General features: G+C 52.6%; 2 protein-coding genes across 4 annotated transcripts; both read right to left on the minus strand.

The window, feature by feature from the left end:
- Positions 1-8,065: 8,065 nt before the first annotated feature.
- On the minus strand, positions 8,066-33,080 carry ASMT (acetylserotonin O-methyltransferase). Of its 3 annotated transcripts, none has more exons than XM_050777779.1 (8): positions 32,945-33,013; positions 25,361-25,535; positions 23,555-23,684; positions 20,040-20,108; positions 17,525-17,643; positions 15,930-16,070; positions 9,902-10,024; positions 8,066-8,344 (listed from the first exon to the last, which is right to left on the minus strand). In XM_050777779.1, exons 1-8 carry the CDS (start codon positions 33,011-33,013, stop codon positions 8,133-8,135), a joined length of 1,038 nt encoding a protein of 345 aa, XP_050633736.1. In that variant the 3' UTR covers positions 8,066-8,132. The 3 variants fall into 3 exon arrangements, with proteins under 3 accessions (XP_050633736.1, XP_050633735.1, XP_050633737.1); XM_050777778.1 differs by having other exon boundaries at positions 15,930-16,091; positions 17,465-17,643; XM_050777780.1 differs by lacking the exon at positions 15,930-16,070 and having other exon boundaries at positions 32,945-33,080.
- Positions 33,081-46,303: 13,223 nt separating this feature from the next.
- On the minus strand, positions 46,304-58,994 carry AKAP17A (A-kinase anchoring protein 17A). The gene is made up of 5 exons (XM_050777755.1): positions 58,809-58,994; positions 55,788-56,568; positions 54,541-54,689; positions 49,462-49,702; positions 46,304-48,230 (listed from the first exon to the last, which is right to left on the minus strand). The coding sequence occupies exons 2-5, from the start codon at positions 56,547-56,549 to the stop codon at positions 47,292-47,294; spliced, it is 2,091 nt and encodes a 696-aa protein (XP_050633712.1). The 5' UTR covers positions 56,550-56,568; positions 58,809-58,994; the 3' UTR covers positions 46,304-47,291.
- Between the last annotated feature and the right edge of the window lie 11,552 nt (positions 58,995-70,546).

A 70,546-nucleotide genomic window follows, 5' to 3' on the forward strand; every position in this document is an offset into this window, starting at 1 on the left:
GATGCTCGCTCCTCCTAGTGGCCATCAGGACAATTGCTTCCATTCAAGGCAAAGTTCTTCCAGAGAAATCTGTTCTGGATGTGGCTTACCAGGATCTATACACTAGAGAAAAAAATGCAGAAAAAAGGGCCCGCATAACTTCTGACATTAGAGTTCACGGTGGCCGGGCGTGGTGGCTCGCACCTGTCATGGCAGAACTTTGGGAGACCAGGGCGGGCGGATCACCTGAGGTCAGGAGTTCGAGACCAGCCTGGGCAACATGCTGAAACCCCGTCTCTACTAAAAATATACAATTAGCCTGGCGTGGTGGCTCACGCTTGTAATCCCAGCACTTTGGGTGACCAAGGCAGGTGGATCATGAGGTCAGTCGTTTGAGACCAGCCTGGGCAACGTGGCGAAACCCCATCTCTACCAAAAATACAAAAATTAGACGGGCGTGGTGTGTGCCTGTCATCCCAGCTATTCGGCAGGCTGAGGCAGGAGAATCGCTTGAAACCGGAAGGCGGAGGTTGCAGTGAGCTGAGATCAGGCCGTTGCACTCTAGCCTGGGCAACAAGAACGAAACTCCATCTCAAAAAATAATAATAATAATAATAATAATAAAAGAGTTCATGGTCCAACAGTGGAGTGTGATAAAAAAGGAAATGGTCTAGGCAATCGAATAAAAACATAAAGCTGACATGATGAACACCCCAAGCCATACATCTTCAAGGTGTTAGGGAAATGACAGAATTAAAAAGCAAAATCTCTACCAGGAATGATGGTTCACGCCTGTCATCCCAGCACTTTGGGAGGCCGAGGCGGGCAGAACGCTTGAGGTCAGGAGTTCGAGACCAGCCTGAGCAACACGGCGAAACCCTGTCTCTACAAAAAAAATATAAACTTAGCCCAGCGTGATGGTGGGTGCCTGTAATCCCAGCTACTTGGAAAGCTGAGGCAGGAGAATCGCTTGAACCTGACAGGCGGAGGTTGTGGTGAGCTGAGATTGCGCCATTGCACTCCAGTCTGGGCAACAAGAGAGAAACTGTGTCTCCGAAAAAAATAAAATAAAATAAAATAAAATACAAAAATTAGCCAGGGATGATGGTGCACACCTGTAATTCCAGCTACTCAGGAGGCTGAGGCAGGAGAATCACTTGAACCCAGGAGGTGGAGGCTGCAGTGAGCCGAGATCGTCCAGGGCACTCCAGCCTGGGCGACAGACATTCTGTCTCATTAAAAAAAAAAAAAAAAAAAAAAAAAAAAAAAAAAAAAAAAGCAAAATCTCCTACCAATCCAGGAACTCCTTCCTCCTCCTTCCAATCCAGAAACCCCCCTCCTCAAGGGTAGAAGAAAAACAAAATCTTTTTTTTTTTTTTTTTTACAAAACAAGCATTGTATTAGAGTGTGATGTACATCCCAGATCATCCGTGAAAGGGATCAGAAACACGAAAGAAAGAAATCTCACCCTTTTATGGGCCGGGTGTGGTGGCTCACACCTGTCATCCCAGCACTTTCGGAGGCCGAGGCGGGCGGATCACCTGAGGTCGGGAGTTCAAGACCAGCCTAACCCACATGGAGAAACCTTGTCAGCAAAAAATTTCGGGGCCGTGGTGGTGCGTGCCTCACCAGCTACTCGGGAGGTGAGGCAGGAGAATCAAGAACCAGGAGCGGAGGTTGCAGTAACCTGCACTCCAGCCTGGGCCACAAGAGTAAAACTCTGTCTCCAAAAAAAAAAAAAAAAGAAAAAAAAGAAAAAGAAAGAAAGAAATCTCATCCCTTCATGCAGCAAAGTGGAGAGTTTCTAAAACTGAAGAAGGACTCATTATGACAGGAGGTATAGGCTTTGCAATTTGGAGTCAGGTGACAGCTTAAATGAAGCTCTTCTCCTCTGTGGCTTTTTCCTTCCCCCTTGGGGACCACATTTCAAAGAGATTCCTCCCAGACACTGCAGGAAACATTCTTGAGCTATGATATGGGTGGTACAGGTTTCTTAAAAAGATTTACATACATTTGAAAAAGGCAGAGAAAGAACTTGCAGCTACCAGTTTTGAGTTTTGCTGGGTGGGGTGGGTGGGGGAGTGGGAAAATATCCCTCCCCTCATTTTTCAGCAAGAGAAAATTTAAGCCTCTGATTTCTTTTCTTTCCTTTTTTTTTTTTTTTTTTTTTTTTTGAGATGGAGCTTTACTCTTGTCGCCCAGGCTGGAGTGCAGTGACACAATCTCTGTTCACTGTAACCTCCGCCTCCCGGGTTCAACCGATTCTCCTGCCTCAGCCTCCCTAGTAGCTGGGATTACTGGCGACTACCACCACGCCCAGCTAATTTTGTGTTTTTTAGTAGAGATAGGGTTTCACCCTGTTGGCCGGGGTGGTCTCAAACTCCTGACCTCAACTGATACACCGCTTTCAGCCTCCCGAAGTGTAGAATTACAGGCACGAGTCACTGCACCAGGCCAGCCTCTGATGTTTTAGTGTATCTGCCCTTGATGGGGGAAAATAATGAAAACATCTTTTTGGATGTGGAATTGTTTTTAGTGAAACCTAACATTTAAAAGGACAAAGCAGACCGGGCGCGGTGGCTCACACCTGTAATCGCAACACTTTGGGAGATGGAGGCGAGCGAATCACGAGATCAGGAGTTCGAGACCAGCCTGGCCAACATGGTGAAACCCCATCTCTACTAAAAATACAAACAAATGCCAGGCGTGGTAGCACGCACCTGTAATCCCAGCACTTTGGGAGGTCGAGGCAGGCGGATCACCTGAGGTCAGGAGTTCAAGACCAGCCTGACCAACATGGCGAAACCCCGTCTCTAGTAAAAATACAAAAAAATTAGCCGGTCGTGGTGGTGGGCACCTGTCATCCCAACTACTCGGGAGGCTGAGGCAGGAGAATCGCTTGAACCCAGGAGGCGGAGGTTGCAGTGAGCCAACATCGTGCCTTTGCACTCCAGCCTGGGCGACAGAGCAAGACTCCGTCTCAAAAAAAAAAATACAAAAAAATTAGCCAGGCGTGGTGGCAGGTGCCTATAACCCCAGCTACTGGGAGGCTCAGGCAGGAGAATCTCTTGAACCCAGGAGGTGGAGGTTGCAGTGAGCCAAGATCGTGCCATTTCACTCCAGCCTGGGCGACAGAGCAAGACTCCGTCTCAAAAAGACAAAAAATACAAAAAAATTAGCCAGGCGTGGCGGCAGGTGCCTATAACCCCAGCTACTGGGAGGCTGAAGCAGGAGAATCACTTGAACCCAGGAGGTGGAGGTTGCAGTGAGCCAAGATCGTGCCATTTCACTCCAGCCTGGGCGACAGAGCAAGACTCCATCTCAAAAAAACAAAAAATACAAAAAAATTAGCCGGGCGTGGTGGCAGGTGCCTATAACCCCAGCTACTGGGAGGCTGAAGCAGGAGAATCACTTGAACCCAGGAGGCAGAGGTTGCAGTGAGCCAACATCATCATGCCTTTGCACTCCAGCCGGGGGGACAGTGCGAGACAACACCTCAAAAAAAAAAAAAAAAAAAAGGTGGCAAAGCAATAGGGTCGCGGTGGCGGTTTGCTTTTCCCCCATTCGTGGTCCCCCCAGCCCTGCCTGCCTCTGACAGGTGCAATCTTGGAGCGAACGGAGCTGGGTTCCATCGGCTGCTCCATGCTGCCACCTGCTGGCGGGCGCCGGTGCACGCTCTTCCGGCAGGGCCCACCTGTTGCCATGGCAACAAGAGGGTTTGCCTGAAGAAGTGGGCTGTCCAGTTCTCACCTATGTCTACAAACACCATTCCAGCCCAGGCGGGCTGCACGCATGAGCCTGCTGCACTTTAGGGGTGGCCACAGCGCTTATAATGTTTTTTTAGAGGGTGAGGAACCTATATACACACACAGAGGGAGGCTCACTTGACTTCCAGTGGGGTGACCTCCCCACGAGTCCATCGTGGTTCCACATCCCCTAACTCAAAAATGCACTGAGTATCTTGATGCACGGACCGTAAAGCTGAAAAGTTGCAAAATCAACCATCGTAAGCTGGAAACCATCGGTATATATTCACGTCTACACACACTTTTTAAAAATTCATTTATTTTGAGACGGAGTCTCGCTCTGTGCCCCAGGCTGGAGGGCAGTGGCACGACCTCGGCTCACTGCAACCTCCGCCTCCCGAGTTCAAGCGATTCTCCTGCCTCAGCCTCCTGAGCAGCTGGGACTACAGGCGCCCCCCACCACGCCCGGCTAATTTTTTGTATTTTTAGTAGAGGTGGGGTTTCACCTTGTTAGCCAGGATGGTCTCGATCTCCTGACCTTGTGATCCGCCCACCTCGGCCTCCCATAGTGCTGGGATTGCAGACATGAGCCACCGCGCCCGGCCTACACACACTTTCTTTATTAAAATATTGCAGGCTAGGTGCGATGGCTCACGCCTGTAATCCCAGCACTATGGGATGCCGAGATGGGTGGATCACAAGGTCAGGAGGTCCAGACCAGCGTGGCCAAGATGGTGAAACCCTGTCTCTACTAAAAATACAAAAATTAGCTGAGTGTGGTGGCATGTACCTGTAATCCCAGCTACTCAGCAGGCAGAGGCAGAAGAATTACTTGAACCCAGGAGGCAGAGGTTGCAGTGAGCTGAGATCATACCACTGCACTACAGCCTGGGCAACAGAGTGAGTCTCCATCTCAAAAAAAAAAAAAATTGCAGTTTAATATAGAATAAACAAATGTATAAAGACAGAGAAAACAATGGTTACCACCCAAATGCCCATCAAGGATAGATTGGAGTAAGAAAATGTGGTAGATATACACCATGGATTACTATGCAGCCATAAAAAGGAACGAGACCATGTCCTTTGCTGGGACGTGGATGGAGCTGGAAACCATTATCCTCAGCAAACTCACACAGGAACAGAAAACCAAACACCGCATGTTCTCACTCATAAGTGGGAGGTGAACAATGAGAACACATGGACACAGGGAGGGGAACATCACACACCCGGGCCTGTTGCAGGCACAGAGGGCAGGAGAGCAGCAGAAAAAAAAGAGCTAATGCATGCTGGACTTAATACCTAGGTGATGGATTCATCCAGGCAGACACTATGGCATGGTAACAAACGTGCTGGCCCCCCAAACCATGAGAAAAACAATCATTGGACTAGACTTACAAAATCACTAGCTACCCATGGTTGGGGGTAGGTGAAATGGGGAGTTATTCCTTAAGGGCTGTGAGTTTCTGTCTGGGGTGATGAAGAAAAGTTGAGACAGCTGTAGAACATTATGAATGTATTTCAATGCTGCCATAGAAAAGGATGAGTTCATGACCTTTGCAGGGACATGGATGAAGCTGGAAACCATCATCCTCAGCAAACTGACACAGTAAACCAAACACCGCATGTTCTCACTCATAAGTGGGAGTTTAACAATGAGAACACATGGACACAGGGAGGGGAACATCACACACCAGGGCCTGTCAGAGGGTAGGGGGCTGGGGGAGGGAGAGCATTAGGAGAAATACCTAATGCATGTGGGGCTTAAAACCTAGATGACAGGTTGACAGGTGCAGCAAACCACCATGGCACATGTAAACCTATGTAACAAACCTGTACATTCTGCAAATGTATCCCAGGACTTAAAGTAAAATCAATAAAATAAAATAAAAAACATTATGAATGTATTTAATGCCACGGAACTGTATGCTTAAAAATGGTCAAAATGGCAAATGGTATATTATGTCTACATTACCACCATAAACATATAAGAATTGATTGCAATTTCTTCCTTAAGGCTAGAACAAAACAAATCCAATTGTTAGAAATCAAAGGCAAAAACAACCTGCCCTAATTGCTAATGTAACATGAGAGTGTAAAGGAAAAAAATGCTGGCTCGTTGAAGTGGTATAATATGCCAGTATGGACACCTTTGTCCTGCCTCTCACTGTGATACTCGGTGTCAGAAAAGAATTCAAGCCCAACCAACCAAAGAGAAACTTTACACTGGGGAGTCTTTGGAAGGATAAAAAAAAATCCCGAAAAGATGCATCGACACAACTTTACTGCAAGGCCGGGCACGGTGGATCACACCTGTAATCCCAGCACTTTGGGAGGCCGAGGCAGGCAGATCACGAGGTCAGGAGATCGAGACCAGCCTGGCCAATATGGTGAAGTCTCCTTCTCTATTAAACATAATAAAATTAGCTGGGCATGCTGGCGCGCGCCTGTCATCCCAGCTACTTGGGAGACTGAGGCAGGAGAATCATTTGAACCTGGAAGGCAGAGGATACAGTGAACCAAGATAGCGTCACTGCACTCCAGCCTGGATGACAGAGTGAGACTCTGTCTCAAAAACAAAACAAAACAAAACGACTACAACAAAAACTTGACTGTAATAGAAGGAAACATACGAGCCTCCTGTAGGTGTTATCACTCATAAGTTTCACTTCACAAATGGCCATTTTGAGGGAGCCCCAAAGACAGCAATCATTCTTAAATTATAGAGTTGATCAACCAAAGGTCAATCATAGTAGTGTCAGCAATGCTGAAAAAATGGTGGCGTTTTTTGTTTTGTATTGTTTTGTTTTGTTTCTGAGATGGAGTTTCACTCTTGTTGCCCAGGCTGGAGTGCAATGGCACGATCTCGGCTCACCGCAACCTCCACCTCCCGGGTTCAAGTGATTCTCCTGCCTCAGCCTCCCAAGTAGCTGGAATTACAGGCGTACCCCACCACACCCGACTACTTTTTTGTATTTTTAGTAGAGACGGGGTTTCTCCATGTTGGTCAGGCTGGTCTCGAACTGCTAACCTCAGGTGATCCACCTACCTCGGCCTCCCAAAGTGCTGGGATTACAGGCGTGAACCACCACGCCTGGCCGTCTCTTTTTTTTTTATAAGTACATCAGTCATATTGGATTTTGAGCTCACCCTAATGATCTCATCTTAACTTGATTTCATCAGCAAAGATCTTACTTCTTTTTTTTTTTTTTTTTTTTTTTTGAGACAGAGCTTCACTCTTGTTGCCCAGGCTGGAGTGCAGTGGCACAATCTCAGCTCACCAGAACCTCTGCCTCCCAGGTTCAAGCGATTCTCCTGCCTCAGCCTCCCTAGTAGCTGGGATTACAGGCATGTGCCACCATGCCCAGCTAATTTTGTATTTTTAGTAGAGACAGGGTTTCTCCATGTTGATCAGGCTGGTCTCAAACTCCCAACCTCAGGTGATCTGCCCTCCTGGGCCTCCCAAAGTGCTGGGATGACAGGCATGACCCACCGTGCCCGGCCGATCTTACTTCTAAATAAGATCCCATTCACAGGTTCCAGGAGCCACAGCCTGGACAGATCTTTTGGGGGACAGAATTCAACCCACGACAACTTGCTTTGACAATTATTCCATTTGTTTTGTTTTCTCATCTTTTTAGTTGGAAAAAAAAAAAAAGTGTTTAGACTGAGAGTAAAGAAAGTACCAAAACCATCTAAAACGTACACTAGAGGAAAACAAGAAGTAGAAAACCTTGTTGACATCATGGAAGAGGCCCAGGGAGAGATGGGTACGAGATTGGTAGGAGGGAAATCTTTTCCTCCTCAGTAACATCTTCTGCTGATTTCTCTGTATCCACAGATGGGGCGTGATCTAATCTGACGGCAAATGCCTGTGTTCTCATGGCGGCTGCATGGAAAGATTTGAGTACAGATCCATACAGGAGAGACAGACAGGACTGTCTGAGGCAGAAAGAGAGACAGAAAGCTTGTCTCACGGTTGAACACTTCTCACTGTTGAAATGGCATCAGTAATACATCACAGAGCTGTGCAAGGCAGCCTGAAAGGAGAACCTCATACTTCATAGACACCCATTGTTGCTACATCCATCACTGGTGCCAAAGTTCTGTTCAGGATGAAGCTTCTAACAGACACCTCTCAAGGTGAACACTGCAGCCCCACCTTAAAGCATGAAGAGGACCCAAACATTGCCTACGGTCAATGTCAAAGCTGAGCTCTCCCACCCCCATCAGTGTGGTCCTCAGTAAAGCCCGGGAAACAATCTACAAAGTAGAGGCAGTCCAACCCTGTCCATAGAAACCTCCAGTCACTTATCGTGTGAACACCAAGAACAAGAAGCCACTGGAGATACATCTCTTTATTATTATGTCTTGTGTGCTTTGACAGTAGTTCCAGATCACAAGAAAAAGTTATTTCCTGACTAAAATGGCATCATAAATGGCTCCTGTTTTCTTAAACTGGAAGTCTCTGAAGCCAGCAGAGGAGAGGAGCATGTGGTAGTGGGTGGGGGTCCTCTCCTGCCCTTCTGTCTGCACAAGCATGTTCAGAGAGTAGAGCTGCGTGAGCAGAGGGCCCCGCCTGTCTTCATCCAGGAGGCTTTCAATTACCAGAATGCCACCACCTAGAAAGGGAGGGGCACAGTCCACATCACACACACAGACTGTGCCAAAGTCCCAGTGAACCATAAGGACAACCAGACTTCAGAGGACAGTCAGGGCACTGTCTCCATCACACACTCAGAGGCTGTACCCACGTCTTTATGGAATATCACAGAATAGACGGACCTCACAGAACAGACAGCAGGGACACTGTCCCCTTCACACACACACAGAGGCTGTACCCACATCCTCATGAACCACCAGATGGGTGGACCTCACAGGAGAACTGGGACACTGTGCCATCACACACTCAGAGGCTGTACCCACATCCTCATGAACCACCAGATGGGTGGACCTCACAGGAGAACTGGGACACTGTCTCCAACACAGACACAGAGGCTGTACCCACGTCCTCATGAACATCAGGATGAGTGGACCTCACAGGAGAACTGGGACACTGTCCCCATCTCACACACAGAGGCTGTACCCACGTCCTCATGAACCATCAGGATGAGTGGACCTCACAGGAGAACTGGGACACTGTCCCCATCTCACACACAGAGGCTGTGCCCACGTCCTCGTGAACCATCAGGATGAGTGGACCTCACAGGAGAGCTGGGACACTGTCCCCTTCACACACAGAGGCTGTACCCACGTCCTCGTGAACCATCAGGATGAGTGGACCTCACAGGAGAGCTGGAACACTGTCCCCATCTCACACACACAGGCTGTGCCCATGTCCTCATGAACCATCAGGATGAGTGGACCTCACAGGAGAACTGGGACACTGTCCCCAACACACACACAGAGGCTGTGTCCACATCCTCATGAACCATCAGGATGAGTGGACCTCACAGGAGAACTGGGACACTGTCCCCATCTCACACACAGAGGCTGTGCCCACGTCCTCGTGAACCATCAGGATGAGTGGACCTCACAGGAGAGCTGGAACACTGTCCCCATCTCACACACACAGGCTGTGCCCACATCCTCATGAACCATCAGGATGATTGGAGCTCACAGGAGAACTGGGACACTGTCTCCTTCACACACACACACAGAGGCTGTGTCCACATCCTCATGGACCATCAGGATGGGTGGACCTCACAGGAGAGCTGGGACACTGTCTCCTTCACACACACACACAAAGGCTGTGTCCACGTCCTCATGGACCATCAGGATGGGTGGACCTCACAGGAGAACTGGGACACTGTCCCCTTCACACACACAGAGGCTGTGCCCACATCTTCATGGACCATCAGGATAGGTGGACCTCAGAAGTCAGTGAGGCACTGTCCTCATGACACACACAAATACTAGCCTAATTCTGAAACAGTTTCACCAAAGTGAGGCCACTGAAGTTTCAGAGGACCTTTCACTTTTTCCATCTTTATGTGGTTTTATCAATAGAAGAGAAATTAGGACTCTATTTCTTGTACGTAGTTATCTAAAAGGAAAGCCTTTTGGCAGGATGTCTACACTTACCTGTGGGATGATTTCAGTGCCTGCCTTCTCAATGTGACTCGTGTAGTTCTGCCCCGAGTCACAAGCACAGCTGATATGCAAACCCTACAGCTTACCTGGCTTGCAAGTATGGTAGACCCTCTCCAGCAGGTGTGAACATTTTCCATCTGCCCAGTCATGGAGGATCCTGGCCAGGATGTACAGATCTGCTTCCGGAAGAGGGTCTTTAAAGAAATCCCCTGGAACACAGGGCAATAGGACAGGCACCCTGAGGTCAGCCTGCCATCCAATCCCATTTGACTAAACCTATTTCAGGTACAAAAGGTCACCGGGATGGGTCATACCTTTCCCAGGTCTTCCAGGCTAGTGACCTGCAGATCTAGCCTTGAAAAACAAAAAGGCTCAGGAGAAAGATAAGAAAATACTGAATGATATGTGTCTCCAACACACACACACAGAGGCTGTGCTCACGTCCTCATGAACCATCAGGATGGGTGGACCTCACAGGAGAGCTGGGACACTGTCCCCTTCACACACAGAGGCTGTGCTCACGTCCTCATGGACCATCAGGATGGGTGGACCTCACAGGAGAACTGGGACACTGTCCCCTTCACACACAGAGGCTGTGCTCACGTCCTCATGGACCATCAGGATACGTGGACCTCACAGGAGAGCTGGGACACTGTCCCCAACACACACACAGAGGCTGTGCTCACGTCCTCATGGACCATCAGGATGGGTGGACCTCACAGGAGAACTGGGACACTGTCTCCTTCACACACAGAGGCTGTGCTCACGTCCTCATGGACCATCAGGATGGGTGGACCTCACAGGAGAGCTGGGACACTGTCTCCTTCACACACAGAGGCTGTGCCCACATCCTCATGGACCATCAGGATGGGTGGACCTCACAGGAGAACTGGGACACTGTCCCCAACACACACACAGAGGCTGTGCTCACGTCCTCATGGACCATCAGGATGGGTGGACCTCACAGGAGAACTGGGACACTGTCCCCAACACACACACAGAGGCTGTGCCCACATCCTCATGAACCATCAGGATGGGTGGACCTCACAGGAGAACTGGGACACTGTCTCCTTCACACACAGAGGCTGTGCTCACGTCCTCATGGACCATCAGGATGAGTGGACCTCACAGGAGAACTGGGACACTGTCCCCTTCACACACACAGAGGCTGTGCTCACGTCCTCATGGACCATCAGGATGGGTGGACCTCACAGGAGAGCTGGGACACTGTCCCCAACACACACACAGAGGCTGTGCCCACATCCTCATGAACCATCAGGATGGGTGGACCTCACAGGAGAACTGGGACACTGTCTCCAACACACACACAGAGGCTGTGTCCACGTCCTCATGGACCATCAGGATGAGTGGACCTCACAGGAGAACTGGGACACTGTCCCCTTCACACACACAGAGGCTGTGTCCACATCCTCATGGACCATAAGCATGGGTGGACCTCACAGGAGAGCTGGGACACTGTCTCCTTCACACACAGAGGCTGTGCTCACGTCCTCATGGACCATCAGGATGGGTGGACCTCTCTCCTTCTCCTTTAAAAAATCATGTTACGATTTCTTTTTTGTTTTGTTGTTTTGTTTGAGATGGAGTTTTGCTCTTGTCGCCCAGGCTGGAGTGCAATGGCCCGATCTCAGCTCACCACCACCTCCACCTCCTGGGTTCAAGCGATTCTCTTGCCTCAACCTCCCAAGTAGCTGGGATTACAGACATGCACCACCACACCGGGCTAATTTTTGTATTTTTAGTCGAGACAGGATTTCTCCACGTTGCTGAGGCTGGTCTCTAACTCCCAACTTCAGGTGATCCGCCCGCCTCAGTCTCCCAAAGTGCTGGGATTACAGGTGTGAGCCACCATGCCTGGCCCGTGTTGTGATTTCTTTCTTTCTGATGTCTCCTGCAAAAGTACACCTGCTATTATGACTCAAAAGGCCCTGGGAATTCGGTCAGCACCTGCTATCTGATGAGTTGAACCGAACCTCCAGTCAAGACCCATTCCCAGATTTGGAGTAAACACCAAAGAGTCACCCTTTATCTTTTACGTGTGTGATGTCAAACACTCAAGTCTCGTCATACGTTTCCTGCAAAGTCATAAGGTGCCAAACTTGGGAGAGATCTTGGTGAGCTCTGTGCGGGAAAGAGTTAACTCAGGCCAGGTGCGGTGGCTCACGCCTGTCATCCCAGAACTTTGGGAGGCCGAGGCAGGCGGATCACAAGGTCAGGAGATCGAGACCATCCTGGCTAATACGGTGAAACCCTATCTACTAAAAATACAAAAATTAGCTGGGCGTGGTGGTGGGTGCCTATAATCTCAGCGACTTAGGAGGCTGAGGCAGAGAACTGCTTGAACCGGGAGGCAGAGGTTGCAGTGAGCTGAGACAGTGCCACTGCACTCCAGACTGGTCGACAGAGCGAGACTCCACTTCAAAAAATAAATAAATAAATAATTTTTTTTTTAAAAAAAAAGGCCGGACACGGTGGCTCACACCTATAATCCCAGCACTTTGGGAGCCTGAGGTGGGCAGATCACAAGGTCAGGAGATCGAGATCATCCTGGCTAACACGGTGAAACCCCGTCTCTACTAAAAATACAAAAAAATATTAGCCGGGCCTCGTGGCGGGCCGCTGTAGTCCCAGCTACTCGGGAGGCTGAGGCAGGAGAATCTCTTGAATCTGGGAGGTGGAGTTTGCAGTGAGCCAAAATCCCGCCACTGCACTCCAGCCTGGGCGACAAGAGCGAAACTCAGTCAAGAAAAAAGAGGGGGGGGGGGAGGAGGGGGGGGGGGGGGGGGGGGGGGGGGGGGGAGGGGGGGGGAGGGGAGGGAAGGGAAGGGAAGGAAAGGGAAGGGAAGGGAGAGAAAAGAAAAGAAAAAAGAAAAGAGAAAAAGAAGGAGGGAGGGAGGGAAGGAAGGAGGGAGGGAGGGAAGGAAGGAAGGAAAGAGACAGAGAGAAAGAAAGAAAGAAAGAAGAGAAAGAAAGGAAAGAAAGGAAAGGAAAGGAAGGAAGGAAGGAAGGAAGGAAGGAAGGAAGGAAGGAAGGAAGGAAGGAAGGAAGGAAGGAGAAACGATGTGACTATGTGTCACAGAAAGCAGGCAGTTTGCCTGGGGTCTCATGGTAAATGGAACTCACGTGCAGCTTCCAGATTCCAACCCTGGGTGCTTCCCATTAAACCATAAGGTATCCTAACAGTTGTTCAGGTTGCAAAACCATGAACAAAAAAATCATTTTCTCTCAGGTCCTATCCAACCAACAAGTGTTGCTACAAACTCTTTCATTTTTTTTATTTTTTTATTTTTGAGATAAGGTCTCGCTCTGTCGCCCAGGCTGGAGTGCAGTGGCACGATTATGGCTCACTGCAGCCTGCACCTGCCACGCTCAGGCGATCCTCCCATTTCGACCTCCGGAACAGCTGGGGCCACAGCTGTGCATGGCTACACCTGGCTAATTTTTTTTTTTTTTTGTAGAGACAGGGTCTCACCATGTTACCCAGGCTGATGGTAAACTTCTGAGCTCAAGTGAGCCACCCACCTCGGCCTCCTAAAGTGCTTGGATGACAAGCAGGGGTCACTGCCCTGGGCCTTACCTCTTTTTTTTTTTTTTTTTTTTTGAGACAGAGTCTCACACTGTCGCCCAGGCTGGAGTGCGGTGGCACCATCTGGGCTCACTGCAAGCTCCGCCTCCCAGGTTCACGCCATTCTCCTGCCTCAGCCTCCACAGTAGCTGGGACTACAGGTGCCTGCCACCTCGCCCGGCTAATTTTCTTTTTTAATTTTTAGCAGAGACGGGGTTTCTCCGTCTTAGCCAGGATGGTCTCGATCTCCTGACCTCGTGATCCACCCGCCTCGGCCTCCCAAAGTGCTGGGATGACAGGCGTGAGCCACCACAGTGGGCCTGGACCTTAACAATCTGAGAAAGTAGCATGAAAACAGGACAATGGACGCTGTAATAGGAAATCTTAAAGCCTTCTTCATCCAACTCAGGACCTTGGCATACGCTGATTGCTCCTAAAACAAGGCTTTATTTTTTTAAGATGTCCTGGATCTTGGCTCACTGCAACCTCCACCTCCCAGTTCAAGTGATTCTCCTACCTCAGCCTCAAGTAGCTGGGACTACGGGTGCACACCACCCTCCCCAGCTAATTTTTTGTATTTTTAGTAGAGACGGGGTTTCACTGTGTCAGCCAGGATGGTCTCGATCTCTTGACCTTGTGATCCGCCCGCCTCGGCCTCCCAAAGTGCTGGGATTACAGGCGTGAGCCACCGCGCCCGGCCAGCGTGCTGTTTCTTTCACATAAACCAGGTTCTTCTCATCCTTCAGGTCTCATCTCAGCCTCTCGTGACCAAGCTAGTTCGATTTGATGTTTTCTCCATGGAATACAACTCAGTCATAAAACGGAAAGAAATAATGCCTTCGCAGCAACTTGGATGGAGCTGGAGGCCACCGTTTTACATGAAGGAACTCAGGAATGAAAAAAAAATATTGGATGTTTTCACTTACAAGTGGGAGCTAAGATACGAAGATGCAAAGACATACAAATGAGACAAAGAATTTTGGGGACTCAGGGTGAAATGTGGGAGGTGGGTGAGGGATAAAAGACTCTCAAAAAAAAAAAAAAAAAAAAAAAAAAAGAAAAGAAAAAGAAAAAGAAAAGTCGGGCACGATGGTTCACGCCTGTCATCCCAGCACTTTGGGAGGCTGAGGCGGGCAGATCGGCCGAGGTCAGGAGTTTGAGACCGGCCTGTCCAACATGATGAAATCCCACCTGTACTAAAAAGTACAAAATTTAGTCAGGTGTGTGGTAGCAGGCACCGTCATCCCAGCTACTCAGGAGGCTGAGGCAGGAGAATTGCTTGAACTGGGGAGGTGGTGGGTGCAGAGAGCCGAGATGGTGCCACTATACTCCAGCTTGGGCGACAGATGCAAACTTTGTCTCAAAAATAAATAAATAAAATAAAATAATTTTTAAAAAACAGTACATATTGAGTACAGTGCACATGGCTCGGGGGATGGGTGTAACAAAATCTCAGAATTCACCACTAAAAAACTCACCTGGTTGGGCACGGTGGCTCACACCTGTCATCCCAGCACTTTGGGAGGCCGAGGTGGGTGGATCACCTGAGGCTGGGAGTTCAAGACCAGCCTGGCCAACATGGTGAAGCCCCGTTTGTACTAAAAATACAAAACTAGCCGGGCGTGGTGGGGGGCACCTGTAATCCCAGCTACTTGGGAGGCCGAGGCAGGAAAATCACTTGAAGCCGGGAGGTGGAGGTTGCAGTGAGCCGAGATTGCACCACTGAACTCCAGCCTGTAATCCCAGCAGTTCAGGAGGCCGAGGTGGGCAGATCACCTGAGGTCGGGAGTTCGAGACCAGCCTGGCCAACATGGGGAAACCCTGTCTCTACTAAAAGTTCAAAAATTAGCCGGGCGAGGTGGCGGGCGCCTGTCATCCCAGCTACTCGGGAGGCTGAGGCAGGAGAATCGCGTGAACCCGGGAGGTGGAGGTTGCAGTGAGCTGACATTGCACCACTGCACTCCAGCCTGGGGGACAGAGCAAGACTCTGTATCAAATAATAATAATGATAATAATAATTGTAAGAAAGCTGTATACCTACACACAGCTTTCCATCCATCATGAGTAACAGACAGTGTGGAGTTGAGGGTGTTGTTGGGAGCAAGAAGAAAACCACAACAGGCCAGGCGCGGTGGCTCACACCTGTCATCCCAGCACTTTGGGAGGCCGAGACGGGCGGATCACGAGGTCAGGAGATCGAGACCATCCTGGCTAACACGGTGAAACCCCGTCTCTACTAAAAATACAAAAAACTAGCCGGGCGAGGTGGCGGGCACCTGTAGTCCCAGCTACTCGGGAGGCTGAGGCAGGAGAATGGCGTGAACCCGGGAGGCGGAGCTTGCAGTGAGCTGAGATCCGGCCACTGCACTCCAGCCTGGGCGACAGAGCGAGACTCTGTCTCAAAAAAAAAAAAAAAAAAAAAAAAAATCGCATGACGTCTTCATCATCTCCCAGAAGCGTCCAGCCACACCCCGTGCTCGGAGAAACCATGAGACACGTCTCTGCTTCCCTGACAGACACCAACACACCTTCCTGGAGGTGAATGTCTTCCTCCTCCGGGAATGAGAAGTGCTGCTTTGCCGTCCGCACCACTTCTGGGACGTCGAAAACGGTCACCTTACATCCAGGATACAGAGACAGGCATTCCTTTGCCAGAGCTCCAGGGCCACCTGGAAGAGGACAAAACGTGTCTGGCCCCCAGAGATGAACCGGGAAGACGTCACTCGCCCTCCACGCACCGTGGACCCATGAAGGGTTCAAACCAGGAACTTGGGTCCTTCCACCGTGTCTGGTCTTCGACACCAGCCTGGCCAACGTGGCAAAACTCCGTGTCCATCAAAAAAATACAAAAATTAGCCTGCCGTGGTGGCGGACGCCTGTGATCCCAGCTACTCGGGAGGCTGAGGCAGGAGAATCGCTTGAACCCGGGAGGCGGAGGTTGCAGTGAGCTGAGATCACACCACTGCACTCCAGCCTGGGCGATAGAGCAAGATTACATCTAAAAAATAAAATAAAATATAGGGGCTGGGCACGGTGGCTCACGCCTGTCATCCCAGCAGTTTGGGAGGCCGAGGCAGGTCAATCACGAGGTCAAGAGATACAGAGCAGCCTGGCCAACATGGCAAAACCCCGTCTCTATTTAAAAATCCAAAAATTAGCCTGGCATAGTGGCGTGCACCTGTAATCCCAGCTACTTGGGAGGCTGGGGCGGGAGAATTGCTTGACCTGGGAGGCGGAGGTTTGCAGTGAGCTGAGATCGCACCACTGTACTCCAGCCTGGGCAATAGAGCAAGATTACATCTAAAAAAAAGATAAAATATAGGGGCCAGGCATTGTTGCTCACACCTGTCATCCCAGCATTTTCGGAGGCCAAGGCAGGTGGATCACGAGGTCAAGAGATACAGACTAGCCTGGCCAACATGGCAAAACCCCGTCTTTATTTAAAAAATCCAAAAATTAGCCTGGCATAGTGGCGGGCACCTGTAATCCCAGCTACTTGGGAAGCTGGGGCAGGAGAATTGCTTGACCTGGGAGGCGGAGGTTGCAACGAACCGAGATCGTACCACTGTACTCCAGCCTGGGCAATAGAGCAAGATTACATCTTAAAAAAAGATAAAATAGAAATAAAAGAAAAGCGTGCTTGCGGCGGAGATGTTTGCTGACTCTAGGAAGTGCCCAGTGCCGGGAGGAATGATTCCTCCAAGACCAGAAATCCCCTACATGTCAAAGCATCAGAATGCAGAAAATAAAAGCCATTGTTAGGCCGGGCGCGGCGGCTCACACCTGTCATCCCAGCACTTTGGGAGGCCGAGGCGGGCACAGCTCATGAGGTCAAGAGATCGAGACCAACATGGTGAAACCCTGTCTCTACTAAAAATACAAAAAATTAGCCGGGTGGGGGAGCTTGCACCTGTAGTCCCAGCTACTCTGGAGGCTGAGGTGGGAGAATTGCTTGAACCTGGGAAGCGGAGGTTGCAGTGAGCTGAGATCGTCCCACTGCACTCCAGCCTGGGTGACAGAGTGAGACTCCATCTCAAAAAAAAAAAAAAGACATTGCTAACACGCTCCCTACAGAGAACAGGAGACACGGCTGTGAGGTATTGGGGGTTGGGGGGGTACCTACCACCAAGGTCGCACATAAGTGGGAACCCCGAAAGGTCAAAGGCGGTGAGCACGCTTCTCCCGTTGACGCTCCAGACCTCCTGCAGAGCTTGCATGAACTGCAGCCGCTCACCCTCAGACCTGGCGTGCAAAGCCACGCTCGTGAAGACGGTGAAGATCCGGGCAAGCGTCCAGAGCAAGGGCGTACATAACCCCCTGCTGAGAACAGAGCTGTACCCCACAGGTGCACCTGAGGGCTTCGTATGTGTGAAATGGAACACGGAGTCATTTGGGATGGGGGAACCAAAGACAAAGAGGTCGGCCACCAAAGGGTACGCAGCTCTGGGAAACCCGGGGTCGAGTCAGAACGCATCATTGTTCTCTGGATGGGAAGGGATTTCCCCGCTCGATGGGAAGGGATTTCTATCCGAAGAGGAGTTTAGATGTTTTCTAAGGGGAAAGTCGATAATATGTCCCCCCACCCACAGAGCTCAGCTCCAGAGGACAAATCCAGGAAGGGGGGGGGGTCCACATATCCTGGGGCAGGGGCCCCAGAAGGTGGGAATTCAGGTGGTGGGGGAAGAGGCTAGAGAAAAGGCAGGAACTAGTAAGGGAGGGAGGTGAGATGGAGCCAAGGACAGCTGGACACGGAGGCGGACAGAGCTCATGTGTTGCAAGCTCCCTCTCTCCTCCTGTCCTCTTTAAAGAGCCTGCTGCGGGGGTTTGCCTCAGAGTAATGAGGGCTGCAAAACTGCCTCTTAGGTACCGGAGTCACTATTCACGTGATGACCACACTAAAAGCCCAGGTTCCACACCGCAACACGTAAGCATGGAAGAGACGGGGACTTGTGCCCACTAAACAGATACATATATACACATATACGTACACATGTATACATATATTCACATATATATGAAGAAAGGAAGGAAGAAGGAGAAAAAGAAAAAAGGAAAGAAGAAAGGAAAGGAGAGAAAGAAAGAAAGAGAGAGAAAGAAAGAAAAGAAAAAAGAAAGGAAATGAGGAAGGAAGGAGGGAAGGAAGGAAGGAAGGAAGGAAAAGAAAGAAATGGGTGAGGGAGGGAGGAAAGGAGAGAGGGTGGGTGGGAGGGAAGGAAGGAAGGACTAAGGGAAGGGGGGAAGGAAGGAAGTGAGGGAGGGAAGTAGAGAGGGTGGGAGGGAGGGAAGGGAGGAAGGAAGGAGACAGGGAGGGAGGAAGGGAGAAAGGAAAGAAGGTAGGAAGGAAAAAAAAGAAACAAGGAAAAGAAAGAAAGAAAGAAAGAAAGAAAGAGAAAGAAAGACTGAAAGGAGAAGAGAGGAGGAAAAAAGGAGGGGAAATATGGGGCATGAAAACGGAAGACGAGAGAAAGGAGAAGATGGGAGAGGAGAAGGAGAGAGGCAGGCGAAGGGAGGCGACGGGAGAGGTAGAAATGAAAAGAGAGGAGAGAAGGGAAGAGAAAGAAAGGAGGAAAGAGAGGAGAAAGGAAGAGGAAAAGAAGAGAAAGAGGATGAAAGGGGATGGGAGGGAAAAGGAGAGGAGAGGAAAGAAGAGAGTGAAGAAGAGAGAAGGGAGAGGAGACAAGAGAGGGAAGATGGGAGAGAGGAGGGGGGAGGTGGAGAGAAAAAGAGAGGAGAGAAGGAAAAGGAGAGAAAGAGAGGAGGACAGAAGAGGAAGAGAGGGAACAGGATGGAAGGAGAGGAGAGGGGAGGGGAATAGAGGGGAGAGGAGGGGAGGAGGGGAGAGGCTGGGGGGCAGGCAAACCCCTCAGGCATCCCCTTGTCCTTCATACGCTTCTCTACTCCATGCCTCAGCTGGAACACTGGACCGGCCCATCAATCCACCTCCACCTTGGAATTCCAGGTAAGAGCTTCAGGCAAAGGCCAAAGCTGTGTCCACGTCCACAAAGCAAAGTGAAGAACTGGGGTCTCCCCTGGCCTCACCTTCACCTCTGACCAAATCAAAAACTGGGCCTCTATTTTCTTTCTTTCTTTCTTTTTGAGATGGAGTTTCACTCTTGTTGCCCAGGCTGGAGTGCAATGGCGTGATCTCAGCTCACTGCAACCTCCACCTCCCAGGTTCAAGCGGTTCTCCTGCCTCAGCCTCCCGAGTAGCTGGGATTACAGGTGCACACCACCACACCCGGTTAACTTTTGTATTTTTAGTAGAGACAAGGTTTCACCGTGTTGGCCAGGCTGGTCTCGAACTCCTGACCTCAGGTGATCCGCCCACCTCGGCCTCCCAAAGTGCTGGGATGACAGACGTGAGCCACCGCGCCTGGCCGGTGCCTCCATGTTCTACATAAACACTGAGTTTGTGAGTAGTCCTTTGGAAGGAAGGGTCAAGTTGCACCCACTCAACAACTGGATCCATTCGAACATCAGAATCTGGGATGGTAGTGGGGGTGGGGGGTGTTATTTTAAATTAAATGGTGACTTCCTCCTGGGTTATCCCGTTTGAGTACATTGATTGGGTCTCCTAAGTCCTTTAGAAATAAACACAATCTTATCTGAGTTGTTGGTTTCAAAGTGATGGGTGTTACCTGTAGATGGCTGTAAAAAGGTCTTCAGCGGGAACGCCAAATGTCTGCAGGTACTGGTTCTTTCCTTCTCTAAGAAAAGAGAGGGAAGGCTGCTGTTTAACTACCTCATGTCATCTCATCATCTCATCTCACCTCATCATCTTATCTCATCATCTCATCTCACCTCATCATCTCATCTCATCATCTCATCTCATCTCATCATCTCATCTCATCATCTCATCTCATCATCTCATCTCATCTCATCATCTCATCTCATCATCTCATCTCATCTCATCATCTCATCTCACCTCATCATCTTATCTCATCATCTCATCTCATCTCATCATCTCATCTCATCTCATCATCTCATCTCATCTCATCTCATCATCTCATCTCATCTCATCTCATCATCTCATCTCATCATCTCACCTCATCATCATCTCATCATCTCATCTCATCTCATCATCTCATCTCATCTCATCATCTCATCTCATCTCATCTCATCATCTCATCTCATCATCTCATCTCATCTCATCATCTCATCTCATCATCATCTCATCTCATCTCATCTCATCATCTCATCTCATCATCTCATCCTCATCATCTCATCATCTCATCTCATCTCATCATCTCATCATCTCATCTCATCATCTCATCTCATCTCATCATCATCATCTCATCTCATCTCATCTCATCATCTCATCTCATCTCATCTCATCATCTCATCTCATCTCATCTCATCTCATCATCTCATCTCATCTCATCTCATCATCTCATCTCATCTCATCTCATCATCTCATCTCACCTCATCATCTCATCTCATCTCATCATTTCATCTCATCTCATCATCTCATCTCATCATCTCATCTCATCTCATCATCTCATCTCATCTCATCATTTCATCTCATCATCTCATCTCATCTCATCTCATCATCTCATCTCATCATCTCATCTCATCTCATCTCATCATCTCACCTCATCTCATCATCTCATCTCATCTCATCTCATCATCTCATCTCATCATCTCACCTCATCATCTCATCATCTCATCTCATCTCATCATCTCATCTCATCTCATCATCTCATCTCATCTCATCATCATCATCATCTCATCTCATCTCATCTCATCTCATCTCATCTCATCTCATCTCATCATCACCTCACCTCACCTCATCTCATCATCTCATCTCATCTCATCTCATCTCATCATCTCATCTCATCTCATCATCTCATCATCTCATCTCACCTCACCTCACCTCACCTCATCTCATCATCTCATCTCATCTCATCATCTCATCTCATCTCATCATCTCATCTCATCTCATCTCATCTCATCATCTCTCATCTCATCATCTCATCTCATCTCATCTCATCATCTCATCTCATCTCATCTCATCATCTCATCTCGCCTCATCATCTCATCTCGCCTCATCATCTCATCATTTCATCTCATCTCATCATCTCATCTCATCATCTCATCTCATCTCATCTCATCTCATCTCATCATCTCACCTCATCTCATCATCTCATCTCATCTCATCATCTCATCTCATCTCATCATCTCATATCATCTCATCTCATCATATCTCATCACATCTGATCTCATGTCATCTCATCATCTCATCTCATCATCTCATCTCATCTCATCATCTCATCTCATCATCTCATCTCATCATCTCATCTCATCATCTCATCTCATCATCTCATCTCATCATCTCATCTCATCATCTCATCTCATCTCATCTCATCTCATCTCATCTCATCATCTCATCTCATCTCATCATCTCATCTCATCATCTCATCTCATCTCATCATCTCATCTCATCTCATCATCTCATCTCATCATCTCATCTCATCATCTCATCTCATCTCATCATCTCATCTCATCATCTCATCTCATCATCTCATCTCATCATCTCATCATCATCATCTCATCATCATCATCTCATCTCATCTCATCTCATCTCATCTCATCATCTCATCTCATCATCTCATCTCATCATCTCAACTCATCTCATCATCTCATCTCATCATCATCATCATCATCATCTCATCTCATCATCTCATCATCTCATCTCATCATCCATCTCACCTCATCTCATCTCATCTTCTCACCTCATCTCATCATCTCATCATCTCATCTCATCATCTCATCTCATCATCTCACCTCATCATCTCACCTCACATCACCTCACCTCACCATACCATCTCATCTCATCTCATCATCTCATCTCATCTCACCATCTCATCTCATCTCATCTCATCTCATCTCATCTCATCTCATCATCTCATCTCATCTCATCTCATCTCATCTCATCTCATCATCTCATCTCATCTCATCTCATCTCATCTCATCTCATCATCTCATCTCATCTCATCTCATCTCATCTCATCTCATCTCAGTCGCCCAGGCTGGAGTGCAACGGCACGATCTCGGCTCACTGCAACCTCTGCCTCCAAGGTTCATGCTATTCTCCTGCCTCAGCCTCCCGAGTAGCTGGGACTACAGGCGCCCGCCACCGCGCCCAGCTAATTTTTGTATTTTTAGTAGAGACGGGGTTTCACCATGTTGGTCAGGCTGGTCTTGAACTCCTGACCTCTTGATCTGCCCGCGTTGGCCTCCCAAAGTGCTGGGATTACAGGTGTGAGCCACCGTGCCCGGCCTTATCTTATTTTATGAGATGGAGTCTCGCTCTGTCGCCCAGGCTGGAATTCTATGGCACTATCTTGGCTCACTGCAATCTCCGACTCCTGGGTTCAAGCGATTCTCCCGCCTCAGCCTCCTGAGTAGCTGGGACTATAGGCACCCGCCACCACACCTGGCTAATTTTTTGTATTTTTAGTAGAGATGGAAGTTTCACTGTGTTGGCCAGGCTGGTCTCGAACTCCTGACCTCAAGTGATCTGCCCACCTCGGCCTCCCAAAGTGCTGGGATGACAGGCGTGAGCCACCGCACCCGGCCACACCAGGTGATTTCTACCGTCTGCTCTGGGTAAGCAACTCTAGCAATGATATGTTTGGTTCTGCAAGAAATCTGCCATTTCAGGCTGGGTGAGGTGAGATGGTGCCACTGCACTCCAGACTGGTCGACAGAGCGAGACTCCATTCAAAAAATAAATAAATAAATATATATATATATATATATATATATATATATTTTTTTTTTTTTTTTTTTTTTTTAAAAAGGCTGAGTGCGGTGTCTCATGCCTATAATCCCAGCACTTTGGGAGGCTGAGGTGGGCAGATCACCGGAGGTCAGGAGATTGAGACCATCCTGGCTAACATGGCGAAACCCCGTCTCTAGCTGGACGTGGTGGCAGGTGTCTGTAGTCCCAGCTACTCGGGAGGCTGAGGCAGGAGAATGGCTTGAACCCAGGAGGCGGAGGTTGCAGTGAGCCAAGACTGTACCACTGCACTCCAGCCTGGGTGACAGAGCGAGACTCCGTCTCAAAAAAAAAAAAAGAAACTTTCCCTTTCACCTCCTCCAATGCCCCTTCACCAGCCCCCCGGGGGTACCACCTGGATGCAGTCCCCACCTCACAGCATCTGCCAGGTGGCCCCAGCACCCGTAACTGGTCCTGCCCATGTACTTTAGCAGGTTGCATTGTGAGGTCGGGCTGACCCTGGTCAGGTAGGCGCTGGACAGCTCTGTGTTTTGATAGAAAGCTGAAACACACAAAAAAGAACAGGGAGAAAGCAGTGAGATTCCGAGTCCCTGCTGGCGGACGCTCCCCAGCTCACCAACGTGGTGATTTCCACATGATTCCTGCCTGGGAGCGCCAACACCCGCACAGCTGGGGCGTTCTGTGGAAGGCACAAAGGTGACCTGGGGCAGCTGGCACCCCCGTCAGGTTCGGTTTAGACAAATCCCATCAAGAGTTTTGGGTGGAGGAAGTACAAATGCAGTTGAACCACGAGAGAAAACACACATTACATTTCCCAGAGTGTCTAAAATAACATATTGAGGCTGGGCACGGTGGTTCACGCCGGTCATCCTAGCACTTTGGGAGGCCGAGGCAGGTGGATCACCTGAGGTCAGGAGTTCGAGACCAGCCTGGCCAACAGGGCGAAATCCTGTCTCTACTAAAAATACAAAAACTAGCCTGGCCAGGTGGCGGGTGCCTGTAATCTCAGCTACTGGGGAGGCTGAGGCAGGAGAATCGCTTGAACCCGGGAGGCAGAGGTTGCAGTGAGCCGAGATTGCACCGCTGCAGTCCAGCCTGGGCAACAGAGCGAGACTCTGTCTCAAAAACAGAGCGAGAGGGCCGGGCATGGTGGCTCACTCCTGTAATCCCAGCACTTTGGGAGGTCGAGGCAGGTGGATCACCTGAGATCAGGAGTTTGACACTAGCCTGGCCAACATGCTGATACCCCGTCTCTACTAAAAATACAAAAATTAGCCAGGTGTCGCGGCTCACGCCTGTAGTCCCAGTTACTCAGGAGGCTGAGGCAGGAGAATCGCTTGAACCCGGGGAGGCGGAGGTTACAGGGAGCCAAGATCTCACCATTGTACTCCAGCCTGGGGACAGAGTGAAACTCCGTCTCAAAAAAAAAAAAAAAGAAAGAAAGAAACCCCATCATTCGCATAACATCTCTGGCTGTTTTGTGTGTGTGTGTATGGTTTTGTTTTTTGTTTTGTTTTGTTTTGACACAGGACCAATCCTCCTGCCTCAGCCTCCTGAGTAGCTGGGACCACAGGCGTGTACCACGACTCCCTGTTCATTTTTGTATTATTATTATTATTATTATTATTATTATTTTGAGATGCAGTCTTGCTCAGTTACCCAGGCTCACCGCAACCTCTGCCTCTCAGGTTCAAGCAATTCTTCTGTCTCAGCTTTCCGAATAGCTGGGACCACAGGTGTATACCACCTCTCCCAGTTAATTTTTCTGTCTTTCTTAGAAATGGGGTCTTGCGACGTGGCCCAGGCTGCTCTCGAACTCCTGGGCTCAAGGAATCCCCCAGCCTGGGCCTCGCACTCTGGCAGCTTTGACGTCCCCAGGGCAGACCTCGGTAGCTACGACACAAACCACATGAACCCCCAAACCTGCAAATACAGACGGAATCTCGCTCTGTCACCCAGGCTGGAGTGCAGGGGTGCGATCTCGGCTCACTGCAACCTCTGCCTCCCGGGTTCACGCCGTTCTCCTGCCTCAGCCTCCCCAGTAGCTGAGAAGACAGGCGCCCGTCACCACGCCCGGCTAATGTTTTGTATTTTTTTAGTAGAAATGGGGTTTCGCGGTGTTAGCCGGGATGGAGACGGTCTGGCTTTGTACAAAACACATGGGCTGCAGAGGGTGGCCCGCTTAAAATGCCTCCTTCAAAACACAAATGTCCTCACCTTTTCCTGCCCTCGTCTCCACTTTCAACAGCTTCAGGGACACGCAGGTGTCCAGCAGGAGCTCTGTCCCGTGGGAGCTGGCCTCCACACCTGCAGCCACTGCTGCCACGTCCAGGGGCCCTGGGGCCTCGGCGAGAAGGTCGAACACCCCCAGCTCGCAAGCGGCGAAGAGAACCTCGGAGGAGGATCAGAAATAAAAGGTCAGCACTCAGCCTGACCCTGGGAACCCATGGCCACAGAAACACCCCATAGGACGCCAGGCTGGGGAGGAACACATTGTTTTATTTACATTTTTATTCATTTCTTTCTTTCTTTCTTTTTTTGAGACAGTCAAATGAGGTTGCACCACTATGGAAAACAGGCATTTTTATTTATTTATTTATTTATTTATGTTAATTTATGTATGTATTTTGAGATGACGTCCCACTACATCGCCCAGGCTGGAGTGCAGTGGCACCATCTCGGCTCACCGTAACCTCCGCCTCCCGGGTTCAAGCGATTCTCCTGCCTCAGTCTCCCGAGTAGCTGGAACTACAGGCCTATCCCACCATCCCCGGCTAATTTTTATATTTTTAGTAAAGACGGGGTTTCACCATGTTAGCCAGGCCGGTCTGGACCTCCTGACCTCAAGTGACCCGCCCTCCTCAGCCTCCCAAAGTGCTGGGATGACAGGCATGAGCCACCACGCATGGTCCTCTCTCTCTCTTTTTGAGACAGTCTTGCTCTGTCGTCCAGGCTGGAGGACGGTGGCGCGATCTCAGCTCACTATAACCTCAGCCTCCTGGGTTCAAGTGATTCTCCTGCCTCCCCGTCCTGAGTAGATGGGATTACAGGCGCCCACCACCACACCCAGCTAAGTTTTCCATTTTTAGTAGAGACGGGGTTTCTCCATGTTGGCCAGGCTGGTCTTGAACTCCTGACCTCAAGTGATCCACCCGCCTCAGCCTCCCAAAGTGCTGGGATGACAGCCATGAGCCACTGCGCCCAGCAGCTCTTGTTCTAATAACTTTGTATTAACTAATTTTTTCTGTTAAGGGTAGAGAAAGTATTATTCTATTAAGGTTGGATTAATAATAATTAATAATTAATTAATAATAATTCTATTAAGATTGTGTTAACTTGTTTCGTTAAGTTTTTATGGTTGTTATTCTGTGAATTATATTAAGGTTGTCTTAGCTCCTGTTTTATTTGTATTAATTAATTACTCTATTAAGGGTGTGTTAGGTTATTCTGTTAAGGTTTTATGAGCTCTTGTTCTTATGAAGCTTGTATTAAGATGTATTCTATTCAGGTGGTATTACCTTTTTTGTTAAGCTGTTATTAATTCCTGTTTGCTTAAGATTGCATTGACTGCTTGTTACAGTAAGTCTGCATCAAGTTTATTCTACTAAGCTTGTATTAGCGCCTTTTCTATTAAAGCTAGATCAGGCCGGGCGCGATGGCTCACACCTGTCATCCCAGCACTTTGGGAGGCCGAGGCAGGCAGATCACTTGAGGTCAGGAGTTCGAGACCAGCCTGGCCAACACAGGAAAACCTTGTCTCTACTAAAAATACAAAAAGTAGCCAGGCGTGGTGCATGCCTGTAATCCCACCTGTTCAGAAGGCTGAGAATGGCGTGAACCCAGGAGGCGGAGGTTGCAGTGAGCTGAGATCGCACCACTGCACTCCAGCCTGGGCGACAGAGCGAGACTCGGTCTTTAAAAAAACAAAAAAGCTATATGAATTCTTGTTCTTTAATGTTGTATTAACCTTTTAAAACTAGCATTGTGTTCTGTTTTATTCATTAAAGTTGTATTCATTCCTGTTGGGGATGGGTGAATTAATTGTTCTTTTAAGGGTATATTAAATGTTATGTTCTTACGTCTATGTTCACTCTTGTTCTATGAAAGTTGCATTAACTAATTGTTTCTGTTAAGGGTGTACTAAGCTTGATCTTTTTTTTTCTGCTCCCAAAAAGTTTTATTATTATTATTATTATACTTTAAGTTCTGGGATACATGTACAGAACATGCAGGTTTGTTACACTGGTATACATGTGCCATGGCAGTCTGCTGTAGGTATACACCTGCCATGGTGGTCTGCTGTAGGTATACACCTGCCATGGTGGTCTGCTGTAGGTATACACCTGCCATGGTGCTCTGCTGTAGGTATACACCTGCCATGGTGGTCTGCTGTAGGTATACACCTGCCATGGTGGTCTGCTGTAGGTGTACACCTGCCATGGTGGTCTGCTGTAGGTACACACCTGCCATGGTGGTCTGCTGTAGGTATACACCTGCCATGGTGGTCTGCTGTAGGTATACACCTGCCATGGTGGTCTGCTGTGAATATACACCTGCCATGGTGGTTTGCTGTGGTATACACCTGCCATGGTGATCTGCTGTGGGTACACATGTGCCATGGTGGTCTGCTGTGGGCCATGGTGGTCTGCTACACGTGCCATGGTGGTCTGCTGTAGGTATACACCTGCCATGGTGGTCTGCTGTAGGTATACATGTGCCATGGTGGTGTGCTGTAGGTACACACCTGCCATGGTGGTCTGCTGTGGGTATACACGTGCCATGGTGGTCTGCTGTAGGTATACACGTGCCATGGTGGTCTGCTGTGGGTACACCTGCCATGGTGAGGTATACACATGCCATGTGGGCTGTATATACACCTGCCATGGTGGTCTGCTGTGGGTATACACCTGCCATGGTGGTCTGCTGTAGGTATACACGTGCCATGGTGGTCTGCTGTAGGTATACACCTGCCATGGTGGTCTGCTGTAGGTATACACGTGCCATGGTGGTCTGCTGTGGGTACACACCTGCCATGGTGGTCTGCTGTGGGTATACACGTGCCATGGTGGTCTGCTGTAGGTGTACATCTGCCATGGTGGTCTGCTGTAGGTGTACACCTGCCATGGTGGTCTGCTGTGGGTATACACCTGCCATGGTGGTGTGCTGTAGGTATACACATGCCATGGTGGTCTGCTGTAGGTATACACGTGCCATGGTGGTCTGCTGTGGGTATACACCTGCCATGGTGGTCTGCTGTGGGTATACACGTGCCATGGTGGTCTGCTGTGGGTACACACCTGCCATGGTGCTCTGCTGTAGGTATACACCTGCCATGGTGGTCTGCTGTGGGTATACATGTGCCATGGTGGTTTGCTGTAGGTATACACCTGCCATGGTGGTCTGCTGTGAGTATACACGTGCCATGGTGGTCTGCTGTGGGTATACACCTGCCATGGTGGTTTGCTGCACCCATCAACCTGTCACTTACATTAGGTATTTCTCCTAATGCTATCCCTCCCGTAGGCCCCACTTTTTTTTTATTTTTTGAGGATACTGGGTCTGGGTCTGTCTGCCAGGCTGGAGTGCTATGGTGTGATCTCGGCTCACTGCAACCTCCGCCTCCCAGGGTTCAAGAGATTCTCCTGCCTCAGCCTCCTGAGTAGCTGGTACTACAGGCACCTGCCACCATGCCCAGGTAATTTTTGTATTTTTAGTAGAGATGGGGTTTCACCATATTGGCCAGGCTGGTCTCGAACTCCTGACCTTGTGATCCGCCCGCCTCGGCCTCCCAAAGTGCTGGGATGACACGCGTGAGCCACCGCGCCCGGCCAAGGGGATACTCAATGTTATCTTCTTATGTCTGTGTTCACTGTTGGTCTATGAAAGTTGCATTAGCTAATTGTTTCTGTTAAGGGTGCACTAAGTTTGATCCTCTTAAGGTGGTATTAACTCTGCCTTAACTCTGGTTCTGTTCAACTGCTGACAGCTCCCATGACATGGTATCATGTGCCCTAAAGTGATTGTTCTTCCAAGATTTCGGACCCAGCAAACCCCCTGTGAACCAGCGACAGGCTTCGAATGAGCAGTCAGTAGCCCCAGCAGGCTGGGTCAAAGGAGGCAAAGGGAGCAGGTGACTGTTGTCTGGGACAGTAACAAAAACCCACCTCTACTAAAAAATAGAAAAATTAGCCAGACGTGGTGGCGCGTGCATGTCATCCCAGCACTTTGAGAGGCCAAGGCGGGCGGATCACGAGGTCAGGAGATGGAGACCAGCCTGGCTAACACGGTGAAACCCCGTTTCTACTAAAAATACAAAAAATGAGCCGGCATACAAAAAATTAGCCGATCGCGGTGGCGGCGCCTGTAGTCCCAGCTACTCGGGAGGCTGAGGCAGGAGAATAGCGTGAACCCGGGAGGCGGAGCTTGCGGTGAGCCGAGATCGCGCCACCACACTCCAGCCTGGGGGACAGAGCGAGACTCCGTCTCAAAATAAAAAAAAAAATAAAAATAAAAATAGAAAAATTAGCCAGACGTGGTGGCGTGTGCCTGTCATCCTAGCACTTTGAGAGGCCAAGGTGGGCGGATCACCTGAGGTCAGGAGATCAAGACCATCCTGGCTAACACGGTGAAACCCCGTCTCTACCAAAAATACAAAAAATGAGCCAGGCGTGGTGGTGGGCGCCTGTAATCCCAGCTACTTGGGAGGCTGAGGCAGGAGAACTGCTTGAACCTGGGAGACAGAGCTTGCAGAGAGCTGAGATTGTGCCATGGCACTCCAGCCTGGGCAACAACAGTGAAACTCCATATCAGAAAAGTAAATAAAAATAAAAAATAAATTAGCTGGGCTTGGTGGCAGGCACCTGTAATCCCAGGTACTCAGGAGGCTGAGGCAGGAGAATGGCTTGGACCCGGGAGGCTGCTCCACGTATGGGTGGCTGGGGAATAGGTATTTCCAACCCTTGGGGGACTAGGGATAAAATTCAGGGGCTCTACAAACAAGAAACGAGAAGAGATTTCACTCTGATTTTCACTACCTCTTCCTAAGATGGGCTATTCCCGCCAACCATGAGCGTACTTCAAGCCACAGCTGTGATACAAGAGCCTGAGGGAGCCACTGGGTGCAGTGGCTCACACCTGTCATCCTAGCACTTTGGAGGCCGAGGTGGATCAACTGAGGAGTTGGGAGTTCGAGACCAGCCTGACCGACCTGGAGAATCCCCGTCTGTACTAAAAATACAAAATTATCCGGGCATGGTGGTGGCAGGTGCCTGTCATCCCAGCTACTAGGGAGGTTGAGGCAGCAGAATCGCTTAAACCTGGGAGGCGGAGGTTGCGGTGAGCCAAGATCGTGCCCCCGCACTCCAGCCCGAGCAACTAGAGTGGAACTCTGAAAAAAAAAAAACAATAACAAAAAACCAAAAAATCCTGTGGCTTGCTGACAGAGAACCCACAGATATTTTCATGTCACATGAGAGCTGTTGCGGACGTCTCAAAATACCACCAGCACATGACCCCCTTGCACAATGCTGCTGGTTTTTCTGTTTTTGTTTTGAGACAGAGTCTCACTGTGTCGTCCAGGCTGGAGCGCAGTGGCAGGATCTCGGCTCACTGCAACCTCCGCCTCCCGGGTTCAAGGGAGTCTCCTGCCTCAGCCTCCTGAGCAGCTGGGATGACAGGCACCTGCCACCATGCCTGGCTAATTTTTGTATTTCTAGTAGAGACGGGGTTTCACCGTGTTAGCCAGGATGGTCTCAAACTCCTGACCTCAGGTGATCCTCCCGCCTCAGCCTCCCTAAGTGCCGGGATGACAGGCGTGAGCCACCGCGCCCGGCCAAGATCTGCTGGTTTCAGTATCCTCATCGCCACCACCTGCAGCCATCATCTTGGTGTTGCTGTCACGAAGCAGTGGAGTTTTGTGTTGTCAAAACTGCAGTTTTACTCAAGAAAAAAAAACAACGGCGATTGCATGAGAGAAGCCCATTCCCTCAGCCCATGAAGTCAGCCACAGACGCTTTCATTCCAATCGCCTCTTTAGATCTTTGGAAACTGCAGTTGTTCAACATCTGGGCTCACCTCATCAAGACCACTGTACTGTTTAATACCGTTACCCAACGCACTGAACACCCATTCGTGGAGGAAGCTTTAAAAAAAATAAACGTATCCCGGCCGGGCGCAGCGGCTCACGCCTGTCGTCCTAGCACTTTGGGAGGCCGAGGCCGGCAGATCCCTTGAGGTCAGGAGTTCAAGACCAGCCTGGTCAACATAGTGAAACCCCCCCCACCTCTACTAAAAAATAGAAAAATTAGGCCGGGCGCGGCAGCTCACGCCTGTAATCCCAGCACTTTGGGAGGCCGAGACGGGCGGATCACGAGGTCAGGAGATCGAGACCATCCTGGCTAACACGGTGAAACCCCATCTCTACTAAAAGTTACAAAAAATTAGCCGGGCGAGGTGGCGGGCGCCTGTAGTCCCAGCTCCTCGGGAGGCTGAGGCAGGAGAATGGCGTGAACCCGGGAGGCGGAGGTTGCAGTGAGCTGAGATTGTGCCACTGGGCTCCAGCCTGGGCGACAGAGCAAGACTCAGTCTCAAAAAAAAAAACCCAAAAAAAAATAGAAAACTTAGTTGGACGTGATGGCACGTGCCTGTAATCCTAGCACTTTGGGAGGCCGAGGCGGGTGGATCACCTGAGGTCAGGAGTTTGAGACCAGCCTGGTCAACATGGTGAAACCCCCCCTCCACCAAAAATAGAAAAAATTAGCTGGGCGTGGTGGCAGGTGCCTGTAATCCCAGCTACTCGGGAGGCTGAGGCAGAACTGCTTGAACCCGGGAGGTGGAGGTGGCAGTGAGCTGAGATCATACCACTGCATTCCAGCCTGGGCAACAAGAGTGAAACTCCATATCAGAAAAATAAATAAATAAATAATTAAATAAAAATTAAAAATAAAATAATTAGCCGGGCTTGGTGGCGGGCGCCTGTAATCCCAGCTACTCGGGAGGCTGAGGCAGGAGAATGGCTGGAACCCGGGAGGCAGAGGCTGCAGTGAGCCGAGATCACACCACTGCACTCCAGCCTGGGAGACAGAGCAAGACTCTGTCTCAAAATAAAAAAAATAATAAAGAATAAATAAAAAAATAAATCTCTGACTTATCTGTATGTTTGCATTAAAGTAAAATTCATAAAATTCACCATTAACCATTCTTGTTTTGTGTGTGTGTGTGTGGTTTTCTTGTTTCTGTTTTTTCTTTCTTTTTTTTTTTTTTTTGAGACAGAGTCTCGCTCTGTTGCCCAGGCTGGAGTGCAGTGGCGCGATCTCGGCTCACTGCAACCTCCGCCTCCCGGGTTCACGCCATTCTCCTGCCTCAGCCTCCCGAGTAGCTGGGATTACAGTCATGCACCACCAAGCCCAGCTAATTTGTGTATTTTCAGTAGAGACGGGGTTTCACCATATTGGCCAGGCTGGTCTCGAACTCCTGACCTCGTGATCTGCCCGCCTCAGCCTCCCAAAATGCTGAGATGACAGGCGTGAGGCACCGCGCCCGGCCCAATGTACTCACATATATTGATTGACGTCTCATGTCTGCCTAAAATGTCTAAAACGAAGCTGCCCCCGGACCACCTTGGGCACACATCCTCAGGACCTCCTGAGGCTATGTTGCAGGTGCACGTTTTTCCCGGTGGGAAATAAACCTCCTGAAACGATGGAGACTCATCATTTTTCTCGATCGACACCCCCCACAGTGGAACGTGAGTGTGATGAACGGAAGTCTACTCCCCTGCTTGTCCCACAGAGCGTATCCTACCTGGGACACCATGAAGCCGTTGGTGTACTCATTGAGGAGCCGATAGCCGTCGTCCCCTGAGGAACCCATGTCGTCTCCAATCCAGCCGCGGCGTCCGGAGCCTCTGGAGCGTTTGCTTCTAGGAGCACGGAGCCTGCTGGCAAGGTGGGAAAGAGGGACCTGCTCACGGCTGCTGTCTGAATCTCCCTGCTGGCTGCCCAGTACTCAAACAAAGACAGATCACTCTAGAAACTCGCATTAACCTTATTAGGGGATCACAAAGCGTGTCGGAATTCCCTGGCTTTCTGCACGGGCCCTTCCGCAGCCCTAAAATAGTCTGCCTGAGGCCTCCCCTGAGCCTTGGAGTCATCAGCTGTAGAACTGATCCCAGACCAATACGCTCACCCCTCATTAGCACTAAACAAATCGTCTCACTGGGTGGCTCAAAAAACAGTTCTGTCACACTTCTGGAGGCTGGAAGTTCAACATCAAGATGCCAGCAGGCCAGCCTGGGCAACATACTGAGACCCTTTTTGTTGTTGTTGAGATGGAGTCTCGCTCTGTCACCAGGCTGGAGTGCAATGGCACAATCTCAGCTCACTGCAACCTCTGCCTCCCAGGTTCAAGTGATTCTCCTGCCTCAGCCTCCCAAGTAGCTAAAATTACAGGCACCTGCCACCATGCCTGGTTAAATTTTTGTATTCTTACTAGAGATGGGGTTTCACCATGTGGGTCAGGCTGGTCTCGAACTCCTGACCTCGTGATCCACCCGCCTCAGCCTCCCAAAGTGCTGGGATGACAGGCGTGAGCCACTGCACCTGGCCTCCGAGTGATTTTAGAGGGAAGAATATAAACACAGCCTTGCCCGGGTGCGGTGGCTTTCCAGCAATTTGGGGCAGATCACCTGAGGTCAGGAGTTTGAGACCAGCCTGGCTAACATGGTGAAATCCCGTCTCTACTAAAAATACAAAAATTAGCTGGGCCTGGTGGCTCAAGTCTGTCATCCCAGCCCTTTAGGAGGCTGAGGCGGGTGGATCACTTGAGGTCAGGAGTTCAAGACCAGCCTGGCCAACATAGTGAAACCCCATCTCTACTAAAAATACAAAAATTAGGCGGGCATGGTGGCTCACGCCTGTAATCCCAGCTACTTGGGAGGCTGAGGCAGGAGAATGGCTTGAACCCAGGAGGCGGAGGTTGTGGTGAGCCAAGATCGCGCCACTGCACTCCAGCCTGGGGGACAGAGTGAGAGTCTGTCTCAAAAAGAAAGGAAGAAGAAAGAAAAGAAAAGAAAAGAAGGAAAGAAAAGAGAGAGAGAGAGAGAGAGAAGGGAAGGAAGGAAGGAAGGAAGGAAGGAAGGAAGGAAGGAAGGAAGGAAGGAAGGAAGGAAGGAAGGGAGAGGGAGGGAGGGAAGGAAGGAAGGAAGGAAGGAAGGAAGGAGAGAAAGAGAGAGAGAGAAAGAAAACAGAAAGAAAAAGAGAAAGAAAAAGAAAGAAAGAAAGAAAGAAAGAAAGAAAGAAAGAAAGAAAGAAAGAAAGGAAGGAAGAAGGAAGGAAGGAAGGAAGGAAGGAAGGAAGGAAGAAGGAAGGAAGAAAGAAAGAAGGAAGGAAGAAAGAAAAGAAAGAAAGAAAGAAAGAAAGAAAGAAAGAAAGAAAGAAAGAAAGAAAGAAAGAAAGAAAGAAAGAAAAGAAAAGAAAAGAAAGAAAGAAAGGAAGGAAGGAAGGAAGGAAGGAAAAGAAAGAAAGGGAAAAGGAAAGGAAGGGAAGGAAAGGAAGGGAAGGAAAGGAAAAGAAAAGAAGGAAAGAAAAGAGAAAAGAAAGCAGGGAGGGAGGAAGGAAGGGAGGTAGAGAGAGAGAGAAAGAAAGAAAGGAAAGGAGGGAGGGAGGGAAGGAAAGAAGGAAGGGAGGGAGGGAAGGAGGGAGGGAGGGAAAGAGAGAGAGAAAGAGAGAAAGCCTTGAAGTTCAGAGCGACGAAGGGTCCTTGGGGACTCCAGGGGACTCCAGGGGACAGCTGGAGACAGACAGGGCTGGCCCCCGATCACATTTGCTTAATGGAACCCCAAAGCCACTGTCAGGCGGCCAAATCTCTGCCTGCTGAGGGGATTTCTCAGGGATCTGAGTTAAGGCGATTACCTGAGGCATTGAGAAGGGCAGGAACACGGTGACTAGAGAATGGAGACTTACAAAGGACATGAACGGACACTTGTCTTGTTTTTGAGACGGAGTCTCACTCTGTCACCAGGCTGCAGTGCAGTGGTGTGATCTCGGCTCAGTGCAACCTCCGCCTCCCGGGTTCACGCCATTCTCCTGCCTCAGCCTCCTGAGTAGCTGGGACTACAGGCACCTGCCACCTCGCCCGGCTAATTTTTGTATGTTCAGTAGAGTCGGGGTTTCACCATGTTGGCCAGGCTGGTCTCGATCTCTTGACCTTGTGATCCGCCCGCCTCGGCCTCCCAAAGTGCTGGGATGACAGGCGTGAGCCACCGCGCCCGGCCGACAGACACTTCTGAAAAACAAGACGCACTCGTGGCTGACAAACATATTGTATGAGTCCGTTTTCATGCTGCTGACAAAGACGTACCTCAGACTGGGTAATTTATAAAGAAAAACAAAAATGTTTAATGGTCTCACAGTTCCACACGGCCAGAGAGGCCTCACAGCCACGGCGGGGAAGCGAAGGAGAAGCGAAGGCACGTCTTACAGCCAGCGGCAGGCAAGAGGGCGTGCCCCAGGGATCTCCCGTTTATAAAACCATCAGATCTCGGCCAGGTGTGGTGGATCACACGTGTCAGCCCAGCAATCTGGGAGAGGCTAAGACAGCCAGATCATGTGAGGTCAGGAGTTCCAGACCCGCCTGGCCAACACGGTGAAACCCCGTCTCTACTAAAAATACAAAAAATTAGCCGGGCCTGGTGGCGGTGCACGTCTCTCATCCCAGCTACTCGGGAGGCTGAGGCAGGAGAATGGCGTGAACCCGGGAGGTGGAGGTTGCAGTGAGCCGAGATCTCGCCACTGCACTCCAGCTTGGGTGACAGAGTGAGGCTCCATCTAAAAAAAAAATTAAAAAAAGATGAAGATGTTAGAAGGTGATTTGAGGGTGTGGACAGCAGGGGAGAGGAGGGAGAGCTGGATTGTGGGGTGAAGGTGGTTGTGGAATTCTTTGAAATCTGAGGCAGGAGGGACCGGGTGGGTGCTCCCAGGAGAGGCCATGCGTGCCAGACAGAGCGGCAGGTACCGAGCCCGTGGGGGAGCGGCAGTGCGTGCAGGCTGTTCAAACGAAAGCCGAGAACCCCGTGTGGCCGGAGCATCTGAAAAGACAGAGGAAGGGGAGGGGGCCGGTGGATAGCAGACAGGCTGGTTTTAAAAGCCCTCAGGGACATTGCACGGACCCCCGTCCGTCACCACCTTGAGACAGGGTCTGGCAGGACGGTTTCGGGAGAGGCCTGCGTGGTCTGGACACGGTCAGAAGCTGCCATTTGGGGATGGGATGTTTGGGAGATAGAGTTGGCCAGAAACCCCAGGAGCTTGTGTACAACTCGGGCGAGTGGGACGGCCTGGAGGCCTGGCTGGAGTAGGGGCAGGGGTGGCCTGGAGGCTTGGCTGGAGTAGGGTCAGGGGTGGCCTGGGGTCTTAGCTGGAGTAGGGACAGGGGTGACCTGGGGTCTTAGCTGGAATAGGGTCAGGGGTGACCGGGGGTCTTAGCTGGAATAGGGACAGGGGTGACCTGGGGTCTTAGCTGGAGTAGGGGCAGGGGTGGCCTGGGGTCTTAGCTGGAGTAGGGTCAGGGGTGGCCTGGGGTCTTAGCTGGAATAGAGGCAGGGGTGGCCTGCGGTCTTAGCTGGAGTAGGGTCAGGGGTGGCCTGGGGTCTTGGCTGGAATAGGGGCAGGGGTGGCCTGGGGTCTTAGCTGGAGTAGGGTCAGGGGTGGCCTGGAGTCTAAGCTGGAGTAGGGAGGGACAGGGGTGGCCTGGGGTCTTAGCTGGAATAGGGGCAGGGGTGGCCTGGAGTCTAAGCTGGAGTAGGGTCAGGGGTGACCTGGGGTCTTAGCTGGAGTAGGGAGGGACAGGGGTGACCTGGAGTCTAAGCTGGAGTAGGGTCAGGGGTGGCCTGGGGTCTAAGCTGGAATAGGGGCAGGGGTGGCCTGGGGTCTTAGCTGGAATAGGGGCAGGGGTGGCCTGGGGTCTTAGCTGGAATAGGGGCAGGGGTGGCCTGGGGTCTTAGCTGGAGTAGGGTCAGGGGTGGCCTGGAGGGGTCAGGGGTGGCCTGGGGTCTTAGCTGGAGTAGGGTCAGGGGTGACCTGGGGTCTTAGCTGGAATAGGGTCAGGGGTGGCCTGGGGTCTAAGTAGGGTCTGGAGTAGGGTCAGGGGTGGCCTGGGGTCTTAGCTGGAGTAGGGTCAGGGGTGGCCTGGGGTCTTAGCTGGAGTAGGGTCAGGGGTGACCTGGGGTCTTAGCTGGAGTAGGGTCAGGGGTGGCCTGGGGTCTAAGCTGGAGTAGGGTCAGGGGTGGCCTGGGGTCTTAGCTGGAGTAGGGTCAGGGGTGGCCTGGGGTCTAAGCTGGAGTACGGTCAGGGGTGGCCTGGGGTCTTAGCTGGGGTAGGGGCAGGGGTGGCCTGGGGTCTTAGCTGGAGTATGGTCGGCGGTAGCCTGGAGGCCTGGCTGGAATAGGGGCAGGGGTGGCCTGAGATCTTAGCTGGAGTAGGGGCAGGGGCAGCCTGGAGGCTTGGCTGGAGCAGGGACGGGGCGGCCTGGAGGCCTGGCTGAAGTAGGGGTGAGGAGAGAAGCCATTTCTCTTACCGTCTCCTGTCTCTGAAGAAAAGGAGGAAATAAAAGTTGAAAAACAACAGGAATGAAGTCAGCAGCAAGACCAGCCGGGCGCCACTGATGACCAGGCCTGAGGTTAAAACATTAACCCCCGCTGACTCTAACCCCATGTGCTCTCCATCTAGCAGGACCCTTTCACGTGGAACCCCTTAGCGTTGTAAGCCCTTCAAAGGGCCGGGAACTCTGTCTTCCGGGAGCTCGGCTCTTAAGACGCGAGTCTGCCGACGCTCCCGGCCGAATAAAGCCGAGACCTTTCTTAACCTGGTGTCTGAGGGGTTTTTGTCCATGGCTAGTCCTGCTACAGGGGCAGGAGTGGCCTGGAGGCTTGGCTGGAGCAGGGGACAGGGGCGGCCTGGAGGCTTGGCTGGAGCAGGGGACAGGGGCGGCCTGGAGGCTTGGCTGGAGTAGGGGACAGGGGCGGCCTGGAGGCTTGGCTGGAGCATGGGCAGGGGCGGCCTGGAGGCTTGGCTGGAGCGGGGACAGGGGCGGCCTGGAGGGTTGGCTGGAGTAGGGACAGGGGCGGCCTGGAGGCTTGGCTGGAGTAGGGGACAGGGGCGGCCTGGAGGCTTGGCTGGAGTAGGGGACAGGGGCGGCCTGGAGGCTTGGCTGGAGCGGGGACAGGGGCGGCCTGGAGGGTTGGCTGGAGCGGGGACAGGGGCGGCCTGGAGGCTTGGCTGGAGTAGGGGACAGGGGCGGCCTGGAGGGTCGGCTGGAGCAGGGGACAGGGGCGGCCTGGAGGGTCGGCTGGAGCAGGGGACAGGGGCGGCCTGGAGGCTTGGCTGGAGCGGGGACAGGGGCGGCCTGGAGGCTTGGCTGGAGTGGGGACAGGGGCGGCCTGGAGGCTTGGCTGGAGCAGGGGACAGGGGGGGCCTGGAGGCTTGGCTGGAGCGGGGACAGGGGCGGCCTGGAGGCTTGGCTGGAGTAGGGGAAGGGCTGGCTTGGAAGCTTGGCTGCAGTAGGGGACAGGGGCAGCCTGGACATTTGGCTGGAGTAGGCAGCAGGGGCGGCCTGGGGGCTTGGCTGGAGTAGGGGAAGGGCTGGAGGCTCAGGCCCCTGAAGCTTCCTACAGGTCTCGCAGGCTCACTGGGGCAGCGGCAGCAGGAGAGGACGGGCCCGAGAGATTGAGAAGAGCCTGGGACCCTCCCGGCCAGGCCAGCGTGGTGTCCCCACAGCCCCAGAATGCAGAAGATCCGGGGGTGGGCGGGTTTGCAGGGCACGGAGGCTGGGATTTGGAGGGGATATGTGGTGTCTGAGACGCCTGTGGGGTGATTGGCCCTGGATGGTCAGGTGTGTGGGTCCTGCCCTGGGGTCAACTGTAGCAAAGTAGCTGGCTGCCCCTCCATTCTCCCAAGGGAACGTCCTGTTGCTTTGTTTTTTGTTTTTTGTTTTTTTGGAGACGGAGTCTCGCTCTGTTGCCCAGGCTGAAGTGCAGTGGCACGATCTCGGCTCACTGCAACCTCCGCCTCCCAGGTTCACGCCATTCTCCTGCCTCAGCCTCCCGAGTAGCTGGGACTACAGGTGCCGCCACCCCCCTCCCCCGCTAATTTTTTTTTGTATTTTTAGTAGACACGGGGTTTCACCGTGTTAGCCAGGATGGTCTCGATCTCCTGACCTTGTGATCTGCACGCCTCGGCCTCCCAAAGTGCTAGGATTACAGGGTCACACCCAGCTAGTTTAAAAACGTAAAAGTTTCCATATGTTTGCTAGAGACGAGGTCTCACCATGTTGCCCAGGCTGGTCTGCAACGCCTGGACTCGGTCAATCCACCTGCCTCAGCCTCCTGAGCAGCTGGGATGACAGGTGCCTGGACTCGGTCAATTCTCCTGCCTCAGCCTCCTGAGCAGCTGGGATGACAGGTGCCTGGACTCGGTCAATCCTCCTGCCTCAGCCTCCTGAGCAGCTGGGACGACAGGTGCCTGCCACCAAGCCCGATTAATTTTTTATTTTTGTAGAGATGGGGTCTTGCTTTGTTGCCCAGGCTGTTCTCGAACTCCTGGACGCAAGTGATCCTCCTGCCTCGGCCTCCCAGAGTGCTGGGCTTACAGGTACGAGCCACCCGAGGCATTTGTAATATCATTTCAACTTTTTCAAAAATGCAGGTGGTGCCATTTTAGACATAGAATACATAATTTTTCAAAACATCTTTGGTTCGTCCTGAAGGCGAGGGCCTATGGAATTTGAACACTATCGCAATCTAATAACCAAAACCATCCATTTAAACAATACGGGTGAACAAATTAACACCAGTTCATGTCATATTGACACTTTTGAAATACATATTTATTTGAGACGGAACCTTACTCTGTTCCCAGGCTGGAGTGCGGTGGGGGTGATCTCAGCTCACTGCAACCTCCACTTCCCGGGTTCAAGCAATTCTCACGCCTCAGCCTCCCGAGTAGCTGGGACAACAGGTGCCCGCCACCAGGCCTGGCTAATTTTTGTATTTTTAGTCAAGATGGGGTTTCACCGTGTTGACTGGGCCGGTCTGGAACTCCTGACCTCAGGTGATCCACCTGCCTGGGCCTCCCAGAGTGCTGGGATGACAGACGTGAGCCACCGTACCCGGGCCACTGTTTTTTTGTTTTTTGTTTTTTTTTTTACCTTGACATATTATAGATTTAGGGCATAAAAGTGCGGTTTTGTTACCCTGGAGGCCGTTACTTTAATTGAAATCAAGGAGACACAGAAAGTGAAACACAACGTGTTCTCACTTCTGAGTGGGAGCGGAACGTGTCCACGTGGGCACAGAGAGTGGAATCGGAGACACACCACTGCTTTTTTCACATACACCCGTATCCCCAGCCTCCTGCCCGCTGGAATTCCCCAAGCGGCACTTTTGAACTTGAAAGTTTACCTGGCGAGGCCAGGTGCAGTGGCTCACGCCTGTCATCCCGGCACTTTGGGATGCAGGTGGATCACCTGAGGTCAGGAGTTCGAGACCAGCCTGACCAACATGGTGAAACCCCGTCTCTACTAAAAATACAAAAAATAGCCAGGCACAGTGGTATGTGCCTGTAGTCCCAGCTACTCGGGAGGCCGAGGCAGCAGAATTGCTTGAACCCGGGAGACGGAGGTTGCAGTGAGCCGAGATTGTGCCACTGCACTCCAGCCTGGGAGACTGTCTTGAAAAAAAAAAAAAAAAAAAAAAGGGAAGGAGCCCAGCATGGTCACCGTGACACACGTCATACTCAACAGGGAAGTCTGATTTTTTTTTTTTTTTTTTTTTTGGAGATGGAGTCTCGCTCTGCCGCCCAGGCTGGAGTGCAGTGGCACAATCTCAACTCACTGCAAGCTGTGCCTCCCGGGTTCACACCGTTCTCCCGTCTCAGCCTCCCAAGTAGCTGGGACTACAGGTGCCCGCCACCACGCCCAGCTAATTTTTTGTATTTTTAGTAGAGACGGGGTTTCACCATGTCGGTCAGGCTGGTCTCAATCTCCTGACCTCGTAATCCGCCCGCCTCGGCCTCCCAAAGTGCTGGGATGACAGGCGTGAGCCACCGCACCCGGCCAGGAGAAGTTTGATTTTTTTTGGCTAAAAGACATCCTGAGATCCCAACTGAACACATGTGGCAAATCAGTTCAGAACTAAGCATCATAAAACGATATGAATGAGAGGATCATGCATTCTCACTCCTATTTCGGAATAAATCCATTCTCTTTCTGTTCTGCCAGGTGGAATTCAAACTCATTGCAGATTTATTTATTATTATTATTTCTGAGACAGAGCTTCACTTTTGTGGCCCAGGCTGGAGTGCAGTGGTGCAATCTCGGCTCACTGCAACCTCCGCCCCCCGGGTTCAAGTGATTCTCCTGCCTCAGCCTCCCGAGCGGCTGGGACTACAGGCATGTGCCACCACACCCGGCTAACTTTTGTATTTTTAGTAGAGACGGGGTTTCACCATGTTGGCCAAGCTGGTCTTGAACTGCTCACCTCAGGTGATCCACTGGCCTCAGTCTCCCAAAGTGCTGGAATGACAGGCGTGAGCCACCGCGCCCGGCCAATTGTGGCTATTTTTAATGACCCATCACGAGATAATGGGATCCCAATTACTAGAAAGGGACTCAGCACGAAATGCCCTAAATCACAAGACTGAGAGAGACAGAGACTAAAATAGAGATCGGCAGAGAGGGCGAGCAGAGGGGAAGCTGGGCGAGAAGAGAGAAGGATGCATTAAGAGAGGAGGAGAGACCGCCTGGCACGGTGGCTCAAGTCTGTCATCCCAGCACTTTGGGAGGCCGAGGCGGGCGGATCACGAGGTCAGGAGTTCAAGACCAGCCTGACCAACATGGTGAAACCCCGTCTCTACGAAAAATCAGCCAGGCGAGGTGGCGGGCGCCTGTGGTCCCAGCTACTCGGGAGGCTGAGGCAGGAGAATGGCGGGAACCCGGGAGGCGGAGCTTGCAGTGAGCCGAGATCGCGCCACTGCACTCCAGCCTGGGCGACAGAGCGAGACTCCATCTCAAAACAAAAAATAAATAAAAGAGAGGAGGAGAGACAAAGAGAGACAAAATCAGAGGTCGGGAGAGAGGAGAAGCAGAGGGGAAGCTGGGGGAGAGGAGAGAAGGAAGGATTAAGAGAAGAGAGAAGAGACAGGAGGGAGACAGTGAGAAGGGTTGGGAGAGAGAGGGAGAAATTTCTAGAAAAAAAATAAAAGTATTGGTAACATGGAAAATCCGACCTGAACTCACAATGTTGACGTTTCTCAAGCCTCAGAGGGTCCCACCAAACGATGGAGGTTCCAGAGAAACACTGACCTGTGTGTTCCACACACAACTCCCACTCCCCCGCCCCTCACCTTGCAGAAGGTAAGCTGTTCGGGGAACCGGTTCAGAATCAGGCATTCTAGCTCCTGAATCTACATTCTTCGTGTAGCTCCCATGCCTCTAAAAGCAACTGCAATAAGTAACTGCAATGTCTCACACACACACAAATACTTTATTTTTGAGATGGAGTCTGGCTCTGTCGCCCAGGCTGGAGTGCAGTGGCCGGATCTCAGCTCACTGCAACCTCCGCCTCCCGGGTTTACGCCATTCTCCTGCCTCAGCCTCCCGAGTAGCTGGGACTACAGGCGCCCGCCACCTCGCCCGGCTAGTTTTTTGTATTTTTTAGTAGAGACGGGGTTTCACCATGTTGGCCAGGATGATCTCCATCTCCTGACCTCATGATCCGCCCGCCTCGGCCTCCCAAAGTGCTGGGATGACAGGCGTGAGCCACTGCGCCCGGCCCACAAATACCAGTTCTTTATCCCTCGAACTTAGAACGTTCCCTGAAAGGCACTCGTGAGCACGCTCAAGCCACGCTGGACGTCATCTGTCCGTGTCCAGGGGGCTAGACCTCAGATTGCCATGGACACCCGTTTCTATCCAATTCCTTTCCTTCAATTCCCATCTAAAACAAGCTTCAGAAGGAAAAGTGCCAAGGGTAAAGAAGGGACGTTAGAAATGAGACATATGACGTAACAATCCTTAACTTGTAGGCACCAAATAACATAGCATCAAAATACAAAAGGCAAAGATGGCTAGAACTGCAAGGAGAAAGAGGAAACCAACGACAGCTGGAGATACCGACAACACCGTCATCAGTTCGTAAGTAGCTGGATCAGCCCATGCCGTGCTGGGCTACAAAGCAGATATTTCAAGTTGAATACGCATGAGGATCAAGGCACAGTGTTTAAAGTTCAGATTCCTGGCGGGGCGCGGTGGCTCACGCCTGTAATCCCAACGCTTTGGGAGGCTGAGGCGGGCGGATCACAAGGTCAGGAGATCGAGACCATCCTGGCTAACACGGTGAAACCCCGTCTCTACTAAAAATACAAAAAATTAGTCAGGCGAGGTGACACCCGCCTGTAATCCCAGCTACTCGGGAGGCTGAGCAGGAGAATTGCTTGAACTCAAGAGGCGGAGGTTGCAGTGAGCCGAGATTGCGCCACTGTACTCCAGCTTGGGTGACAGAGCGAGACTCTGTCTCAAAAAATGAGAGAGAAATTAAGAAATGAAAGAAAGAAAAGGAGGAGGAAGGAGAGAAGGAAAGAAAGGAAGGAAGGAAGGAAGGAAGGAAGGAAGGAAGGAAGGAAGGAAGGAAGGAAGGAGGGAGAGGGAGGGAGGAAAGGAAGGAAGGAAGGAAGGAAGGAGGGAGGGAGGAAAGGAGGAAGGAAGGAAGGAAGGGAGGGGGAAGGGAGGAAAGGAAGGAAGAAGGAAGGAAAAGGAAGGAACGTAGGAAGGGAGGGGAAGGGAGGAAAGGAAGGAAGGAAGGGAGGGGTAGGGAGGGGAAGGGAGGAAAAAAAAAGGAAGGAAGGTAGGAGGGGGGAAGGAGGAAGGAAGGAAGGTAGGTAGGGAGGGGGAAGGGAGGGGAAGGAAGGTAGGTAGGGAGGAGGGAGGAAAGGAAGGAGGGAAGAAAGGAAGGTAGGTAGGGAGGCGGAAAGGGAGGAAAGGAAGAAGGAAGGAAAAAAGGAAGGTAGGTAGGGAAGGGGAAGGGAGGAAAGGAAGGAAGGAAGAGGGAGGAAAGGAGGAAGGAAGGAAGGTAGGTAGGGAGGGGGAAGGAGGAAAGGAAGGAGGAAGGAAGGAAGAAAGGAAGGTAGGTAGGGAGGCAGAAGGGAGGAAAGGAAGGAAGGAAGGAAAAAAGGAAGGTAGGTAGGGAAGGGGGGAAGGGAGGGGAAAGGAAGGAAGGAAGAGGGAAAAGGAAGGAAGGAAGGAAGGAAGGTAGGGAGGCAGAAGGGAGGAAAGGAAGAAGGAAGGAAGGAAGGAAGGAAGGGGGAGGCAGGAAAGAAGAAGGAAGGGAGGGAGGTAGGTAGGGAGGGGAAGGGAGGAAAGGAAGAAGGAAGGAAGAAAGGAAGGTAAGTAGGGAGGCGGAAGGGAGGAAAGGAAGAAGGAAGGAAGGAAGGGGGAGGCAGGAAAGAAGAAGGAAGGAAGGGAGGTAGGTAGGGAGGGGAAGGGAGGAAAGGAAGAAGGAAGGAAGAAAGGAAGGAAAGTAGGGAGGCGGAAGGGAGGAAAGGAAGAAGGAAGGAAGGAAGGGGAGGCAGGAAAGAAGAAGGAAGGAAGGGAGGGAGGGAGGTAGGGAGGGGGAAGGGAAGAAAGGAAGAAGGAAGGAAGGAAGGAAGGAAGGAAGGAGACAGAGAAAGAGAAAAGAAAGGAGAGAAAGACTTCAGATTCCTAAATCTCTTCCATAGATACCCAATTCTATAGGCCTGGGGGTGGTGCTCTCCAGCTTTCCTAGACCGTCCACGTCCAACGTATCACAAGGCAACACGCATTGAAGTTTTGCCACCTTCTCCTCTCCCATCAACGCCTAGCCCAGTCCACCAGCACGTCACAGGGGATGCCTGTTGCCACAAGTCCCCACGCTCAAAACACTGCCAGCTTACAGCCCTCTTGCTTCTCGTCCCAAAAGTCTGGAGTGGATCAGCCTCATGTGTGCGATCAGCTCCACGTCCACCTTTCCTGCATCTGTTCCGCCTCCTCCTTTCCCCGGCCACATTCACTTCTTGATCTCAGACACGCCACGTCCAGCCTTCTGCCTTGCGCACACAGCTTGCTCGAGCAGCTGTCACTGGGACTTCTCGTCCCCGTATCTACACATTTGCAAATCCCCAGGGCTGCAGAGAGCGCTGTGTCTTTTCCAGCACCATATACCAGGTGCCCAGAGCAGCGCCTGGTCCTGGCAACATTTTTTTTTTTTTTGACTTGGAGTTTCCCTCTAGTCACCCAGGCTGGAGGGCAGTGGCGCAATCTCGGCTCACTGCAACCTCCACCTCCCGGGTTCCAGCGATTCTCCTGCCTCGGAATCCCGAGTAGCTGGGATGACAGGCGCCCATCCCCATGCCCGGCTAATGTTTTGTGTTTTTAGGAGACACGGGGTGCCAGGCTGGTCTTGAACTCCTGACCTCAGGTGAACCGCCTGCCTCGGCCTCCCAAAGTGCTGAGATTACAGGCGTGAGCCACCGCGCCCGGCCCTGGCAACGTTCTTATAGCTGTGGAACAGGCAAAAGCTCAGTGCTGGGCTGGACAGACCGACACGGATGCATACACTTCTGACAGGCCCATGTTTGCAAACACTCCGTGTCTGGTCACAGGCAAGACACAGCCATTTGCTCATCTATCCGCTAGCGATATGAGCTTGGGGGTGGGACAGGCACGTGTCCAGCCCTCCAGTCCCCAAGAAGGTATGTGATTTAACTAAAGAGAGGAAGGGACTATTCCACCCTGGGTCAACCAGGCAGCGCTGACACTACTACCCGTGACCACTACGTTTGGTGGGGAAAAGAACCACCGTCTTTTAAATGTGCTTTAAAAACAGCTCCTTGGTTTTAAAAAAGATTGGTTTTCTGAATTTGGCTAAGTTTATGTTCTCAGCAAACAAATTTGATGCCTCTTAGGACCCAGGATTCTCCTCTCAGAAGGTGACTACGGTACAGCCCCGGGAGAGCTGTGTGATGTACGATCACCGAATCAGCAGGTCTAGGAAAAGTGAACGGTTTCTACTGGGTTGAGACGCACTTGGCTAGAATCAGCGGAATAACGCAGTCCAAGGCACATAAAAACACAAAAATCGTAAGTGTGAAAAATCTCAGTTCATTGGAAAAGGATTTTATTTCACCATAAAAATGCAAACTGGAATAAACACCATCTTTCCTAACGCGAACGTTACAGCTATTTTTAAGTACTTCTGAGCTTCACTTGGAGAAGCGAATGATTATAAAACTTAACAAGTTTGCAGCCTGAAATCTGTTTGAAACATTCCAAGTAAAAATAATTTAGCAAAACAGCTTCTTAAAAAAACCACACGCACTAACCTTTACTAGAAACCAAAGCTTTTTCACCACCCTTTTTTATGCGTAATTCCTTGAAGTTGTAAAAAGTGAATGTTTTGGAAGTTAAGGAGCCTCAGACCATTGGGGACCACTCCCCGCACACCGACACCTTAGAAAGAATGGCCCGTTTGGGTTTTGATCTCAAAGGACTTGTACCTTCCTCACCCGTGACTCCACGTCAGCATCACGTTTCGGCATATCCCACCCAACCTGCATTTCCCCATCAGTTAAAGTTACAAACTGGGGAGGGGGAGGGAGAAATCAGCAGGGCAACGCTTTTTCTTTTCTTTCTAGTGCCGTGTGACTCCGGTGGTCCACACCTTTGAGGACTCTCCCCTGCTGCGTCAGGTGCACCTCCTGGGCCGTGCACGCGGGGAGGTCGCCAAGCAGACACAGAGCTCCCCGCGTGGGGAGGAAGTCATGCGGCAGCTCTGCCCTTCTCACCACCGTCCGTCCGTGCGCTTTTCCTGGTTGAGAGAGGACTGGCCGTATTAAAGCTATCGGATCAAGTTTTCGAGGGCCACGTGTTTGAAACTGAAGTGCCAAGTACGCTGCGGTGAGTGAAGAAAGATGGATGTCTAAAGCGTGGTGTCTTCCTTCTTTGCCAGCGGGCTCCTTGGACGTTCTTGGCTGCGGGAGGGGCTTAGCTTTGCAGGGGGTGGACGGAGAGCGGCCAAGGAGCGGCCAGGACGCTGGAGCAGGTCCTGGTCTTTCCCGGACAGGCCATGGGGAGGCCGCGCCCGTCATTACCTGTTCCAGGTACTGCGGTGCTTGCTCGGGGACCGGGAGCGCGAGCGCTCGCTCCGGCGGCGGTGGCGGCTGTGCTTCCTGCCGGCGCTGCCCTTCCGCTCCCGGCTGCGCTCCCTCCGGTGCCTGTCTCTGCTGTGGGACCTCCGGGACCGGGCGTGGTCCGGGCTGGCGCTGCGCCGGCGGGGGCTGTCATCCTTGGAGGCGTGCTTCTTGTGGGGCCGCCGCTCCTTGCGCGGCCGCCCGTCGTCCTCCCTGCTGCCCGCCCGCCTGGCCCGGCTCCTCTCCCGCTTGTGCCGCTCATCCAGCCCGTCTCCGCCGGCCCGGCCCCGGCCCTTGCTGGGCTCCCGGTTGCACTTGTCCTGTTCCGACCGGGTGTCCTTTTTGGAGACGTTCTGCTCGCAGGCAGGGAGGCCCTTGGGCTGCTGGGTGTTGTCGGGAATGCAGGAGAGGACGCCGCCGGGGCACCTCTTCTCCGGAGAGCCGCCCTCGGGGGCCGCGCGGCAGCAGCTCTGACCCTCCCTGCACGGGGCCTCCTCGGCCACGCTGCCGTTCACGCTTTGGGGAGCGCCGTCGGCCTCCGGCTGGGCCGCGGTCTCCTTGGGGGCACCGGCGGGGAGCTGGCCCCCGAGGGGGTGCAGCGCGGCGGCGCTCACGCAGCCGGACGACACGGTCTGCAGGATGTCCAGGACCGGCTGCAGCAGGTCGGCGTGCGCCACGCCCAGCTCGTCGTGCGCGTGGGCGTCGTCCGGCTTCTTGCTCAGCAGGATGCTCAGCAGCCGCTCGCGCAGCTCCCGCTCCTTCCGCTGCAGGCCCAGCGCGCGCTCCTTCTCCTCCTCCACGCGCCGCAGCTCGGCCTCCTGCAGCCGCCGCCGCTCCTCCTGCTGCTGCAGCCGCAGCTTCTCCTCCTTCTGCTCCTGCTCCTGTAGCTTCACGGCCTGCGGGGAAGAGGAAAGCGCGGCTGAGCCCGACTCCTGAGCCCGGCCGGACACTGGGAGAGGAGCTGGGACGGTGTTTGGAGGCCCCATGGTCTGGGGATGCAGGATCAGCGGCCTGGCTGGACTCCAGCCCTGGGGCGGGGGGCGTCTCCTACTGCGAGCCAGGTCCAGCCCGTCCATCCCTCGGCTCCCTCGGCCACACCTGGGGCCATCATGCGTCGGAGTGAGAAGGAAACCCCTTGGCAAAGCGACCCGGCACAGCCCCGGGGCGGGCCTCTCGGGCAGAGCCGGGCCTTGCCGGGAGCCCCGCCACGTTGCACGCAGGGGCCTGGAGTTAGGTCACAAGCGGCCGCCGGCAGCAGGGAGCTGAAATGACGCCGCAGACACACGCCGCCTCTGCCGCCGCCGCCGCGGGGCGAGCCTGGCCTAGCCTGGGTTAGTGTCTTCAATATTCACCATGAGGTAAGGACTGGGCTGCCACATGTCTCAGCCTCTTGTCATGCTCCTTCCCGGGGACTTATCACAACTGTAATCAGACAACAGGTTATGGGGTCGCCCCGCGCTGGACTCCAGGGGGACGCAGCCCTCCTGAGGACAAGGAGCGTGCTGGGGACGTCTGTCCTGGGGAGGTCTGTCTGTCTCTGGGCCCTGGCCCCGGGCTCATGGGAGTTACCAGTCGTGCCTGCAGGAGGAGCAAGGAGGCTCTTGGTGCTGAGGGGGTCGTCAGTACCGGCGCTGGTGAGACCTGCCAGGTTCACACGGCGGAGGAGGGCCCCGGGCCCACGGCAGGCCCCCTCTGCGTGCTCGGCCCTCCACCCAGCCCACCTTGCCCCTCTGCTCTGGGCCACTGGTGAGGTCACAGCCAGGCCAGCTGACCACACACGGAGGCACGGGCCAGAGAGAGCGGCCCCCTGCACTCTCCGCCACTGCCCGGACCCAAAGGAAACAGAGAACCTCTGCCCCAGCCCCCGGGAGGCTGCCAGCCTGCTCGGGGAACCTGAATGCACCAGCTTTGCAAAAGGAAACCATCACAGCTCTGAAATCATCGGGAACGACAGACAAGTGCTACACCCTACCGGGCAGGAGCCCTCATCCTCGGCACTAAAGCTGGTTTTGTGGGTACAGCTGCGGCCAGCGGGGAAACGGCGCCGTGACACCACCCGCGTTTCAGGGGAGGGCACCGAGGGCAGCCCGGGTGCGGCTGGCGGCGGCAGAGGGAGACCCCGGGTACCTTGGCTCTGCTGAGCAGCTCGGCGATGAGCCGGATGGACTGCAGGTTCCTCTGGGCCAGCAGCAGCTTGCGCTCCTCCAGCTTGATCTTCTCCTGCAGCTGCTTCTGCTCCTCCGCCTGCAGCTTCTCCAGCTTCTTCTGATTCCGGCGCAGCTCGCGGTCCCTCTGCTTCTGCTCCCTCTTGCGAAGCTTCTCTTCTCTTTTCCTCTCTCGCTCCAGCTCTTCCAGCTCCTTCTGTTTCCTGCATGGAACACACCGGGGGTTTGTCACCGACAGCAGCTGTAGCCAACACATGATACACCACACAAGTGGCTTTTCACACAAGGGGGAAAAGGCCACAGTCGAACGATTAAGCATTTAACTCTTTATCCCAAAGTGGACCTCGGCTGACTCAAAGCAGCCCGAGAGGTGGAAGGAGTGAGCCGGGCGAGGACCTCCGTGACCTTCCAACACACCACCCTGCTAAGCGTGACCCAACCCTGAAACCACCAAGAAAACGACCAGCGGATCGACCACATCAAAAGCCACGCCCCCAGCCAGGGGAAAGACGGACGGACGGACGGTGGAAAGAGCATCAGCAACAACTCAAGAAACTGCAGAAGATCCTTGGGGTGCAGCATCTGTGGCCGCCACCGAGGAAAGGCCAGCGCCCCAATGCGGAAACAGGCACGGCAGAGGACGCAGATGGCCACCAAACCACGTAAGGCGCGTGGCTTCGGCTGGTGCATGCGTCCAGAGGACAGCACTGAGCACAAACGGCAGGGGCCCCAGGAAGCAGGTTCCAGCTGCACAGGAAAGCTTTCTAACAATCACCAGTGAAGGCCAGCATGCGCGCACACCAGGGAGGCGGCCCCGGGCACCAGGGAGGAGGAGGAGGAGGGACACGCGCCGTGCAGAGCCCTGCACCAGAGCCAAGTGGACAATCCGGCCTTGAAGACAACAGACCGCACAGATCCCCGTTCTGTGAAATTCTACAAAGGCCCCACCCACGACGGCACAAAACCGCCAGCCCGGCTGCCTGGGGCTGTGGAGAGGGCGTTGAGGGAGCAGGGCAGGAGGGGCCCTTCCCAGGGGAGGGGCACGTGGCTTCATCCGATTGCACTCAACGCCAGCACTTCTTTGGGTGACGATCACCCATGACCTCAACAAGCAGGGCGGCGACCACACACACAGCTGGACGGGGAGGGACCCCTGCCCCAGCAGCCCAGCGGTGACGAAACACAGCAAGACCTGGTAAGAGTGGCCCGGGCCGGGCACAGTGGCTCACACCTATAATCCCAGCACTTTGGGAAGCCGAGGCGGGCAGATCACAAAGATTAAGACCATCCTGGCCAACACGGTGAAACCCCGTCTCTACTAAAAATACAAAAATTAGCTGGACATAGTGACGGGCACCTGTAATCCCAGCTGCTTGGGAGGCTGAGGCAGAAGAATGAGAAGAATCGCTTGAACCCAGGAGGTGGAGCTTGCAGAGAGCCGAGATCGCACCACTGCGCTCCAGCCTGGTGACAGAGCGAGACTCCGTCTCAACAAAAAAAAAAAAAAAGAAGAAGAGTGGCCTGGAAGCCCCATGTGCAGCTCTAAGCAGCACCGAGGAACCTGAGCAGGCCTGACGGGATGACGTAGACCCGCAGAGACACCAAGGGGAGAGGAGACACCAGGGTGAGAGGAGACACCAAGGGGAGAGGAGACACCAAGGGGAGAGGAGACACCAAGGTGAGAGGAGACACCAAGGGGAGAGGAGACACCAAGGCGAGAGGAGACACAGGGATGAGGAGAAGCAGGCCGGGAGAAAAGGCGTCCCGCTCTCCACCACCCCAAGAAGGGAGCCAGGCCAGGTGCCGACGGCCAGGCAGTGATCCACACGGTCTCCGGCCGGGGTATGAAGGTCCTCAAGCAGTTCCATGTGCTGAAGGTTTAACTGTCCTGTGAGCTGTCACCGCCCCACGAGCTCAGAGGACGGCTCAGGGCAGCCCAGCACATAGCACGCCCTTAGGCGGGACTGACACCAACGCCTCAAGGCTGGGCAGCTTTCAGAGGACAGCACTCATCAAGCTCCAAGTCACCTGTGAGGGCCAAACACACACGCCTCATTTCCACCCACCAGAGAGAAACCCGGAGGCTGCCCTGGGCCTCCTCTCATGCTCAGCCTCTGAGGAATGACGGGGGGGGGCAGCAGGGGCGAGTACGGCCCTGCGTGGGGAAGGACAGCTCCACCGGCCACCCTGGAGCCCTCCCCGCCAACTCTGACGACGGGCCGGCCCTCCCCCGGGGCTCCAGCCACCCTGTCCTGCTGTGGAGAAGCTCATGGCCTGGCCCCGCGTCCCCCAAGCCCTCTGTGGTCTGGCCAGGTGGACGGGGCCTCTTCCCTGCAGAGGCCCCACTTCACTTCTCCGACGCCCATCTCTCCTCAGGGAAAGATCAAGGATGCAGCTTCTCCTCACCCCCAAGCTGCTTTCTGAAATGTTGTGGGGACTGTCCTGCAAGACTGAGAGGTCCGAGGCTCTGAGTCCCACTCCCCACTTCCAGAACGTGGACAGGCACATTCAGCCAGGCCTGGGCTGTGTCTGACCCTGGAAGAGTCCCTGTAATGTCCCAGGACGGTCTCCCACCCCGGCTGTCCCGGTCGGCCTGACAGCGGCTGACACAGGGGACCCTGACTCAACCCCACATCCGAACCGCCCTCTCCCAGGATGGCGACACAGCAGCACGTCCAGTTCTCCCAGGGTGTCTGCCTCTGTGTACTTCCTGCCTTGGGTCCTGGGGCTCCTGACGGCTGACCTGGGCCCCCCCAGCCCATTCACGGCCACTCGCTTACATGCTGCACCTGCCTCATCTAAGGAGGCCTCAGCCCACTCTCCCCCGGGGAGGCAACGGGGGCTATATAAAGAACACCAAGGGCAGGATGGCCCTGTTCCCAGGAGTTCAGTGCCGGGACTCTTGTGCAAACATCACCCGCCACACACATCAACACACTGGCACCAGCGTCACATAAAGCAGTGAGAAACGGAAACACAACGGACCAACTCGGTCCCACCGGAGGCTGTCCAGGAGGCCCCCAGTCAAGTCCAACACATCCCAGACTCGGTATCGGTGACATGAAGCGCAACAGACGTGCAGGACGCACTAAAGTCCTCGGAGGGCACAGCCTGGTGGGGGGGAGGAGGGGGGGGGGAGGAGGGGGAAGGGGGGGAAAGGGGGGAGGAGGAGGAGGGGGGGAGGGGGAGGGGGGAGGAGGAGGAGGGGGGGGGGGGGAGGAGGGGGAGGGGGGGGGGGGGAGGAGGACGGGGGAGGAGGAGGAGGAGTCCGCCTCACTAAGACAGCACAGCAGGAGGGATGGAGAAGGACAACGAGGAATCCGCCTCACGGGATTCACGGCAAGTTGTTGGTTCCCTCCTGCAATGCTAAGATGAAAAGGGCTACAAAGACTGACCTGAGGTTGTCTTTGGTACCCCAACCGCAGTGAACAACTCAGGCCATTGCTTTAAAGGCCTCTTAAGCGAAACTGGGTTTTTATCCTATGGTTTTTTGTTTTGTTTTAAATCTGGCCATCACCATCAACCCTCTACTTCATTTTGTAAACGTAGCCTCAACCTAAACGCAAACTTGCAAACGGCTAAGGCATTCTGCTTGTTTCAGTGGGATATGTGAACAGCGTGTGGAGGGAGAAGAGGTGGCGTGGCCCTTCGGGAAAGGCGTGGTCCTGGGAACCGACAGAGATCACGTCAGACCATGATGTACGACAGGAAAACGAACAGAAACACGCATATTCTGCTGCGTCTCAAACAGCCACTCACGCAGGTCCTCACGTGCACAGCTGCGCACCCACAGGCATGCACACACACCCATACGTGCACACACACAAGTACACACACAGGGTCACAGGCACACAAGCATGCACATAGGCATATGTGTGCTGTGTGCACAGATGCAGAGGAGCACACACACGAGGGCACACATGCGTACATACGCACAGGTACACACATGCACACAGGTACGAGAGCTCACAGGAACGCATGCACACACACATAGACACATGTGTGCACACATGCAAAGGCACACACCGGGGCAAACATGCGTACATACACAGGTACGCACACAAGCTCACAGGCATGCATGCACACACAGGCACGTGTGCAGACACAGAGGCGCACACACGTGGGCACACATGCACACATATGCACACAGGTACACACACGAGCTCACACAACACACACAGGCACGTGTGCACAGATGCAGAGGCACACACACGTGGGCACACATGCGTACATATGCACACAGGTACACACACGAGCTCACACACATGCACACACACAGGCACATGGGCACAGATGCAGAGGCACACACATGGCACACATGCGTACATATGCACACAGGTACACACACGAGCTCACACACATGCACACACACAGGCACGTGTGCACAGATGCAGAGGCACACACGCGTACATATGCACACAGGTACACACACGAGCTCACACACATGCACACACACAGGCACATGTGCACAGATGCAGAGGCACACACATGGCACACACGCGTACATATGCACACAGGTACACACACGAGCTCACACACATGCACACACACACAGGCACATGGGCACAGATGCAGAGGCACACACATGGCACACATGCATACATATGCACACAGGTACACACACGTGCACACAGGTACACAGGAGCTTACAGGCACATGTGCACAGATGCAGAGGCACACCCACATGGGCACACATGCACAAAGGTACACATACGAGCTCACAGACACATGCACACACACGTGGGCACACGTGGGCACAGACGCACAGAGAGGCACACATGCACGCAGGCACTCACAGGCACGCATGCACACACACAGGCACAGGTGCACAGACGCACAGGCACACACACGGGCACACATACGTACATACAAAGCACACACACCGGTTCACAGGCACACATGCCTCCACGCACACAGGTACACACAAGCTCACAAGCACGCACACACCCACACAGGAATACACGCATACACACGCACACGAGTCTGCGCACACTCCCAGGTGCCGGACACCAGCGCCGAGGGCCCCTCCCGCAGAAGGTACCTTTCCTCCGCTCGCTGCCTCTCCTCCGCTTCCTTCTCTCTGCGCTTCTGTTCTTCTCTTTGCTGCTCCAGTTCCTGAAGCTTCTGCCTCTCCAGCTGCCGCTTCTTAATTGACGCATCACTCAGGTGTTTGGTCGAATCAAAAGAAACCTTTAAAAGCAAAAAACAGTGTGAGACGGCCTTCCCCCGAAGCCCCCCAGACACACGGCCAGGCGCCCTCTCCCTCTCCCGGGCCACAGGGCCAAGTCCTCAGAGCCTGAGCTCCCGCTCACCACTCACGTCCGGTGCAGACCCAGACAGTGGGGCCCAGAAGCCAAACCACTCCCTCCAAGTCACCATCAGTAGCTCAAGACTTAGCTCATCCCACAGAGTTACAAGGAACACCAACTACCCCTCGCCACTTACTGGACACAAGTGACGCGCCACCGCGGCAAGACACGGTTCCCCTTCCGCTACCCGGCTCCACCATCTCCTGTGGCCAGAGCCACCCCGGGGCCTCCTGCCCACGCCCACGGGGCACATCTTAAGGCCACAAAACCTCCTCCAGGAGGCTGGTTCATTTGTCACCGCGAAGCCAACACGGGTCGAAATGCATGAGGCAAGGCCGGGCACGGTGGCTCACGCCTGTCATCCCAGTACTTTGGGAGGCCCAGGCGGGCAGATCACGAAGTCGGGAGTTCGAGACCGGCCTGGCCAATACGGCGAAACCCTGTCTCTACTAAAAATATAAAAATTAGCCAGACGTGGTGGCACGTGCCTGTAGTCCCAGCTACTCGGGAGGCTGAGGCAGGAGAATCGTTCGGACCCAGGAGGCGGAGGTTGCAGTGAGCAGAGATCGTGCCGCTGCACTCCAGCCTGGGCGACAGATCGATACTCTGTCTCAAAAACAAACAAACAGCGCATGAGGCTTAAGGGAACGTTAATCCCTAGTTTCAAGGAGCATTCTGGGAAGGCCAGGTTCTCTTGGTTCTGATACGGTTCAAATCCCTGTCACAGTTCCTGAGGGTCCAACCCTCACCTACTAGACATCTTCCTTCAGATACCGAATTTCCAAAACCACAGCACGGACCCCCTACTCGACCTCACGCCTGTGTCCCTGAAATTCGACGGGAACGGGGCTGTTGCTGTCGTTTTACTCAGGGGAGGTCCCCACAGCCTAAGCGGTGTGGCTGGGAGCGATCTACTGACCCTGCTGGAAGGAAGCCGCCCGAGGGAGGAAGCGCGTGGGTCTCGGCGCCCAGGGCTCACCTTGATGTTGCAGGCCACGGCCTTGCCGTCCTCGCCCTTGTACATGAGTTTCATCCCGCGCAGGGCGCTCATGGCCTGGATGAAGCCCACGTACTCGCGGTACTGCACGTAGGCCTCGAAGTTCAAGTGCCCCCCGAAACTGAAGGTGTGGAAGTTGCGGCCCGTCATCTCCTCCCGGTAGGGGTCCAGCATGGGGATGTCCACATTCCGGATCTCCCCGAACTTCTCAAACACCTTGACCAGGACGTCCTCGCTGGGCTTCTCGGAGCCCGACTCCTTCAGGGCGAACCACTTGCAGGGCAGCCCCTCCAGGTGGATGGTGTCCGGCCGCTCCCCCGGCAGGGTCTCGTTCATGTCCTTGGCGTCGCGGAAGAAGGAGTCCCAGTCATGGCGGGTGGGGAAGTCGATCTTGAACTCGGCCGCGCGCACCTTCAGGATGTCGGAGAAGCCGCTGAGCTTGATGGTCTTGCCGTCCAGGCAGGCCAGGAAAGACTTGACCAGGCTCTTGTTCTCCACCTCCCCCTCGAAGCGGATGAAGTCCATGGTGCTCTTGGAAATACGCAGCGTGGAGAACTGGTGGTTGTGCACCATGCCCTTCAGCCTCTCCATCACCTCCCAGTTGGAGATGGACTTCCCCGGCTGCTTCAGCTGCGGGAGCGCCACGCTGATGGTCATCTTGGTGATGGGCTTCAGGTACAAGCCGTACGCGGGGCAGAGCTCCACGGCCTCAGACGTGTCGTGCACGATGGTAGCCGCTGCCATAGCCTCCGGGACCTTGGGCCTGAAACAGAAGATGCAGACGGTCAGCGTCGGCCCCACCGGCTCCCCCACCAAGGAGGAGGGGCCGCAGCAGCCGGCACTCTGGGATTCGGAGAAGAGCAACGGCAGTGTCTCTCTGCCGTGCCAGAGACCGGTTTCTCCTTTGTTAAAAGCCATCTCGACGGAGTTTTTTACTCTTTAAAATCATTAAGAGTACACTAAAGGGGAAAAAGCTGAGCTGATAAAGAACAGGTTAGTGTCGAAGCCTCGGCCAGCACTGCCCAACACCCTACATCCAGCACCCAGCAGCTCCCAAGGCCTGCAGAATAGGAAGCTGAGCGCGACCAGACCCCTCATGCAGGTCAAGTAGGGACGGGGAAGCTACAAACGCCTAGCTCCACGGGAAGGTGCAGAAAGACACTGGCGGGAAGGGAAGGGGCCAGGGAGAGCACAGCTGCAGGCATCTGGAAGGGCGCTGTGGAGGGGGCGGCGGCCCTGTACTTGCACTGATAAAACAGGAAGTCTCCGGCTACAAAAACAATCCAGAACCATGAACCCTAGTAATCTCCACGAAGGCCAGACGTATCCCAGCTTTAACCCACTCAAAGCCAGAAAGTACAAGGAACTTTCCAAAAGCTGGGGGCCAGAGTCCCCCATCTGTGCCTTCTTCCTCCACCCACCCACCTTCTTTAACCCACACCTGTTCCCTACGGAGCTGACGGGCAGCCACTTCCTGACGGCCAGCTCCAAGCAGAGGAAGCTTCACTCACAGAAACCTGAACATCCCAGGTGACCGCCTCTGGCCCGGCCGCCCACCACATCCACCTGGAGGCCTCCTGCCAGGCCCAGGACACGGCCTCCTCGCCCAAGCCCGAGGTGGGAGGCGCGAAAGAGGGAGGGAGGGTAGAAAAGCTACCAGAAAAGGTCAGTGGGGCACAAGGGAGGGGCTCCAGCCTGGGCAGAGACCAGGGAACCCTCCCCCTAGAACCCAGGCGGCCCCAGCAATTGCACCACCGAGGAACCCTCCCCACGGTGGCCTCCAGCGCCCCCCGACCACCCCGGTACACCTGGCTGCCCAACCCCCAGTACCCGGCACTGCCCCTGGTCTTCCCACCTACCGCAGCCCCCCAGCATAGCCTCGGGCTGCCCCTGGCACCCCCGGAAAGGCCCCACGCATTCTCAGGCCCTCGGCCACTCGGTACCCCCCGCCCCTCGGTCACCGCACTCCTGGATGAGCCCCAAAGCCCCCGCCTCCGAAACCCCCGGACAGCCCTTGGCTTCCCAGTGTAGACCTGGGAGCGACCGCAGCGCCACGTCCGCTCGCCGAACCCTGGGGACCCCCCAACCGGTCCCCCGAGCTCCCAGCCCTCCGAGACCGCTCCAGGCCTCAGCTCCCTCGGTGGAGTCCCCGGAACCGCTCCAGCCCCCACCCCTACTTCCCGGGACCCCCGGACCCAGACCGCAGACCTCCCCAGCCCCCGGTTCCCCCGTACGGCCCCCGGCGCTCTCAGCCCCCCGAGGCCACCCCACGCCCCCCAACCCCAGCCCGTCCTCTCCGAGACCCCCAGGCCCCGCCCCCAGGCCCCAGCCCCGCCTCCCAAGCCCCGGCCCCCCCGGGCCCAGCCCCCACCCCTACTTCCCGGGACCCCCGGACCCAGACCGCAGACCTCCCCAGCCCCCGGTTCCCCCGTACGGCCCCCGGCGCTCTCAGCCCCCCGAGCCCACCCCACGCCCCCCAACCCCAGCCCCCTCCCCTCCGAGACCCCAGGCCCCGCCCCCAGGCCCCAGCCCCGCCTCCCAAGCCCCGGCCCCCCGGGCCCAGCCCCCACCCCTACTTCCCGGGACCCCCGGACCCCGACCGCAGACCTCCCCAGCCCCCTGGTTCCCCCGTACGGCCCCCGGCGCTCTCAGACCCCGAGGCCACCCCACGCCCCCCAACCCCAGCCCGTCCCCTCCGAGACCCCAGGCCCCGCCCCCAGGCCCCAGCCCCGCCTCCCAAGCCCCGGCCCCCCGGGCCCAGCCCCCACCCCTACTTCCCGGGACCCCCGGACCCCGACCGCAGACCTCCCCAGCCCCCGGTTCCCCCGTACGGCCCCCGGCGCTCTCAGCCCCCCGAGCCCACCCCACGCCCCCCAACCCCAGCCCGTCCCCTCCGAGACCCCAGGCCCCGCCCCCCAGGCCCCAGCCCCGCCTCCCAAGCCCCGGCTCCCCGGGCCCGGTCCGACCAGCGAAGCGTTCGCCAGGCCCGGGGGCGGCACTCACCTGCGCGGGGCTCCGCCTGCGTCCCAGGCCGCCGCCGCCGCTGGCCCAAGCTCCCGCCGTCCCCCGACGACCCCCGGACAGGCGCGGCCTCACCACCCGGCACCGCCACCGTCCCCTGGAGGCGCCTCCAACGCCGCCACCGCCGTCGCCGCCCGCCCTCTGTGACGCATTTCCGTTTCCGGCGCGAGGGCTCGCGGAAGCGGCCGCGCGGCGACACCGGGTTTCTCCTCCTGGTCCTGGCCCCGCCCTGGAAGGCGGGACTTCCGGGAGCCCGGCCTTTTGCACTGCGCGTGCGCCAGGCCAGTTTCCCCCCCCCCCCCCCCCATGCGGCCACCTGCTTGCGGGTAACCAGGGGACGTCCCTCGGCCAGGGTCTGCGGCCATCGCCCTTCAGCCAAACAGGAAGGGGGGTCGGTGTGGGGTCTAAATTCCAATTATAGAGTCAAATATCTATACTAAAATTCTGAAATATAATAATATATTTATATTATATAAATATAATCCTGTAACGGGATTCTATACTATACTTACAAATTGTGTGTAATATACTTGAATAATATAATTTATGTATAACTTAGATATCATATTCTATGACGTAATTATAGAATTACATATTATACATTGCTAGTTAATTATTAATTGAATTGTTAATTATTAATTGTATTATTATTAACGCATACCATTACATAATGTAATTATGAAATAATAAATGACAACTTTCAATGGTATTATGAAATTAAGATAATTTGTATTGTGATTATGAAACAAATGATAATTTGTAATTATAAAATAATGTATGTAATTATGAAATAAATAATTTATCATGTAATTTAAAAATAAATGATAATCTAATGTAATTATGAAATAAATGCTAATGTATAATATAATCGTAAAATTAATTTATGTCATTATGAAATAATGATAATCTATACTGTAATTATGAAATAACTGACAATATTTAATGTAATTATGAAATGATTTATAATGTAATTATGAAATAATAAATGACAATTTATGATGTAACTATAAAATAATAAATGAGGCCAAGTGCGGTGGCTCACGCCTGTAATCCCAGCACTTTGGGAGGCCAAGGTGGGCAGATCACAAGGTCAAGAGTTCAAGACCAGCCTGGGGCCAGGCATGGTGGCTCACGCCTGTAATCCCAGCACTTTGGGAGGCCGAGACGGGCGAATGATGAGGTCAGGAGATGGAGACCATCCTGGCTAACATGGCGAAACCCTATCTCCACTAAAAATACAAAAAAAAAAAATTAGTAGGGGGGGTGGTGGGCACCTATAGTCCCAGCTACTAGGGAGGCTGAGGCAGGAGAATGGCATGAACCCGGGAGGTGGAGCTTGCAGTGAGCCGAGATCGCAGCACTGCACTCCAGCCTGGGCAACAGAGCAAGACTCTGTCTCAAAAAAAAAAACAAAAGACCAGCCTGGGCAGCATGGTGAAACCTCGTCTCTATTAAAAAGACAAAAAACTAGCCAGGTATGGAAGTGGGTGCCTGTAGTCCGAGCTACTCAGGAGGCTGAGGCAGGAGAATCACTTGAACCCGGGAGGCGGAGGTTGCAGTGAGCCGAGATCACGCCACTGCACTCCAGCCTGGGTGACAAGAGCGAGACTCTGTCTCCAGTAAATAAATAATGATAATTTATAACGCATTATTCATTTATTTATTATAATTTGTTGTTTATTAAGTATGCCAGGCTCCATGTGAGAAGTACGTGTTTCTGATGTCCGAAATATGCCACAGGTCCCCAAAGTGGAAATCCAGGGTCAGAGCATCACAACAGGAATCTTGCATTTCTCAATGTCAGCAGGTGACAAAGGAGAAAGCGAACGCACCAGGGGCCCCGGGAAGGGGTACCGTTCTGTGAACCCAGGCAGGCTTCAGAGGGACCAGGCTGTGTGAGAGGGTTGCTATACCTTCCGTGTTTCTGTCCTTCTAAGACTCAAGTGCAAACTCAGTTCCCGTGTAGCAGGACGAGCCGCAGACAAAACTCCTCAGACACTGGATTAAAGAAGGAAGAGGTTTTATTATTCGGCCGGGAGCGTCGGCAGACTCGAGTCTTAAGAGCCGAGCTCCCCGAAGACGGAGTTCCCGGGCCTTTGAAGGGCTTACAACTCGAAGGGGTTCCACGTGAAAGGGTGGTGATAGATGGAGAGCACATGTGGTTCGAGTGGGGGGTTAATCTTTTAACCTCAGGCCTGGTCATCCGTGGCACCCGGCTGGTCTTGCCACTAACTTCATTCCTGTTGTTTTTCAGCTTTTACTTCCTCCTCCTCTTCAGAGGCAGGAGACAGTAAGAGAAATGGCTTCTGTCCTCACCCACTGCAAGAATATTAGAGGGTGGGGTTTTTAGGAGGTGGTTAGGTCATGAGTGGGATTTGTGCTCTTAGAAGACAGGCCCCACAGGGCTCCCTCGCCCTTTCCACCATGTGAGGACACAGCCAGAAGGAACCATCAGTGAACCAGGAAGCAGGTCCTCACCAGGCCCTGAACCTCCCACTCATCGATCTTGGACTCAGCCTCCAGGACCGTACGGTGGCTCATGCCTGTCATCCCAGCACTTTGGGAGGCTGAGGCGGGTGGATCACCTGGGGTCAGCAGTTTGAGACCAGCGTGGCCAACATGGTGAAACCCTGTCTGTCTTCAGTAAAAATACAAAAAATTAGCCGGGCATGGTGGCGGGCGCCTGTAGTTCCAGCTACTGAGGGAGGCTGAGGCAGGAGAACGGTTTGAACCCGGGAGGTGGAGGTTGCAGTGAGCTGAGGTTGCGCCATTGCACTCCAGCCTGGGTGACAAGGCAAGACTCCATCTCAAAAGAAGGGGAGGGGAGGGGAGGGGAGGAGGGGACGGGAGGAAAGAAGGGAGGGAAGGAAGGGAGGGAAGAGGAGGGGAAGGGAGGGAAGGGGAGGGGAAGGGAAGGAAGGGCAGGGGAAGGGAGGGAAGGGGAGGGAAAGGGAAGGAAGGGGAGGGCAAGGGAGGGGAGGGGAGTGGAGGAGGGGACGGGAGAAAAGAAGGGAGAGGAAAGAAGGCAAGGGGAGGGGAGGGGAGTAGAGGAGAGGACGGGAGAAAAGAAGGGAGAAGAAGGGAGGGAAGTGGAGGGGAAGGGAAGGAAGGGGAGGGGAAGGGAGGGGAGGGCAGGGAAGTGGAGGAGGGGACGGGAGAAAAGAAGGGAAGGGGAGGTGAGGGGAAAGGAGGGGAGGGGAGGGGAGTGGAGGAGGGGATGGGAGGAAAGAAGGGAAGGGGAGGGGAGGGGAAAGGAGGGGAGGGGAGTGGAGGAGGGGACGGGAGGAAAGAAGGGGAGGGGAGGGGAGGGATGGGAGGAGGGGACGGGAGGAAAGGAGGGGAGGGGAGGGGAAGGGAGGGGGGGGGAAGGGAGGGGAGGGGAGGGGAGGGGATGGGAGGAGGGGACGGGAGGAAAGGAGGGGAGGGGAGGGGAAGGGAGGGGAGGGGAGTGGAGGAGGGGATGGGAGGAAAGAAGGGGAGGGGATGGGAGGAAAGAAGGGAAGGGGAGGGGAAGGGAGGGGAGGGGAGGAAAGAAGAGGGCTTGTGGGTATTTGGGGGTCATTTGCATTGTGTGAGCCATGATGTCCCTAAAGGCTAATATTAATATGATTATGAGTCTCAACTTGACCAAACACACCAGGGTGCCCAGGACGGGGACCATTCTGTGAACCCAAGCAGGCTTCTCAGTGAGACACACCCCTTTGCTGCCTTCATGTACAGCCTCCTTCTTCTTAGGGACACGAAAGCGTTTGGGGTTCTCTTTAAAATTCTTCTCGCAGCTGCTGCTTTCCATACCATTGGTGTGTGCTTCCCCGGGGAGCTTTGCCACTCAGCTAATAGCTCCCTGAAGGTATTTCACAAAGCGAATTCAGAAGGAGATCGTCACTCCTTCAGAACCAGCAAGCACCAAAGGATGATTATCGTAATTTGGAAAACGTTAAAGGAAAATGCTTGGCCTCCTAAGCCTGGACAGTGTAGTGAGACCCCACTTGTAAAACATTTTGGAGCAAAACATCCCCCTCTCCTGAATGTACCCCAGAAATAAAAAAACAAAGTTCTCTGGTATCTGCAGCTGTAATTCTTTGTCATAGGGAGATAGCCATGATTTCTTCCTGTGTACCCAGTCTGTATAATTTCCCCGAATTGAGCATGAAAGGCAAATAAAAATAGTCTGAGATATCAGTCCCATGATGCTATGGCAAAGGTGCCAGCACTTTCCAGATGCAGTTAAGGTCTCTAGTCAACTGACTTCCAGATAATCAAACAGGAGCGTATTCTAGGTGGACCTGACCTAATCAGGTGAGTACTTTAAAAGAAGGTCTGGGGCCGGGCGCGGTGGCTCACGCCTGTAATCCCAGCACTTTGGGAGGCCGAGGCAGGCGGATCACGAGGTCAGGAGATGGAGACCATCCTGGCTAACACGGTGAAACCCCGTCACTACTAAAAATACAAAAATTAGCCGGGCGTGGTGGCGGGCGCCTGTAGTCCCAGCTACTCAGGAGGCCGAGGCAGGAGAATCGCTTGAACCCAGGAGGCGGAGGTTGCAGTGAGCCGAGATCACCCCATTGCACTCCAGCCTGGGCGACAGAGCAAGACTCCGTCTCAAAAAAAAAAAAAAAAAAGAAAAGAAAAGAAAACGTCTGGATTGTCTCATGCATGTAATACCGGCACTTTTGGAGGCTAACATAGAAAAAGCCCAAGAGTTCAAGACCAGCCTGGACAACATAGTGAGACCCCACTTCTAAAAAAAAATTTAAAACTAGCCAGGCATGGTGGCATGTGCCTGTGGTCCCAGCTACTTGGGAGGCTGAGGTGGGAAGATTACTTGAGCCCAGGAGTTTAAGGCTGCAGTGAGCTGTGATCACACCATTGCACTGTAGACTGGGTGACAGAGGTAGACTCTGTCTCTAAAAAGATGAAAAGTAAAACTAGGCTGGGCACGGGGGCTCACCCCTCTAATCCCAACAATTTGGGAGGCCGAGGTGGGTGGATCACCTGAGGTCATGAGTTCGAGACCAGCCTGGTCAACGTGATGAAACCCCATCTCTACTAAAAATGCAAAAATTAGTCCTGCGTGGTGCTACCATACTGGCCTAATTTTTGTAATTTTAGTAGAGACGGGGTTTCACCATGTTGGCCGGGATGGTCTCGATTTCTTGACCCTCGTGATCCACCGGCCTCAACCTCCCAAAGTGCTGGGGTTACAGACTTGAGCCACCGCACCCAACCTCTTCTCCTCTTCTCATGAGGACACCTGTCCTATTAATTATGGGCACACCCTATAAGATACACTGTGACTGTATATTTCTCAACAGACAGCCTCAGGCTACATGGCTCATGCCTGGAAGATCAAACGTTGGCCGTGATGAAAGATGGGACCTGAGTGGATATCCCTCCTCCAGTTTGTGGGTAAGTGACTCAACCACTCTGAACCTCTGTTTCTTCTTCCTTTAGACGGAGAGAGAGTGTTTGCACAGTTGCAATGTCCAGAAGCATAGGTCAGACGATGGATGGACGATGAGTTTGGGTCGAGAGAGCAGAACGGAGTCAGGTGTGACTGCTGGGATCCACAGAGAACAAACAATGGAGATACATACTGGACAGGAAGCGCTGGGCGTGGTGGCTCACGCGTACAATGCAATCACTTTGGTAGGGCGAGGCGGGTGGATCACGTGAGGTCAGCAGTTCGAGACCAGCCTGGGCAACATAGCAAAAGCTCGTCTCTACTAAAAAATACAAAAATTAACCAGGCGTGGTGGCTCACACCTGTAATCCCAGCACTTTGGGAGGCTGAGGTGGGTGGATTGCGAGGTCAAGAGATGGAGACCTTCCTGGCCAACACGGCGAAACCGTCTCTACTAAAAATACAACAATTAGCTGGGCGTGGTGGTCCCTGCCTGTAGTCGCAGCTACTTGAGAGGCTGAGGCAGGATAATTGCTTGAACGCAGAAGGCAGAGGTTGCAGTGAGCCAAGATCGCACTACTGCACTCCAACCTGGTGACAGACAGAGAGTCTATCTCAAAAACAAACACAACACAACAAAACAAAACAGTACAGCCTTTCCAGAATAAGGTGGACCTGAAATGCAATGACAGGTGTCCTTTTAAGAGACAGAACAGGAGACACAGACACACAGACACAGAGGAGGAGGCCACATGGAGACGGAGGCAGGGACTGGAGTGTTGCGGCCACAAGCTCAGAGGTGCCTGGAGCCCCCAGGACCTGGGAGAGGCAGGAAGGACCCTCCCTTAGAGTCTCTGGAAAAAAACTGAATTTAATTATAGTGTAGTGAACAGTGGCCCTCAGAAATATCTGTCCACATCCTAAAGGCCAGAAGCTGGAGTGAGACCTTATTTTGAAACAGGTCTTTGCAGAATTCATTTGTTAACCATCTCAAGATCAGATCTGCCTGGATTAGGATAGGCCCAAAATGCAATGACAGGTGTTCTGATCACAGGGAAGAAGAGACACAGACTCAGAGGAGGAGGCCACGTGGAGACGGAGGCAGACACTGGAGGAATGTGGCCACAAGCCCGGGGATGCCCGGAGCCTCCAGGAGGTGAGAGGGGCAGGAAGGATCCTCCCCTAGAGCCTCTGGAGGGAGTGCCTCCCTGACACACCTTGATCTCAGACTCCTGGTTTCCAGGACTGGGGGAACATGTCAGCCCCCGATGGTGGCGATTTCAGAAGACAACCTGAAATTTCCAGAAAATTCCAGCCCTCAGCTTGCTAAATGTTGGAAGAAAGATGGAGATTTAAGGAATACCATCCGGAAGTCACAGAGGAGATTTAAGGCGTGAGGATACTTGACCCGTTTGCCCAGAGCAACAACAAATGACGCTAAAAATGCAGAGTCCGTCTTTGAACCAGAGGACACTCAGGAAACAAACATTCCACTCCGGGAAATGCGGTGATTCTCTCCACCATTGCGTGAGGGGCTGTGCAGGCCAGAGGAAGTGACAGATAAAAACAGATTTTTAACTCGCACAACGCAACCACAGGCTCTACCTGGACGCAACCAGCTCCTGTATGACTCAGAGACTCCTCTAGACGCACGGCCATTCCATCCTTCTCCAGCACGGAGGATTTCTGCAATCTGTCCCCTGAAAAATGCAGCAAGCACTTTCGGCCCTGCCCCGAGAGCCCAGCCTCCCTTCAGCTTCACCTTCCTTCCACAAGCTCTCATCGGTCCCCTGCTTCATATCCCTTCTCTGTCCTTCTCAGCAGACCACACCCTAGCCCAAGTCATTTTTTTTTTATATCAGCGTTTTGCATTTTCCTGCAAAGCGGTTATCATCAGCTGAAGCCATTTATGCTTTGCTTTTCAGTATGCCCTTGGCCGGGTGCAGTGTCTCACGCCTGTAATCCCAGCACTTCTTTCCTTGGCTGATATTACTTAATTGATTGATTGATTGATTTTGAGGTAGGGTCTCACTCTCTTATCCATTTCTTTTCTTGGCTGATATTGGGAGGCCGAGGCAGGAGGATTACTTGAGGCCAGAAGTTCAAGGCCAGCGTGGGCAACATGGTGAGACCCCCCCCATCTCTACAAAAGAAGAAAAAGGAAAATATGAGCTGGGCGTGGTGGCACACACCTGTAGTCTCAGCTACTCAGGAGGTGGAGGCATGAGAATCGCTTGAGCCCAGGAGTTCCAGCCTGCAGTGAACTATAATTTTGCCACTGCACTCCAGCCTGGGCAACAGAGCTGGACCCTGTCTCAAAAAAAGAAAAAAAAAAAAAAAAAGAGTAACCATTCCCAAATAGATATCTACCTCTTTTCTTGGAAGGATTGCTGGAGCCCAGGAATTTAGGACTAGCCTAGGTAACATAGCAAGACTCCATCTCTAAAAAAAAGAAAAAAAAATACAGAAATTAGTCAGATGTGGTCATCTTCAGCGGGCTTTGGCCCCCCTGGAGGGTCCAGCAAGGCAATTTACGGTGGGCGTCTTGGGACATGCAGTATCAGTTTCAACCTCCAGGAGGGGCTGGAGAGTAAAGCTCAGTGCCAGAGGCAGAAAGTGGTGGGGACCCGGGTAAAACTCCACACACTTGAGGTTCTGATAAGGCTTCTTGGTGGGCACGACTTGACCTCTGTCATCACACATTGATGCCAAGAGGAGGGAACAGAACCCACGAGTCCTTCGGGAGAGGACAATGGAAGCTGTGGGTCTCGGTTCCTCCTTGACTCTCTCTTCTACATCTCTTTGCTTGGCGGATGTTACTGAATTAAATTAATTAATTCATTGACTTTCACTCCCTGTGTCTTAGGCATCTCTTTTCTTGGCTGATATTATTTAACTTCATTAATTGATGGATGGATTGATTTTGAGGTAAGATGTCTGTTTTATGCATCTCTTTCCTTGACGGATATTATTTTTAATTTAATAATTGATTGGTTTCCAGCAGGGGTCTCACTGTCTCATACATCTCTTTTCTCGCCTGCTATTATTTAATTGATTGATTGATTTTGAGGTAGGGTCTCTGTTTTACACGTCTCTTTATTTGGCTGGTATTATTTATTTAATTAATTGGTTGGTTTTCAGCAGGGTCTCGGTCTCTCATATATCTCTTTTCTTGGCTGAAATTATTTAACTTATTAATTGATTGATGGATTGATTTTGAGGTAGGGTCTCTGTTTCACACATCTCTTTACTTGGCTGATAGTATTTATTTAATTAATTGATTGGTTTTGAGCAGGGTCTCAGTCTCTCATACATCTCTTTTCTTGGCTGATATTATTTACTTTAATTAATTGATTGATTTTGAGGCACAGTGTCGTGCTGTCTTACGCATCTCTTTTCTTGGCTGATATTAATCGATGATTGGTTTTGAGGCAGGGTCTCACTCTCATATATTGTTTCCTGGCTGATATTATTTAATTTAATTAATCGATTGATAGATTTTGAGGTAGAGTCTCCGTTTCAAGCATCTCTTTTCTTGGCTGATATTATTTAATTAATTCATTCATTGATTGATTTTGAGTAGGGTCTCACTCTCTTATCCATTTCTTTTCTTGACTGATATTGTTTAATTCAACTAATTGATTGATTGATTTTGAGTAGGGTCTCACTCTCTTATCCATTTCTTTTCTTGGTTGATATTATTTAATTCAGTTAATTGATTGATTGATTTTGAGTAGGGTCTCACTCTCTTATCCATTTCTTTTCTTGGCTGATATTATTTAATTCATTGATTGATTTTGAGTAGGGTCTCACCCTCTTATCCATTTCTTTTCTTGACTGATATTATTTAACTCAATTCATTGATTGATTGTGAGGTAAGATCTCACTATGTCTTAGGCATCTCTTTTCTTGGCTGATATTGATTGATCGATTGATTTTGAACAGGGTCTCACTCTGTCTTAGGCATCTCTTTTCTTGGCTGACCTTATTTAATATAATTAATTTTGTGGCAGAGTCTTACTGTCTCATACTTCACTTTTCTTGGCTAATATTTTTTAATTAAATGAATTAATTGATTGACTTTAAGGCAGGGTCTGTGTTTTATGCATCTCTTTTTTTCCAGATATCATATAATTGATTGATTGATTGATTGATTTTTGAGCCAGGGTCTCACTCTGTTACCCAGGCCGGAGTACAGGGATACAATCACAGCTCACTACAGCCTCAACCTCTGGGGCTCAAGCAGTCTTCCCAACTCGGCGTCCTGAGTAACTGGGATGACAGACGTGCACCACCATCCCTGGCTAATTTTTTTTTTTTTGGAGAGATGAGATCTCGCTCTGTTGGCCAGGCTGGTCTCAAACTCCTAGGCTCAAGCGATCCTCCCACCTCGACCTTCCAAAGTGTTGGGATTACAGGCATGAGCCGCTGCGCCCAGCTTGGCTGATTTTAATTTATAGCTATTCGGTATAATAAGACTTTAATCACAAACACAGTGTTTTCCTGACTTCTTGCGAGTCATTCTAGGCAATTATTCACCCTGAAGGTGGTCACTGGGAGCCTATAAGTTTTAGCCACCTGTTCTGAAAAGAGAGTGCTTCCCGGGACCCCTGAATTTGAATGTGCAGCTGGTGACCAAAGTAAAGGGAATTGGTGGGGACTGCAGAAATATAGAATTATGCATTTCACGGGTACGTGATTGCTCTGGGGCCGCCCTAACAATTTACCTAAAACTCAAGGGTTTAGGACAACAGACATGATTTATCTCACAGTTCTGGAGACCAGAAGTCTGAGATCAAGGTGTGGGCAGGATCGGGCTCCCTCTGGAGGCTCTAGGGGAGGATCCTTCCTGCCTCTCCCAGCTCCTGGGGACTCCAGGAGTACCTGAGCTTGTGGCCGCATCACTCCAGTCTCTGCCTCCGTCTCCACGTGGCCCTCTCCTCTGTGTCTGTGTCTCCTCCTCTGTCTCTTAGAAGGACACGTTTCACTGGATTTAGGGCCCACCCTACTCCAGGATGATCTCATCTCAAGACCCTTCACTTAATCACATCTGCAAAGACCCCATTTCCAAATAAGTTCTCATTCAACAGGGGATAGGATGAGATATATCTTTTGGGGGGATGAGATTCAACCTATTATGGTGAGTAACTGGAGATTGTGGAAACAAGTTAAAAAAAAAAAAGAAAGAAAAAGCATTGGCCTTAATCAAACAAAGATCTTAGAACCAAGCATGGGGCTTTCATTTGGAGATACAGAGTCCTAGCGTGGTAGACAGGAGAGACAAGCCATCCCATCACTGCAGATGACCTGGATGTCTCACTCATGTGTCTGTCACTTTATTCACCCATTCATCTGTCCACCCACCCACTCATTCAGCCAGTCATCAACCTGTCAATCTGTTCATCCGTTTGTCCACCCATCCACTCATCCGTTCGTCCATCCATCCATCCATCCATCCATCCATCCATCCATCACTCTATTCATCTATCCACCCACCCACTCATTCAGCCAGTCATCAACCTGTCAATCTGTTCATCCGTTTGTCCACCCATCCACTCATCCGTTCGTCCATCCATCATCCATCCATCCATCCATCCATCCATCATCCCACCATCCCATCATCTCTGTTCATCATCTATCCACCCCACCCACCCATTCCCAGCCAGTCATCATCCATCTGTTCACCCATTTATCCACCCATCCAGCCAGTCACCCATCCATCCACTCATCCGTTCATCTACCATCATGCTATCCACCCACCCATTCAGCATCCATCCATCCGTTTGTCCATCCATCCATCCCATCCATCCATCCATCCATCTCTCACTCTATTCATCTATCCACCCACCCACTCATTCAGCCAGTCATCAACCTGTCAATCTGTTCACCCATCCACTCATCCGTTTGTCCACCCATCCACTCAGCCATCAACCTGTTCGTCCATCCATCCATCCCGTTCATCATCATCCATCCATCCATCCCCATCCATCCATCCATCCATCATCACTCTATTCATCTATCCACCCACCCACCATTCACTCATTCAGCCCGTCATCAACCTGTCAATCTGTTCATCCGTTTGTCCACCCATCCACTCATCCGTTCATCCATCCATCCATCCATCCATCCATCCATCCATCCATCCATCCATCCATCCATCACTCTATTCATCTATCCACCCACCCACTCATTCAGCCAGTCATCAACCTGTCAATCTGTTCATCCGTTTGTCCACCCATCCACTCATCCGTTCGTCCATCCATCCATCCATCCATCCATCCATCCATCCATCCATCACTCTATTCATCTATCCACC

Source organism: Macaca thibetana, chromosome Y, assembly GCF_024542745.1.
Source record: "Macaca thibetana thibetana isolate TM-01 chromosome Y, ASM2454274v1, whole genome shotgun sequence".
Lineage (NCBI taxonomy): Eukaryota > Metazoa > Chordata > Mammalia > Primates > Cercopithecidae > Macaca > Macaca thibetana.

Bases quoted from the DNA above. Each gene is read 5' to 3' on its own strand.
- ASMT (XM_050777778.1), bottom strand. From the start codon at position 33,013: ATGGGTTCCTCAGGGGACGACGGCTATCGGCTCCTCAATGAGTACACC. The intron at 23,685-25,360 runs GTGAGGACATTT...TGTGTGTTTCAG, and splicing joins GGAGACGAGGGCAGGAAAAG to CTTTCTATCAAAACACAGAG. The intron at 8,345-9,901 runs GTAAGCTGTAGG...CTCCCTTTCTAG, and splicing joins CTACCATACTTGCAAGCCAG to GTGGTGGCATTCTGGTAATT.
- AKAP17A (XM_050777755.1), bottom strand. From the start codon at position 56,549: ATGGCAGCGGCTACCATCGTGCACGACACGTCTGAGGCCGTGGAGCTC. The intron at 54,690-55,787 runs GTGAGCCCTGGG...TTGCTTTTAAAG, and splicing joins CCGTGGCCTGCAACATCAAG to GTTTCTTTTGATTCGACCAA. The intron at 49,703-54,540 runs GTACCTTCTGCG...TGTTCCATGCAG, and splicing joins AGGCAGCGAGCGGAGGAAAG to GAAACAGAAGGAGCTGGAAG.